The sequence below is a fragment of the Rhinopithecus roxellana genome, chromosome 11, assembly GCF_007565055.1.
Source record: "Rhinopithecus roxellana isolate Shanxi Qingling chromosome 11, ASM756505v1, whole genome shotgun sequence".
Lineage (NCBI taxonomy): Eukaryota > Metazoa > Chordata > Mammalia > Primates > Cercopithecidae > Rhinopithecus > Rhinopithecus roxellana.
The window spans coordinates 25,867,645-25,937,874 of NC_044559.1; the positions used below are offsets into that span (position 1 = coordinate 25,867,645).

General features: G+C 49.7%; 2 protein-coding genes across 2 annotated transcripts; one reads left to right on the forward strand and one right to left on the reverse strand.

Moving 5' to 3' along the window:
* Positions 1–32,525: 32,525 nt before the first annotated feature.
* CALML3 (calmodulin like 3) lies at positions 32,526–34,777 on the reverse strand. Its single transcript, XM_010366493.2, has one exon. It carries the CDS (start codon positions 33,702–33,704, stop codon positions 33,255–33,257), a length of 450 nt encoding a protein of 149 aa, XP_010364795.1. The 5' UTR covers positions 33,705–34,777; the 3' UTR covers positions 32,526–33,254.
* A 24,123-nt stretch (positions 34,778–58,900) lies between these two features.
* Positions 58,901–59,811, forward strand: CALML5 (calmodulin like 5). The gene has a single exon (XM_010366492.2). The coding sequence runs from the start codon at positions 59,044–59,046 to the stop codon at positions 59,482–59,484; it is 441 nt and encodes a 146-aa protein (XP_010364794.1). The 5' UTR covers positions 58,901–59,043; the 3' UTR covers positions 59,485–59,811.
* Positions 59,812–70,230: the final 10,419 nt, after the last annotated feature.

A 70,230-nucleotide genomic window follows, 5' to 3' on the forward strand; every position in this document is an offset into this window, starting at 1 on the left:
CAGGAAACTGTCTTTTCCAGACTTCCCCGTGAAGTGAGGTTTTGACAACCTCATTCTCCAAGAGCAAACTCAGCCCCTGGAGCTCGTTCCTTCCCTGGCCTGTGGACGCCCCTGCGGCAGTGGCTCCTTTCGGCGACTGCTCTTCAGAGACGCACTAGAGAGCAGTCATTGATGACAGTGTTTTCTTTTAAAAGTCCCAGAAAACAAAAAATAAATCCTGGGACTCAACGCTTCCTGGGCCTGTGCCATTGAGGCCCATGCTTAGCAGGCTCTGCGACGTGTGGAGATCAGGGCCACCGACCACACAGCAGTGGCTGAGGCTGGCTCACTCCTCGGCCACTCTCTGAAATGGCAGAGGCCACTCTCATGGCTGACTGGTCTCTGCCATTCTGCAGAGGCGTGGGTAAGAACAGGAGTTCCAGGCCGGGCGCGGTGACTCAAGCCTGTAATCCCAGCACTTTGGGAGGCCGAGACGGGCGGATCATGAGGTCAGGAGATCGAGACCATCCTAGCTAACACAGTGAAACCCTGTCTCTACTAAAAAAATACAAAAAACTAGCCGGGCTTGGTGACGGGCGCCTGTAGTCCCAGCTACTCAGGAGGCTGAGGCAGGAGAATGGCGTGAACCCAGGAGGCGGAGCTTGCAGTGAGCTGAGATCCGGCCACTGCACTCCAGCCCGGGCGACAGAGTGAGAGTGTCTCAAAAAAAAAAAAAAAAAAAAAAAAAAAGAACAGAACAGGAGTTCCTGCTTGTCTCCTAGGTTCCCTACTGCATGTTGGCAATCAGTGGAAATCCTGTCTCAGGCCCTCTCAGGGGCCCCAGGCTGGTCATTACATTTAAATCCTCCCGGTGTCCTACAGACACCCACGACCCAGACCAAAGAGGGATCTTGCTGGTGGCCAGGAAACACGCTGAAGAAAAGAGAGAGAGAGAGAGAGAGAGAGAGAGCGAGAGAGAGAGAGAGAGAGAGACAGAGACAGAGTTGGGGGTCCTCGGGTCATCTTAAAAGGCTCTGAGACTTTTTGCCTGGGCAGGGCCTGGTGGGTGGTGGAGATGCAGGATGAAGGACTTAGGGAGCAATCTTTTTCTTTCAGTGTGAAAGTGAATTGTGTTTTTATGAGGGGACTAGAGAAATACTCAGAATCTGAGAGCAGGCGGTTGGAGTGGGATCTCAGCAAACTTCTGTATCTGCACAGTCTTGCAACCACTGTCCTGGACACAGGTGTCAGCTGGGTAGAGATGGACGGTTGCCAGGGCAAAGCCTGTCCTTAGGGGGTCCTAGGAATGCGGATTGGGGTGCAGAGGAGTTCAGGAAAGAGGGGTGAGGCATGGAGAACCTGCTGGCTTAGAGGATGCAAAGGGGCAGCTTTTACGGATGCTTTATGCAGGTGCCTTTCATGAAAATACTTGCCCATCCTGAGCAGAAACCCATAGCCTGGAGTTTGGCACCCCCACCCCGCAGCAGTGGCTCCTTTTAGTGGCAGAGGCTGACTCTTTTTGAGCTTCTCCAGTGCCTGCAAATGCAAATTCTTTGCACCCACTTCAGACACTTCACAGCTGGCACCCCTTCCTTCAAGGTTAGGGGCCCAGGCCCACAGCCCCTGCCTCCAAGTCTCCACGTTTGAAGAATCCCAACCTCTTCCCTTTGCTTCCTCAGCCTCAGGGGTGACACCCTCAGAGCTCTTGTTTACCTCTTTAGCCACCAAGTTAGTAATTTTACACCCATACAAGTGTGTACAGGAATCTTCTGGATCCAAGTGGCGGGTGTGGGCGTTGTCTTCTGTCTGAACCCTGGCCCTTGCCGGTGCAGATTCCTCCTCTCCTGTCCGGGAGAGAAGAGATAGTTTCGATGTCATGTGGAGACAGGAGACTGTGGTCAACGAGGAGAGGCTGTGGTGGGGGGTGGCGTTCTGGGTCACTTGGCTGGCTTAGGAATGTGAGCTGGGCCAGGTGTATCTTAGAGAGCCTGGGTGGTGCTGGGGACCTTCAGGCTCTGGAGTCCTGGGTAACCCTGACAGGTGCATGTACCCACATCTCCTTGGCCCCTGTCTCTGTTGCTAATGTCCCTGCACAGACCCACCTGGCGGGCATTTACAGATTCCCAGCAATGACGCACAGGGGTTCAGGTCTAAATCACTGAGCACCTTGCACAGCGGCCTTCCGGTCCCTTCTGCTGTGAGGCAGGACCGCCTGTCAGCCCCTGTCTTCTGGGGGCTCCACTAGGCCTAAGAGATGAGGCCGGGGGGACGGGGGTCTGGCCTGGAAGAGAAGTGTGGTGAGTCACCCCAGGCATGACAGATTCACTCAGCCCTGGTCCTTCTGCCCCTAGGCTGAGCCCTCTCTCAGGGACCCTCCTGCCCTCCTGCAGGTAAGCTCTCACCTGGCCTGCCCCAACCGGTTCTCCAGGCAAGCCCCAACCAGTTCCACCTGGCTGCAACTGCGTGGGCTCAGGTGGGCCCCTCAGGATATCTAGAAGCTTCCAGAAAAGCAAGGGCCTCTGGAGAACAAGCCAAGTGTGGAGGCTCCCTGTGATGGGCTCCCCGTGTGTCTCCCTAATGCCTGTGTTGAAGCCCTGACCCCCAGGATCTCAGAATGTGACTGTATTTGGAGAGAGGGTCTTTGCCGAGGTAATTAAGTTAAAATGAGGTCATGTGAGTGGGCCCTGAGCCAGTCTGATGGGTATCCTTACAGGAAGACATTAGGATTCCCAGAGAGTGACTCCAGGGGCAGGTGGCTTGGAGGACTGGCCGTGCAAGGAGGCAGCAGGAGGGCGGCCCTCTGCAAGCTGAGGGCAGAGGCCTTGGAGGAAGCAGCCCTGCCTGCCCTGGTAACTGTGAGCGCATCCATCTCTGTCGGTCAAGCTGGCAGCCTGGGGCATTTTGCTAAGGCCGCCCCAGCCACCTAGTACAATCGCCAATATGTCCCAAGGTTCTGGTGTGCTCTCTGGACTAGTTACCTGGGATGGCTGCAACAAATCGCCACAAACACAGTGGTTTAAACCACATAAATGTCGCTCCCACAGCCTGCAGGTTGGAAGTCCAAACCAAGGTGCCAGTAGGGCTGGTTCCTTCCGGACCCTTCAGGGGAGAATCTTTCTGCCTCTTTGGCTTCTTGAGGCCCCTCCTGGCATTGCTTCTTTCTCCACTGACTCCTACCATCAGCGCTGAGTCCTGCCTGCCTCTTGTAAGGCGCTTCTGGGATGACTCCAGGTTCACCCAATAACCCAGGGTCATCTCTCCAAATCCAGGTTCATAACCCAATCACCCCCACAAAGGGAGGTCACATGTTCCCAGGCTCCAGGGATCAGGAGGAGGACATCTTTGGGGGTGATATTATGCAGTTGCCCACACCCTCTCTCCACCTGGGCTCCCACACCCACCCTATTCTGCAGATCTTCAGAGGCCACCTGGAATGTCAGTAGCGTCCAGGAGCCAGGAGGTACCTGCATCTCCTGTCCCCTCCGTGAATTACCTTGCTGGACTCCACAGTGTGGTACAGACAAGAAGCTGCAGGGGACACTGGTCAAGCAGGATAGGGCCGAGAGTCACCTGAGCACAGGTGGTTCAAATGGCAGAGAAGCTCCACACTGGAGCGGGGAAGAGCTTGGGCTTTCGGGCCAGAAAGCACAGATTTTTGCCGTGGCTCTTGTGCCACTTGCTAGCTGTGGGAGCTTGGAGGCGTTACCCAAGCTCTGAGCCTTACTTTCCTCATCTGAAAAATGGGAATAATGGTAGGGCTAAATTAAACTAAATTTGGTCTGAGGATGCCTCTGCACTTTGAGTCCAACTGTAACCTTAGTAGCAAATGAACTGCAGGCCTGGCTCAGGAGTGTACTTTTGTAAGAAACAGCTGAGTCTTAGCCAATCACAGCAGCTGAGCCTCCATAAATCGCAGGCGGCTGCTGATCAGTCCATGTTCAAACAAGGCAAACCAAGCTGTGACCAACAAGCTGTCTCTGCAGCTCACTTCCATTTTCTGCCTATAAATACTCCCTGCCCACACTGTGGAGCGGAGCTTGGCCCTTGGAACCTCCTCTGGTCTGAGGGCTGCCCACTTCATGAATCCTTTGCTTAATTAAACTCAAGTCATTTCAAATGAAACTCAATTGATTGCTCAATTAATTTAAACTTAACTCATCTAAAGTTTTCTTTTAACAGTTCCTACCTTGTTGAGTTGTCGTGGGAATGAAGTGGAAATTTCTTTTTCATGTGGAAAGGGGTTCGCGTTGCCTGGCACGTGCTGAGTATTCAGTGCACACTGGTTATGATGGTCACAGTTTGTGTCTCCATCTTTGGTCTCTTCAGCGCTACAGTGTTTAGGGGCCAGCTAGGCGGTGCTGCAGCTGCAGCTGTGTGTGTGTATGTGTGTGTGTGTGTGTATGTGTACAGAGGGGGCTGTGAGATTGCTGGACCCAGGAGAGGGTCCCTGCTGCCAAAGCTGCTTTTCTGCAAGGGAAAGCCACAAGTCACTGGCTCCAATGTGGACTTTTAAAAGGCCTTCCTTCCTTTCTCTCTTATTTCTGGGGAAGCACGGATAGGAAATGGCACTAAACTGACTTCATCCCTATACCCTGATGCCCCCATCACCCTCAGAGTTTACGCCCTTGATGAGTCACTTAAAGAGTGAACTGGGAGCTGTGTATGAGGTGACGTCACCCTGAGATAGAGCTCCGTGATCACTGGGAGGTGGCTGTGTGTGTTATCTCCCTGTGGCATGCCAGGAGGCATGTGTGTGCACGAGTGTGTGTGTGCATGTGCATATGTATGTGCATGCATGTGCGTGTCTTCGTGTGTGTGTAAGTGTGTGTATGTGTGTGGATAAGGGAGAGGGAGGGCAGCTGGGCTGTCTCCCCTTCCCCACAAGTGGATCCTGCAGCTCAGAGCCAGAGGTGTGAGCTGAGTTTGGCGTTTTTATGTTGCTTGAGTTGGAATTTGAACTCACTTCTTTTCCTCCATGCTGGGGAAAGGATGCCTGTCCCCAGGACTGACTCACAACATCAGGCCTGGCTATTGAACTTCCTGCTCTGCAGATCCCAGGTTCTGGGAGGATGAGGAAGGGATGAGCAAAGGGTGGGGGCTCTCTGGGGGAGTGGGCTTAGTGGTTGGAAAGAGTAAAGGCGTTGGGCATGGACTCCCTGTTTGTGTAACTGCTGGCAAAGTCCTTGATCTCAGTCAGTCTGCATTTCCTGATCCAGGCAGTGGGGGCACGGTCCTTTCCCTCGGAGGGGTGGTGAAGATTCAGTGAGGTCCTTTAAGTAGAGCTCCCTCAGGAGCATCAGCCATAACACCTGTCCTGGAAGGTGCTGGGTGCCCTCTCCCTTTGCTCTGTGTCCCCCTCTCTCTGCCCCCTCTTCAGCCTGGGTCCAGACGAGGCCTGGGGAAAGTCTCCCAGAAAGTGCCCTGGCCAGGGCGGTGCCAGTTGGGTTCCTGTTTGCCTAAACCCAAGCAGCAAGCCCTTCAAAGGAACCTAACAAACCGGACAGAGAGCTTTGTTTTTTCCCTCATAGCAAAGGAGACAGAAAAGTTTGCTGAGTAAGTCAGACACCATCAAACTCACAAAAAGGCTCTTTGTTCCGGCCTGAGAGGGGGTGAAAAAAATAACAGAAGTGGTCGAAGGGCGCGTGTTTGCTTCCGTGTTCTTGGAGTGTTTGGGCAGGGCTCACCCAGCACACTCTTCCTGCTCTCCCCCATCTCTGATTCCTCTGCCCCTGGTGATCCCACCTTTTATATCAAAAAATCGCACAACGGCCCAGCCAGAAGGAACTGGTAAGGGCTTTTAGTCCAGCCAGAGTTTCACTTTTAAAATGATGCTATGTAGTACTTCAGTTAGATGCTCCCGCAGGGCTTTCCTGTGCTTTTTCTTGTTGGGAGTGATGTGACTGAGGCTCTTGCCAAAGGTCAGTTAGCTGCTCTCTGAGCTGGGCTTGGGAGCAAGCCCCTTGTACCCAGACTGTTGTCATTTACTGTCATCCCTGACAAGTCTGCTTGATTCTAACCCTTTTGTCCCTAGTACAGAGAAATCTATGCTAAGATTTGTTTGTCCTTATTAAATTATAAATTCTTCCAGGCAGGTCACCATGTGGCTGGTGTCCCCTGCAGTTGTGCAGTGTGCAACCTGTCAGACTGAACATGGCAGCCCTGCTTCTGGGATTAATACAGTATTATTGATTCATTCTTCCAGCAGATGGAACAATGCCTGTGGGGCGGGGGTGGGGGCAATTGTGCCTTTGCTTCTAAGGCTGGTGCTTGTAATGCCCATAATCCAGTGTAACTGAGCCCAGCTGTGCTGCGAGAAACCAGCACGTGGGCCACAAAGAAAGGGTCTCCTCCTCCCAGACACACTGGCTGCTGGAGGAGGCCTGTGTGTTCTTAGGTGGCTGGGCTAGGTGCCTGCAGGCTCATGGGCAGGGGAACCAGTCCTTAGGAGGGCATTTCTGGGAGCTCTCATGGGGTGGAACTAACCAGTCAGGCCCAGTTCTCTCCTTTGGCAGCCAGAGAGGGGAGAATGTCAGATGTTTGTGCTTTGACTCAGCAAGTGACGTTGTGAACATTTATGGGCTTTTCTTCCTCTGGGCTCATTTCTTTATCTGTTAAAAGCAGGCAGGGCAGTGCCCGGCCCATACCTGCCGAGAAGGACAGATAGAACATAAAAGGGTGGGTGACTGTGAAATATCACTGGGCATTGTTCCTGTCAGAACTCCTGGTGCAGTGTGATGCTGAGGACTTTGTGTGGGCAGGGCTGGTGCTGAAGTGCAGGAGAAGACTCAGCTGTGGCTGACCAGGCGCCGACCCACACTGCTGCTCTGTCACTCACACCGGTAACAGTGGAAAGTGTTGCCTTGTTGTCTGTTTTGTGTATCCATGTTTTGATTCCCATTTTCAGTCCACATCTCTAGAGGGCAGAAAATCCGTCTGATGCTTCTTTCTGCCTTTAACCCCATCCTTGGGAGGGTGGTAGATAGAAGACAGACATTCTTTATACAGGTGAGGCCTGCAGGAAGAACCAGGGCCAGTCCTCATGGTCATCACACACCTGGAGAGGGAGGCTTCTGTGACTTCGGTATGGTGACAACACTGTGATGCTTAGTTTTCCTAATGGTTGGACAGGCTTTGGCATGTGCTCCGGGACGCCCAGAGCTGCAGGTGGGCCTCGACTCCTCTAGCCTTGCCAAGTCCCTTGGGTAGATCAGCCCACCAGTACCTTCAGCCAGCCAGTGCCCTCCTGCCCAGGTGGGGCCATGCCTCTGTTGGCTGCACTGTCTTTCAGGAGAGGGTCCTTGGCTCTGGCATGCTGGGCTCCCAGAACAGAACTGCAATGGTTTTCCTCAGCCTGTGTTCCTGACTTCTGTCCAGCTCGTGGTCTGCCTTGTGGCTCCCTTCCCTGGGGACGGTCCCCTCTGTCCCCCACCAGGAGGGTCATGCCTGCCACACACTGCTCCTAACAACCCGCCCCGTGACGGCTCTGGCTGGTGACCCACAGCTGCTGGTCAGGCTGGGCTGACCCCGGACGGCTGTGAATCAGCAGAGCACGGGCCCCACCGCATTGGGCCTGCTCTCAGATACGCTGTTGGTGGAGTGACTCATAAGTAGCGCTTCCTCTCAACAAAAACAAACACCCACAGAGAGGCTCAAGGGTCGTCCTTGGCTAAACAATCCTTGAGATTGAGTTGGAAGGAAAAACCCATTACACAAAGGGCTTTGCAGGGGAAGAGGGGAGAAGGCGAGAAGCCAGAATAAACACAAGAAGACCCAAGCCACCCAGGGACTGGGAGACGGACTCCGGCTCAGGTGGGTGGGGCCATGTCCACCTTTTTGGGACTGAGACTCTGAGCACATTTACTCACTGCTTTCCCTCCTACAGCTGTTAAAGCTGGTGCTTTGAACCCAGCCCTGGGCAGGGTCCTTGCTGGCTCCAGGAACCTCCGTTCGTGCTGGGCTGACCCTTTGCACAGCGGGCTCGGGCAGCGCTTGGGTGTGGGGCTCCAGCCCACAGACAACGTGATCATGAAATGAGGAAAGTGTGGGCTTTGGGGTCTGTGAGATCTGACTGTGAAGGCTGCTTTGCTGCCCCCAGCTTTATGGGTTCAGGCAAGTGACTTAAACTTGCAGAGTCTCAGTTTCTTTATCTGCAAAATGGGTGGTGATGCCTACCTGGGAGATTGCTGTGAGGATTAAAGATGACCTACGTACAGTGCTGAAACACAGGAGGCACTTACTACCTAGCAGCTAATCTTACTTAATTAAATCTCTTCTCCTCTCAAATAAACCTCTGGGTCTAGTAAAGAAAGTTGAGTAAGATTCAGACCTTCTCCATTGAACACACACAGCTCCTTGGGGAGCACCTGGTGGCATTTCATCCCCAGGCCCTAGGCCAGATGCTCATCAGCACCCAGTGAGGCCACAACCCCTGATTCCAGGTCACTGGCTCATTTCTGGTCATAGTGGCCTCTTCTGTCTTCTCATTCCAAAGTTAGCCAGGACCTCCCATGAAGCAACGGAAAAATGTCCAGTGGTCCAGATGCCAGCTGACCAGGGAGCAGGCATAGGTGGCCTTGGGCTCGGTGTGGGGGCCATCAGCTGGCCAGGGGGACCTCACTGTCCTCCTGGTTGCAGAGGAAGGCACTGGGCTTTTGGGAAGAGTCTTAGAGAAAAACTTTGCAATGGGGCATGGCCACAGGACTGAAGGTCAAGCAAAGACTACCGATGAGAATTTCTGTGGGGGGCACGTTTCATTTCAATGGAAGGAGGAACTTTTATCAGTAATAATGAAAAGTTCACTGTTTAAGAATAGATTCAAGGGCACCTTCACCTTCTTTGTCCCTCCTTGACTTGGCCACTGTGGTGGTGGTGTGTGTGTGTGTGTGTGTGTGTGTGTGTGTGTGTCTTGTTCAGCTTAATAAATAGCACATCAAAATCATGCAGTGCAATCAAATTCATATGACAAAAAAATGTTTGTTCTCAAGTTCTGTGAAAGTAGATATACCTGAACCAACCAACCACTGACCTCCAACTACCAAGTTCTGCCAAAAGTTGTGACACTCAGAAGACAAACCAGTTAAGCAGTGTTTGTCAAAAAATATTCCCTGGACAAGACTTATTCCTGTCTGGGTGTGTCCACTTTACAAAAGCATGTCTACACTACATTGCTACATCGATCCTCAGAACGTCTGAGTGAAGTAGGCAGGAGGGTATTGCCTTCCTTTTGCAGAGGAGGAAACAATTTGCTCAAGGTTACGTGGCCAGCAAGCAGCAGGCTTGTGAGAACCAGGTCTTCTGGCTCCTTCACAAAACCTGATCTAGAAAAGGAGATGTCTGCCTCGTGAGTCCCATGGGCCTAAACTGAGACCAGATGACTGAGGATCAGATCACAGAGACCTTCTGGAGTTCATAATTGTACCATGAAAGCATCGTCCTGCATGACAGTGAGAGCAGAAGTTGGCACAATTTTTAGATGTGTAATTTGGCAATATGAATCAGAAACCATAAAGGTGACTATGTACTTTGAGCAATTATTTTCATTTCTAGGAGAGTGTCTTCAAGAAATAATTAGAAATGGGCACCAGGTTAAAAAGTTACACATAGGGTTACTGTATGACCCAGCAATTCTGCTCTTAGTGTATGCCCAAGAAAATGAAAACATGTGACAACACAGAAAAATTGTATGTGTTTATAGCAGTACTATTTACACTAACTGAAAAGTGAAAAGAGTCAAATATTCACCAACTATTGAAAAAATCAATAAAATGCGATCTATCCATGCAGTAGAATATTATTCTGCTGTAAAAAGGTATGCAGTAGTGATATTTGCTGCAACATGGATGACCCTTAAAAGTACTATGCTAAGTGAAAGAAGCCAGGCACAAATGACCACATCCTATGACTTTGTTTATATAAATCAAGAACAGGCAAATTTATGGAGCTAAAAATAGAGTAGGGTTGCTTAGGTTTGGAGTAGGAAAGTTGGGAAGATGCAGATTCACTGCTAATGGGTATGATGTTTATTTTAGCAGAACAAAAATATTCTAAAATTAGATTGTGGTGAGGGTTGTACAACACTGAATTATTTTTAAAATGTTGAACTGTATACTTTAAATGCATGAATTATATGGTATGTGATTTATATCTCAACAATTTTTTATTTCTAAAAGAAAAGGGCTCCAGGATGTTCTTCTCATCAGTTCATAATAATAAAAAAAATTGGAAACAATCCAAACCCATAAGGAAAAGAAATAATCAAATAATTATAGTACACCCACAGTTAATGTATAAAGATGTCAAAAAATATAATTACATAAAAATATTTTACACAATGAGAAAATGCTCATATTATTAAAAATTATAAAATACAAATGCATGTTTAGTGTGAGTCCCATTTTATTTTAATTTTTTAAAATTAAATATTTTATCTTTTAAGAAATAATTTTAAGAAAGAATGCACAGATCCTGTGTATGTTTCACCAATTTCCCCAGAGGGGAGCAGTTTGCAAAACTGCAGTACAAGATAGCAACCAGGACATTGACCTTAATACGGTCAAGCAACAGAACATTTTCACCACCGCAAGGATCACTTGTGTTGCCCTTTTGTAGCCATGCCCACTTTCTTCCTGTGCCATACTCACCTTAACCCCAGGAAACAACTAATCTGTTCTCCATCTCTATGATTTTGTTATTTCAAGATTGTTGTAGATCGTTATAAATGGAATAATATGGGTGAAACCTTCTGGGACTGGCTTTTTTCACTGTACATAATTCACTAAGACCCATCCAGGTTGTTGCACTTATCCTTAGTTTGTATTTGTTTAAAAACCTGTACACAACATGTGTAGTAGCTTTATTTGCAATAGCCCAAACCTGGAAGCAATCCAGAATTCTCCAGGGAAACCATCTGGGCCTGGAGATTTCCTTTTTTCGGAGGTTAAAAGTTACAAATTAAATTTCTTTAATAGTTAAAGGGCTATTCAAATTATCTACTTTATATTTGGTGAGTTGTTATAGTTTATGTTTTTCAAGGAATTGGTCTGTTTCATCTAAGTTGTCAAAATTTATGTGGATAGAGTTTTTTTGTGGCATTCCATGAATATCCTTTTGATGTCTGTAGGGTGTATGGTAATATCCTTGTTTTATTTCTGATATTTGTAATTTCCTCTTTTTTCCTTTGTCAGTCTTGCTAGAAGTTTACCAATTTTGTTGATCTTATCAAAAAACTAGTTCTTGATTGATATTCTCTATTGTTTTTCTGTTTTCAATTTCATTGAGTTTGGTTTTTATTTCCTTATTTCTGCTTTCTTTGGATTTACTATTTTTTTTATGTTCTTGAGGTGGAAGCTTGATTTGAATTTTTCCTTTTTCTAATATATTCATTTAGTGCTATGAATTTTCCCCTCAGCACTGCTTTAGCTGAGTGCCACAAATTTTGATATGTTGAATTTTCATTTTCATTCAGTTCAATGTATTAAAAAATTATCTGGAGACTTCCTCTTTGACCTCTTGGTTATTTAGAAATGTGCTATTTAGTTTTCCAGTGTTATGAGATTTTCCTATCACCTTTCTGTTATTGATTTCTAGTTTGATTCCATGTGATTGGAGAACACACCCTATAAGATGTCAATTCTTTGGAATATGTTGAGGTTTGTTTTGTGGCCCTGAATATAGTCTATCTTAGTGTATATATCTTGAAGTGTGGGAAAATGTTCATGATATATTACATAAAAATATAAATTATAAAATGTATGTATATAGTGTGATTCCAATTTTATGTTAACTGCCCTTTATTTTCCTCCTTATCCTCTTCTGAATTATCTAAAGTTAAGAATTCTACCTTTTATGAGCAGAAAGTTTTTTTTTTTTTAAATAAAAAGAACAATGGGTAGTGTGTTATAAGATATGGGTTTAAAAACTGGGCTCCCGGAGAAAACATGAAGATGGCCGAATAGGAACAGCTCCAGTCTCCAACTCCCAGCGCGAGCGACACAGAAGACCGGTGATTTCTGCATTTTCAACTGAGGTACTGGGGTCATCTCACTAGGGAGTGCCGGACAATCGGTGCTGGTCAGCTGCTGCAGCCTGACCAGCGAGAGCTGAAGCAGGGCGAGACATCGCCTCACCTGGGAAGTGCAAGGGGGAAGGGAATCCGTTTTCCTAGCCAGGGGAACTGAGACACACAACACCTGGAAAATCAGGTAATTCCCACCCCAATACTGCGCTTTAAGCAAACGGGCACACCATGAGATTATACCCACACCAGGCCGGCAGGGTCCCACGGCCACAGAGCCTCCCTCATTGCTAGCACAGCAGTCTGCGATCTAACCGCAAGGCAGCAGCGAGGCTGGGGGAGGGGCGCCCGCCATTGCTGAGGCTTAAGTAGGTAAACAAAGCCACTGGGAAGCTCGAACTGGGTGGAGCTCACAGCAGCTCAAGGAAACCTGCCTGTCTCTATAGACTCCACCTCTGGGGGCAGGGCACAGCTAAAAAAACAACAGGGGAAGCAGCAGAGGCCTGAGCAGACGCGAACGACTCTGTCTGACAGCTTTGAAGAGAGCAGTGGATCTCCCAACACGGAGGTTGAGATCTGAGAACAGACAGACTGCCTGCTCAAGTGGGTCACTGACCCCTGAGTAGCCTAACTGGGAGACATCCCCCACTAGGGGCAGTCTGACACCCCACACCTCACAGCGTGGACTACACCCCTGAGAGGAAGCTTCCAAAGTAAGAATCAGACAGGTACACTCGCTGTTCAGCAATATTCTATCTTCTGCAACCTCTGCTGCTGATACCCAGGCAAACAGGGTCTGGAGTGGACCTCAAGCAATCTCCAACAGACCTACAGCTGAGGGTCCTGACTGTCAGAAGGAAAACTATGAAACAGGAAGGACACCTATACCAAAACCCCATCAGTATGTCACCATCATCAAAGACCAGAGACAGATAAAACCACAAAGATGGGGAAGAAGCAGGGCAGAAAAGCTGGAAATTCAAAAAATAAAAGCGCATCTCCCCCTGCAAAGGAGCGCAGCCCATCACCAGCAACGGATCAAAGCTGGTCAGAGAATGACTTTGGCGACATGAGAGAAGAAGGCTTCAGTCCATCAAACTTCTCAGAGCTAAAGGAGGAATTACGTACCCAGCGCAAAGAAACTAAATATCTTGAAAAAAGAGTGGAAGAATTGACAGCTAGACTAATTAATGCAGAGAAGGTCATAAACGAAATGACAGAGATGAAAACCATGACACGAGAAATACGTGACAAATGCACAAGCTTCAGTAACCGACTTGATCAACTGGAAGAAAGAGTATCAGCGATTGAGGATCAAATGAATGAAATGAAGCAAGAAGAGAAACCAAAAGAAAAAAGAAGAAAAAGAAATGAACAAAGCCTGCAAGAAGTATGGGATTATGTAAAAAGACCAAATCTACGTCTGATTGGGGTGCCTGAAAGTGAGGGGGAAAATGGAACCAAGTTGGAAAACACTCTTCAGGATATCATCCAGGAGAACTTCCCCAACCTAGTAGGGCAGGCCAACATTCAAATTCAGGAAATACAGAGAACGCCACAAAGATACTCCTCGAGAAGAGCAACTCCAAGACACATAATTGCCAGATTCACCAAAGTTGAAATGAAGGAAAAAATCTTAAGGGCAGCCAGAGAGAAAGGTGGGGTTACCCACAAAGGGAAGCCCATCAGACTAACAGCAGATCTCTCGGCAGAAACTCTACAAGCCAGAAGAGAGTGGGGGCCAATATTCAACGTTCTTAAAGAAAATAATTTTCAACCCAGAATTTCATATCCAGCCAAACTAAGTTTCATAAGTGAAGGAGAAATAAAATCCTTTACAGATAAGCAAATGCTTAGAGATTTTGTCACCACCAGGCCTGCCTTACAAGAGACCCTGAAGGAAGCCCTAAACATGGAAAGGAACAACCGGTACCAGCCATTGCAAAAACATGCCAAAATGTAAAGACCATCGAGGCTAGGAAGAAACTGCATCAACTAATGAGCAAAATAACCAGTTAATATCATAATGGCAGGATCAAGTTCACACATAACAATATTAACCTTATATGTAAATGGGCTAAGTGCTCCAATTAAAAGACACAGACTGGCAAACTGGATAAAGAGTCAAGACCCATCAGTCTGCTATATTCAGGAGACCCATCTCACATGCAGAGACATACATAGGCTCAAAATAAAGGGATGGAGGAAGATCTACCAAGCAAATGGAGAACAAAAAAAAGCAGGGGTTGCAATCCTAGTCTCTGATAAAACAGACTTTAAACCATCAAAGATCAAAAGAGACAAAGAAGGTCATTACATAATGGTAAAGGGATCAATTCAACAGGAAGAGCTAACTCTCCTAAATATATATGCACCCAATACAGGAGCACCCAGATTCATAAAGCAAGTCCTTAGAGACTTACAAAGAGACTTAGACTCCCATACAATAATAATGGGAGACTTCAACACTCCACTGTCAACATTAGACAGATCAACGAGACAGAAAGTTAACAAGGATATCCAGGAATTGAAGTCATCTCTGCACCAAGCAGACCTAATAGACATCTATAGAACTCTCCACCCCAAATCAACAGAATATACATTCTTCTCAGCACCACATCGCACTTATTCCAAAATTGACCACATAATTGGAAGTAAAGCACTCCTCAGCAAATGTAAAAGAACAGAAATTATAACAAACTGTCTCTCAGACCACAGTGCAATCAAACTAGAACTCAGGACTAAGAAACTCAATCAAAACCACTCAACTACATGGAAACTGAACAACCTGCTCCTGAATGACTACTGGGTACATAACGAAATGAAAGCAGAAATAAAGATGTTCTTTGAAACCAATGAAAACAAAGATACAACATACCAGAATCTCTGGGACACATTTAAAGCAGTGTGTAGAGGGAAATTTATAGCACTAAATGCCCACAAGAGAAAGCAGGAAAGATCTAAAATTGACACTCTAACATCACAATTAAAAGAACTAGAGAGGCAAGAGCAAACATTCAAAAGCTAGCAGAAGGCAAGAAATAACTAAGATCAGAGCAGAACTGAAGGAGATAGAGACACAAAAAACCCTCCAAAAAATCAATGAATCCAGGAGTTGGTTTTTTGAAAAGATCAACAAAATTGACAGACCGCTAGCAAGACTAATAAAGAAGAAATGAGAGAGAAATCAAATAGATGCAATAAAAAATGATAAAGGGGATATCACCACTGACTCCACAGAAATACAAACTACCATCAGAGAATACTATAAACACCTCTACGCAAATCAACTAGAAAATCTAGAAGACATGGATAATTTCCTGGACACTTACACTCTCCCAAGACTAAACCAGGAAGAAGTTGAATCCCTGAATAGACCAATAGCAGGCTATGAAACTGAGGCAACAATTAATAGCCTACCCACCAAAAAAAGTCCAGGACCAGATGGATTCACAGCTGAATTCTACCAAAGGTACAAGGAGGAACTGGTACCATTCCTTCTGAAACTATTCCAATCCATAGAAAAAGAGGGAATCCTCCCTAACTCATTTTATGAGGCCAACATCATCCTGATACCAAAGCCTGACAGAGACACAACAAAAAAAGAGAATTTTAGACCAATATCCCTGATGAACATCGATGCAAAAATCCTCAATAAAATACTGGCAAACCGGATTCAGCAGCATATCAAAAAGCTTATCCACCATGATCAAGTGGGCTTCAACCCTGGGATGCAAGGCTGGTTCAACATTCGCAAATCAATAAATGTAATCCAGCATATAAACAGAACCAAAGACAAGAACCACATGATTATCTCAATAGATGCAGAAAAGGCATTTGACAAAATTCAACAGCCCTTCATGCTAAAAACGCTCAATAAATTCGGTATTGATGGAACGTACCTCAAAATAATAAGAGCTATTTATGACAAACCCACAGCTAATATCATACTGAATGGGCAAAAACTGGAAAAATTCCCTTTGAAAACTGGCACAAGACAGGGATGCCCTCTCTCACCACTCCTATTCAACATAGTGTTGGAAGTTCTGGCTAGGGCAATCAGGCAAGAGAAAGAAATCAAGGGTATTCAGTTAGGAAAAGAAGAAGTCAAACTGTCCCTGTTTGCAGATGACATGATTGTATATTTAGAAAACCCCATTGTCTCAGCCCAAAATCTCCTTAAGCTGATAAGCAACTTCAGCAAAGTCTCAGGATACAAAATTAATGTGCAAAAATCACAAGCATTCTTATACACCAGTAACAGACAAACAGAGAGCCAAATCAGGAATGAACTTTCATTCACAATTGCTTCAAAGAGAATAAAATACCTAGGAATCCAACTTACAAGGGATGTAAAGGACCTCTTCAAGGAGAACTACAAACCACTGCTCAGTGAAATCAAAGAGGACACAAACAAATGGAAGAACATACCATGCTCATGGATAGGAAGAATCAATATCATGAAAATGGCCATACTGCCCAAGGTTATTTATAGATTCAATGCCATCCCCATCAAGCTACCAATGAGTTTCTTCACAGAATTGGAAAAAACTGCTTTAAAGTTCATATGGAACCAAAAAAGAGCCCGCATTGCCAAGACAATCCTAAGTCAAAAGGACAAAGCTGGAGGCATCACGCTACCTGACTTCAAACTATACTACAAGGCTACAGTAACCAAAACAGCATGGTACTGGTACCAAAACAGAGATATAGACCAATGGAACAGAACAGAGTCCTCAGAAATAATACCACACATCTACAGCCATCTGATCTTTGACAAACCTGAGAGAAACAAGAAATGGGGAAAGGATTCCCTATTTAATAAATGGTGCTGGGAAAATTGGCTAGCCATAAGTAGAAAGCTGAAACTGGATCCTTTCCTTACTCCTTATACGAAGATTAATTCAAGATGGATTAGAGACTTAAATGTTAGACCTAATACCATAAAAACCCTAGTAGAAAATCTAGGTAGTACCATTCAGGACATAGGCATGGGCAAGGACTTCATGTCTAAAACACCAAAAGCAACGGCAGCAAAAGCCAAAATTGACAAATGGGATCTAATTAAACTAAACAGCTTCTGCACAGCAAAAGAAACTACCATCAGGGTGAACAGGCAACCTACAGAATGGGAGAAAATTTTTGCAATCTATTCATCTGACAAAGGGCTAATATCCAGAATCTGCAAAGAACTCAAACAAATATACAAGAAAAAAACAAACAACCCCATCAAAAAGTGGGCAAAGGATATGAACAGACATTTCTCAAAAGAAGACATTCATACAGCCAACAGACACATGAAAAAATGCTCATCATCACTCGCCATCAGAGAAATGCAAATCAAAACCACAATGAGATACCATCTCACACCAGTTAGAATGGCAATCATTCAAAAGTCAGGAAACAACAGGTGTTGGAGAGGATGTGGAGAAATAGGAACACTTTTACACTGTTGGTGGGATTGTAAACTAGTTCAACCATTATGGAAAACAGTATGGCAATTCCTCAAGGATCTAGAACTAGATGTACCATATGACCCAGCCATCCCACTACTGGGTATATACCCAAAGGATTGTAAATTATTCTACTACAAAGACACATGTACACGTATGTTTATTGCGGCACTATTCACAATAGCAAAGACTTGGAATCAACCCAAATGTCCATCTGTGACAGACTGGATTAAGAAAATGTGGCACATATACACCATGGAATACTATGCAGCCATAAAAAAGGATGAGTTTGCGTCCTTTGTAGGGACATGGATGCAGCTGGAAACCATCATTCTTAGCAAACTATCACAAGAAGAGAAAACCAAACACCACATGTTCTCACTCATAGGTGGGAACTGAACAATGAGATCACTTGGACTCGGGAAGGGGAACATCACACACTGGGGTCTATCATGGGGAGGGGGGAGGGGGGAGAGATTGCACTGGGGAGTTATACATGATATAAATGATGAATTGATGGGTGCTGACGAGTTGATGGGTGCAGCACACCAACATGGCACAAATATACATATGTAACAAACCTGCACGTTATGCACATGTACCCTAGAACTTAAAGTATAATAAAAATAAATAAATAAATAAATAAATAAATAAATAAATAAATAAGTAAATAAAAAACTGGGCTCCCATTTTCTAACAATGTGACCCAGGCACTGCATCTCATTTTATGTCATTGAGCCTCATTTCTAAAATCTACAAAATGGAAATAATAAAATGCTCACTTTATAGAGTTATTGTATTAAACAATCCAAAGCCAACATGTATTAAATGCCCAAGCAGTGTGCACATGGTATGGTGGTGTTTCTATTATAATGAGGAAGCTAGACTCTTTTAACTCTTGGGTCCCTTGTGACTATTTGCTTTTAAGCCTCTGTGATTCTGTCACTGAGGAGCAGACAGAAGTCTGAAACATACTGTGTCTGTGGACAGAACTCTCCATAAATTGCTGTTCTCCAGATATTTCTGGAAGCCTGGGAGTATAACTGGGATGTAACAAATTTGGACTTTTTAGCAATGTTCCAATTTCAAATCTTCTGTCCTCTTGCTCCCCTAATATAAGAGTAATTTTTGCACCATGCAATTTCATTTCTGGTTAGAAAAATGTGGATATTGGGTTAAAATATTCACCTGAAAGGGGAAGAAAAATTCTTGGTTATCTGCCATACACTTGACTAGAAACCTTTCCCCTCAGGCCTCTGATTGTTCTCCAAAGCAGGTGATTGTAATCAAACTCCCAAGAACCAGGTTATCACTAAGTTTTACAGCCATTATTTCTCAATGGCAGGAAAAGAGTGGGGCCTGTAAGATGAGTCAGGGAGGGACAGGGTTTCCTTGATATTACTTAATTTTAAAGTCCTTTTCCCTGCCCATGCATGACTCCCAATCCACCGCTGGACTGGCCTCCAGAAGAACCGCTGTAGGAGCTCTCACCCTGCCAGGGTCACCTCCGGTCTCCTTTCTGGCTCTTCTACCCTTCTTTGGCCAGCAGACAGTCTTCTGGTTTTAGAAATGCCCTTTCTTCCTACTTGTTTGGTATTCCCTTCCAAATCCACCCTCTCCATGTGGATGGAGGCTTCTTGACCAAGAGAGACAGGATCCAAGCTCTTCTAAGGGTAATCCAGAGGATACTAGGGTCTATTCAGCCAATGAACTCTTAGCCCTGCTCCCAGACTCAGTGTACTACCATCCCTCTCAAAGCTCCCTGTTCATCCAATGTGTAGTATCTACTGATACTTCATTATCCTGTGCCAACCAGTCATGCCCGACTCTGCGATCTTAGGGTGGTGGATGCCTATTTACACATTGCACTTATTTTATTTTACACCCTTTACCACCTGGGTCTGTGAGTTTCTTGGGTTCAAGGACTTTTCTCATTTGTTTTTGTTTATTTTGATCATGGTAAATATATAGCATAAAATTTACCATTTTAGGTATATAATTTGGTGGCATTAAGTATACCATAGTCTCAATGCCTTAGTCTCAATACTAAGTCACATGGAATCAAACTAGAACTGTCACCACCATCCATTTCCAGAATTTCATCATCCCAAGGAGTAACTCTCCACCTATCAGACAACAACCCCAGCTGGGCACAGTGGCTCACGCCTGAGGTCCTAGCATTTCAGGAGGCTGAGGTGGGCAGATCACTTGAGTCCAGGAGCTCCAGACCAGCCTGAGCAACATGGCGAAACCCTGGCTCTACAAAAAATACAAAAATTAGCCAGGAGTGGTGGTACACATCTGTAGTCCTAGCTACTGGTGACGGGGGAGGCCTGGGAGCTGAGGCAGGAGAATCGCTTGAGTCTGGGGAGGCGGAGTCTACAGTGAGCCGAGATTGCACCACTGCACTCCAGCCTGGGTGACAGAGTGAGATACTTTCCGAAAAACACAAAACAAAACAAAATACCCCAACAAACCCATTTATTTTTGCATCTTCTGTCTTCTATGTGAGGATCTTTGCCTAGCACACATCCAGGCAGACATATTGTGACATATTGTCCACAGACATGGGACATATTGTGAAGGTGCCCTTGAGTTGTGCAAGGCAGTAGTCAAGCTCCCATCCCACTTCTTAACACATGGCAGGAACTTAAATGTTCTTAAAATTGAACCAACTGGAAAGCAGGATATTATGGGCATACTTTTTTTTTTTTTTTTTTTTTTGAGACAGAGTCTGGCTCTGTCGCCCAGGCTGGAGTGCGGTGGCCGGATCTCAGCTCACTGCAAGCTCCGCCTCCCGGGTTTACGCCATTCTCCTGCCTCAGCCTCCCAAGTAGCTGGGACTACAGGCGCCCGCCTCGTCGCCCGGCTAGTTTTTTGTATTCTTTAGTAGAGACGGGGTTTCACCGTATTAGCCAGGGTAGTCTCGATCTCCTGACCTTGTGATCCGCCCGTCTCAGCCTCCCAAAGTGCTGGGATTACAGGCTTGAGCCACCGCGCCCGGCCTATGGGCATACTTTTAAATCCTTGGCTCTTGGGGTAAACTATCTTCAAGAAAGACCTTGACTTTCAACCTGGGGAGAAGGTTTCTCTTTCATGGCCTTCCAAATTCTGCCACCTGTGGTATTAATTCTGTTCAAATTGATTTCATGTATCTAATATTTTCAGGGTGCCTAATGAGACAGTGGGCTGTGCTACGTGACTGAACCAGCAGCTAAAGCAACAGGGCCTTCCCCTTGGGGTGTCCGTACCCTACGGTCGGGCAGTAGGAATTTCCTTCCATGCATCTATGCAGCTCTTGTCTTTGAAGTCATGACTTTAATGGTGGTGATAAGACCATAGAAACTTTTGCTACTTGAATCCTCTCAAGGGCAGGTTAGAAAAAGTCAGTTTTGCTAGAGCAATGGGGAGACACAGAACTCCTCCATATGAAATACATCATCCCTGTTTTAGGCCAAGAGAGAAGGTCTGTGGATATGAAGTGAACGGTGTCCTCCTCCCTTCAGGCGCAGTCCAGTCCTCCTCTCCTGCAAGGAGTCTGCGATTCCTCTGCGATTCCTGGGCTTGCCCTGGGCTCTCCCTTCTCGGACCAGGCAACTCTGTGGTCAGCATTGTGCTTCTGGTTGCTTACACGCCCCTGCTTGTTTACAGTGATTGTTTTGTGTCTGCAGACCCTGGAGAATGAGCTATTTGAGGATCAAGACTTAACTTTGCTCTGCATAGCTCATCAAGGACCTTCCAGCAGAACTTATTCCCTGAGTGATAAAGCATACAGGGCATAGGTTTCTGTAGAAAGTCAGACAAAAACAGATGGAATTTAAACACAGTTAGAGGGATCCCCAAATAACTGACTCGTGCCTGTCTCCTTGGCTTCTGCATTATGTCTGAGATACAGAATGTACCTGAAACGTTCCTCTGGAGGGCAGGACCTGTGAAAACAGGAGCCGGAGGAGCTGGGATCAGCTCTGCTTGCTGCAGGTTCTACAGCCTGAAGGAAAAAGGCTCTTGAAGCTTTCTCACCGCAGGAAGGAAAAACCACTTGCATGAAGGCTGTGTCCCAAGATCAAAGCCATTCTTAAACAATGGATGAGCAACAGGGAAAAATATGTTAGCACAGAGTGGAGGTTGGGTTGTATTTGGAAAGAAATGGGCGCTACCGAGGAAAGATGGGGAGAGAGGATCAGGAGTAGAAGAAACAGGCCGGTCACAGTGGCTCAAGCCTGTAATCTCAACACTTTGGGAGGCCAAGTGGGTGGATCACCTGAGGTCAGGAGTTTGAGACTAGCCTGGCCAACATGGTGAAACCCTGTTTCTACTAAAATACAAAAATTAGCTGGGCGTGGTGGCTCATGCCTATAATTCCAGCTACGCAGGAGGCTGAGGCAGGAGAATTACTCAAACCTGGGAAGCGGAGGTTGCAGTGAGCTGAGATTGCACCATAGCACTCCAGCCTGGGCAACAAGAGTGAAACTCCGTCTCAAACAAACAAAAAAAGGAGTAGAAGAAACAGAAGACACGAAGGCAGTAGTTACGGGAGAGAGCCAAGACAGAGAGCAGCGAAAAAGAGAGAGGGCGGAGATCTAGAGGTAGAGAGACCATGAAAGGAAGACAGAGAGGGAGGGTGAGTGAGAAGGAGGAGTACAAAGAAAAAGAAAATGGGAGAGGAGAGGAGTGGCAGAGCAATATAGGCTTTAAAGAGTGAAGAAAAGACCAGGCTTGGTGGCTCAAGCCTGTAATCCCAGCACTTTGGGAGGCTGACGGGAGAGGATCGCTTAAGCCCAGGAGTTTGAGACCAGCCTGGGCAACATAGTTAGACCCCATCTGTGCAAAAAAAAAAAACCAAAAAAACAAACTGTAAAACTAGTTGGGCGTGGCGGCGGCGGCACACACCTGTGGTCCTAGCTACTTGTGGGGCTGAGGCAGGAGGATCACTAGAGCCTGAGAGATTGAGGCTGCAGTGAGCCAAGACTGTGCCACTGCACTCCAGCTCGGATGACAGAGCAAGATCTTATGTCAAAAAAATTAAATTACATTAAGTCAAAAATTAAAAAAAGTGAAGACTGGAAAAACAACAATGAGAAGATTTACAAGAGAATTAAAGACAATGAGAGTTGGAGATACAAAACGGACAGCATGAAAAGTCTGGCAGAGAAAATTCCCATGTAGGGAAATTGGGTTGGGCCACAGAGAGGAAGGCAGGAGGTCGGATGGAAACACAGAAGAAAGGATTTAGCGTCACAACATCTTTTATTGGCCATGGTAAGGAAGCCTGACTTCAGTCTGTGTTTATAGCTCTTGAACACAGACCTAAGGCAACCTCTAGGCTGCAGCATCTGGGCAGCTGAGACGACCTTTGTCCTGCACGGGGGAAATGTGGTCAGGAATATTAATTCTCTTGTAAATCTTCTCATTGTTGTCTTTCTAGTCTTCACTTTAAAAAATGTTTAATTTAATATAATTTAATTGTTTTGACAAAGGGCCGGGTGCAGTGGCTCACACCAGTAATCCCAGCCTTTTGGGAGGCTGAGGCGGGCAGATCACGAGGTGAGGAGTTCAAGACGAGCCTGGCCAACACGGTGAAACCCTGTCTCTACTAAAAATACAAAAAATAGCTGGGTATGGTGACAGGCACCTGTAATCCCAGCTACTTGGGAGGCTGAGGTAGGAGAATCGCTTGAACCCGGGAGGTGGAGGTTGCAGTGAGCCGAGACCATGCCACTGCACTCCAGCCTGGGCGACAGAGCAAGACTGTGTCTTGAAGGAAAAAATAAAAGAATATTCAAAGGGCTGAAAACAGGGTAGACATTCACCTTTCCTCCACCTGGCTATGCAGCCATCATGATGAAACTCGGCTTCTGTTTCAGACCTTCTTTTGTGGGACCCCTCCCGAGGCTCTGGGAGGAGCCCCACAGTGTATTCACATAGTCATGTTTTTGTAATATTTTCAAAACTAATGTTTCAACTGCTGTCAGTGGGACTGTGGTCCTGAGGCAGTCTGTAGTCTCTCCTTGTACATTTATGTGATCTCCAGAAGCTCCAGTGTAGACATAGCCTCAGGAATGCTCCTGCTACCCACGGGCACAGCGGCACGAGGGCCCTCTGGACCCGTGACCTTATTGCCATCCATGGGATGCATCCCACGGTGCTGGGCCCTAGAAGGATGGTGGAAGTGGAAGAGAACTGAGATTCGAAATGTAGGCAGCCAGAGGCTGGACAGTGGAATTCTCACAACCATCAGACGTAAGACTGCAAGTGGAGGATGTGGTTCCTACCAAGGCCTGATAATCACAGCTAAAGTTCTCACCTGTCAGAAAGAGCCACAATAATGGCGCTGATACAATTACGAATGCACCGTGCGCTTTTTTTGTCCTCTTTTGGATCCCACAGTCAGCATTGGAGTGATTTTAGTTCCAAGATGTGTGCCACACCTGTTTACATGTAATATTAAACAACCTTACCTGAAGGCAGGAGGCTGTCTGTGCCTGGTAAACAGCACAGGGCCTGGTCCACAGCAGATGCTCAACAAATAATTGTAAGACTGGTGAAGGGATGAATGAATGAAATATGCGTTGAAATAAATCTCTGATTTTTCATTCTCTAAATGCCATCAATATATCTTTGTGTTCACTACAGCAAAAGGGGCCATAGCAATAAAGATAGAATCACTACTTTTGAGGGGGGCTGTTCTCTTTTCACACCTACTACCTTCCCTTCCAGAGAGCCAATTCAGGTTTAGAAATGAGAATGTGAGGCCAGCCGCGGTGGCTCACTTCTGTAATTACAGCACTTTGGGAGGCTGTGGTGGGTGGATCACCTGAGGTCGGGAGTTCGAGACCAGCCTGGCCAACATGGCGAAACCCCATCTCTACTAAAAATATAAAAATTAGCTGGGCATGGTGGCTGGCACCGGTAATCCCAGCTACTCTGAGGCTGAGGCAAGAGAATCACTTGAACCTGGGAGGCAGAGGCTGCAGTGAGCTGAGATTATGTCACTGCACTCCAGCTTTGGTGACAGAACAAGACTCTGTCTCAAAAAAAAAAAAAAAAAAAACAAACAAACAAAAAAGAAAGAAAGAAAGAAAGAGAATGTGAAAGGGAATAGTTTCCAGTATCACACTCTATTTGCCTTGCTGAAGCCTCTGTGTTCTAGTTTAAATAAATCTCTTTTTAGCCTTCTTTGGAGTTTGCTGAGGTCCCTGCAGGTTTTTTTTTTAACAGAAGGCTTGGTTATTGCAAAACCTCTTTGCATGCTTTTGTTCCCTTTCAGCAGGGACTTTATTTGGCAATAAAACGAAAGTTTCCTCACAGGTTTTGGGTTACAGATAGGGTCTTACTCCATCCCCGAGTCTCCTTTGGGAGCACAGTTTTTTGAGTTGTGATGGCGCAGAACCAGGGGCTTGCCTAAGGCCACCAAGACTCTGGATTCAGGAACGGAAAATTTCCTTTTAAAATTAGGTAGGGGAGTTTGGACCAGGATTTTTATTTGGATAGCCTAATTCTTGGAAACGCAGCTAGTATCCCTTGGGATAGTCCATAAAAACGTACATGCATAGCTTCAGGCATTTGCTTATTCCTCGTAAGCCTTGATGGGGAGAGGTCTCCACACAAAGCGCTGTGATCAGGACTTCAGGAAACACAAAGAGGCTTTTTTATTCTGCACAGGCCAGGTTCCCACGCAGGTTAACCGTTCTGCAGTTTGGTTTCCCCTGTAGACCTCTCCAAATCTGTGCTACGGTGAAATTCTTCCTCACATCGAATCAAAATCCTCTCTGTTGATGTTTAAGACCACTTTTTTGTTTAAGGCCATTTAATTTCTACTGGAAAAGAGGAACAACTCTTTACCTTCTGCCTAACCTCCCTTTCTGAATTGAAAGACTGTAATCCAATCACTGTGAAGTATTTTCTTTCCCGAGCGAAAGAATCACAATTCTCTGAGCTTCTGTGCTTTGGCGCGGTGATAACTGCGGCCGGGAAGAATGTTGGGGAGCCTTTAGAGCCTCTGGCAGGCTGACCACACACTCAGGTTGTTAGAAGTTCTTTCCCAATGACATCTGTCCTCTAGGCCCGGAGAGTTCAGGGAAAAGTTCTGGGGCTTCAAGCCTGTTGTGCAGAGAGAGAAACTGAGGACCAGGTACGAGCCGAGCCCAGTCTGGCCGACGGGTCCTGCAGGTGGCGCAAAGTGAGGCGTCGCTGGGTATCTGGATTCTCTGAGTCCACAGGCAACTCCCATCACTCATTAGTCACCCTCCATTCAGTGTGTAACCTGATAAAATCAGCGGTGCTTTCTGGACAAAGAAGCTAATAGAAGAAAGCCAAAGTTGTGTCATCAGGCGGGGCGGAAACGAACACCAGCCCATCAGCAAAGAGCCTGCTTTGATCTTCAGCGTGGAGGATGGAGGGTCTGATGAAGCAGAGACAGTCTGCGTCTGGGTGTGGCGGGCCCTGCTCTGGGAGCTCGGGGATATGGTGAGCGGAGCAGGCACATAGTTTGGGGGGCTTAGTGCAAAATGAAAATGCGGGGCCCCTTGTTCAAAACTCATTAAGAGTTCAAGACAGCAACAGCAGAGCCTTAAGCCACGTGAGGGGCTTTCCTGAGACAGGGCCTGTGCACCTGTGTGGGAGCGAGGTGGGGGCATGCGGTGACCCTCCCATCTGTGCACCATCTCCCTCCATACTCCGCACCTTCTCTGGGGAACCTCATCCATTCTTTTATTTGGAAATCCTATTACCTGAAAATCAACGAAAACCTAGAATTTATCATCTGATCCCCCCTCTCACGTCCTCCAACCATCAAAATATAATTGCAACCCATTTTCCTTTTTCTGACATCATTTGCTCCCGGTTGCTACAACCTTGCTTCAAGCCCAGGTCTCTCACTTGCGCTGTTCCCAGGCGTCCTAATGAGTTTCCCTGTCTCACCCCGACCCTAATCTTCAACCCCTAACAGCTGCCAGCATGCTCCCCATCTGCCTCCTGCACACATGTGACCCACGACTGCCCACTGCCCCTGGAGTGGAGCCCAGGCTCCGCAGGATGGCAGTGGGTGGGCGTCATCGCCCGGCACACCTGCCTCCCCACCGTCCTCGCCAGCATCTCCTCCCAGAGCACACCAGACTGCTCCATGCATCCAATCCACAGGCGCGCTCAAACGGCCACTAAGCCAGGTTCTGCTTTAGATCTTCACTGAGAAGACGCTAACAAGAGGAGCTGATGCTTCAGTGGGGAGCAAGGTGGAAAAGAAACCCTCGTGGGACTGGATCGAGGTGAGTGCCTGGATTCCAGATGTGCAGGTGCAGGGTCTCCAGTCCAGCCTGAGGCCGGAGGTCAGGGCTTGGAAAGTCAGGAGGGGCTTCCTAGAGGATTTGACATCAGGACCAAGGGCATCAGGATGGGTAGGAAGTGATCACTGAAGAGGAGAAGAAGGCCTGCTTCGGGCCCTGTGCCTTTTCCCACACTGCTTCAGCCTCGGACGCCTTGGCCTGGCTGCCCTGCAGACCGGGTGGGCAAGTCCCTTCTCTGTGGAGTCTTTCCCGGTACTCACTCTGCCCCCTCCACGTGCTGAGCCATGGCGGACACCTCCTCTTGGGAAGCGTCCCCCAGGGAGTCACTATGAAGTCGAAATTGGACTCGGACAAAGGACAGCTCTGGACCAAGTCCCCAGTAGCCCTTGTGGACCTTGGAGCAGGGAGAGAGGCCATGAATACACCTGAATATCCCTTACAGTGGATGCTTGGGGGCTGCCATAACAAAGCACCACAGACCAGATGCTTCAACCACAGAAAGGTCTTGTCCGCAGTCCTGGAGGCTGGAAGTCCAAGGTCGAGGTGCTGGCAGGGTTGGTTCCTTCCAGAGGACTGTGGGGAGGGGATGTTCTAGGCCTCTCTCCTGGGACTGTGGACGCTGTCTTCTCCCTGTGTCTTCCCACTGTCTTCCCACTGGGCACGTGTGTCCACGTGTCCACTCTGACAAGGTTATATTGGCTGAAGTCCCACTCCATGACCTCGTTTTAGCTTGATTATCCCTGTAAAGACTCTATCTCCAAATTAGGTCATGTTCTGAGGTCCTGGTGGGGAGGACTTCAACATATTGAGTTTTTGGAAGTGGGGGGACACAATTCAACCATAATAGGGTCATGTGGCTTTTTCTGACTGCCCATCATCTGCACCCCAAGATGTGAGCTTGGATGAGAAGCTAAGAAGCTCAACATCTCACAGCTGCTCTGCAATAATGAATGGCGAAGGTTTGTGCAGCACTTTGGCTGCAGACAGATGCACCTGTGCAGGGCAGGGAGCAGACTGGGATCTCAAAGATGTGCCCACTGCAGGATTCCCTCTTATTTGCTGGGACTGCAGAGGCCCCAGCACCTGCATGGGGTCCAGTGGTGGGCCAGAGGGGCAGTGAGACATCATGTTTCACATGGCAAGTGGGCAGTCCACCAGCACTCCCTCTACAGATGCCCACACCCAGACACGATGGGTCCTGTGGCTCCTGGATATTCCTGGCATCGATCAATGCCTTTTCTTTTCTCTAGGTCCTCTCTGCCCAGACAAATCTTGCCTGACAGCTGTTTCCCACTTCCAAGCCTTTCCTACCGAGGTCTCTCCAGCACCCACTGCCTCTGTGAGCTCAGCGCCTCTCGGTCTCAGGCTCCTTGCTCTGAGAACTCCTCTCTGGCACAGTGGGAAGGGTGCAAGCTTTGGGGCTGGTCAGACCCAGGGTCAAACTGTGATACACTAGATACACTGCCTTGGAGAAGTTATTCAAGGTCTCAAAGTCTTAATCTTTTCTTCTCTGAAACAGGCTAAAACAAGCTACTGCACTGACTTATTCAGAGGATTAAAGGAGCAATGTAATGCAAGACAGGTGCCTCCCAACAGTGTGCCCCAGTGAGGGCTGAGCTTCTATCGTGGGGGGCCTTCAGACCAGAGTCTTCAGGTATGCAGTGAGCTATATATGAGACTGGTTTGTTTAGTGATGACAGGAGATGAACTTCACCATGGGCCAGCAGGGTCACATGTGGTCAGTCTTCAGGAAGTCACTCCCTGGATGTTCAGCTCCCCAAGGTGTGCAGGGCCACTCAGTTGGCTCTCCAAGGCCTAGGCCCACCTGATGTTCACCCTTCAGATGTTCATCTCCTTATGTGCTAAAAGCCTGGCTCCTCTCCCCTCCCAGGTAGTTCTGCACACACTGCAAAGACATGAAAGACCTAAAGAAGGTGTTTAGGGGACTGCATGTGGTTCCTTCTGTTATTATTCCAATAGGTACTTTCTCCTCTGATTATGGAAACCCTGCCATTGTTTCCAGGCCTGTTTCAAGCTTCTCACTTCCCTGCACTTTGAGGAAGGTGCTTGTCCCACCTAGTACTCAGCACCCAACCTTGTTCCTGTTAGAAAGGGCTCAGAGGAGGCCTTTCCCGGGCACTTCCCTTTCTTGCCCAGTCCAAACTCCGATCTGAGAACCTGTTGCTATGGAAACGACTACCGGAAAAGCAAGATGGTGAGGAGGTTGACACATGGTTTGGGGCCAGACCTTTCTCAGAGGTGGTTTTGGTTTTTATCTTACTTTATGTACCTTTGTTTTTTGGTGGAGAAACACAACTCATATTCCCCATTGCTACCATTCTCCATGGAGCAGTCTCACCCCATACACGAATTTTGATACTACATTTCTCAAGCGGAAGCCATGGGTCATTTTTAGCTGGCTGGTTCTGGGAGCCTTTGAACAGGCCCTTGGAATCTTTGAGGATAAACAGGAGCCGGCAGGGCTGGGCTGCATTTGATTTAAAATTGGAAACACGGGAGTCAGAGGCGAGCTTTATATAGTCTGGGAGTGCAGAAGCCCCAAGTTCTGATTTATGAGGGAGCTCAGTGAAAGCACATGGAAGCCAAGGTAATATTTATAAATTCCTTTCCCCTAGGATGGCTGGAATGTTGTTTTGAGCTGCAGTCAGATTGCACCTTTTTGGGGGATGAAGGCAGGTTGTTTAAATCCGGTTATTCAATGACTGAAAGGAAAGGGAGATGCCAGTTGGGCAACTGCCTCTAAGTCTCTGCTGCAGAAGAACACAGGGCGGAAGAAATCTCCACCCGCAGGGCTGGGTTCCTCTGGGGAGCCCTGTATGCCCTTTTGGGTGGCTCCTTCCTCCTGCTCCAGCCGCCAGGCCTCCCTTTGCCCATGTCCAACAGGCAAGCACCCACCCCTGGCAGCATTTTACCAACACAAAAGTTCACCTTGACATCTGGGTTTGGGGCAGGCTCTTTGGAAGTGCTGACCAGGGTGGGAGAAAAGAAGAGAAAATAATATAAAGGGAGATGGGGAGGAAGCTAAAGACAGGCCCAGGTGTGCCCCAGGTAGGCCTGGATCCTGAGGCTGTTGTGTGAGAGGGCGCAGCCACTGCCATGGGTAAACTGAGTAGAGTAGCTGATGCCATGCCGTGGAGGTCAGCAATGCTAGCGCGGTGAGAGACGCATCCACACTGTGGGTTTGGGGTCCACTGGTGAGGGCAGGGAATTCCCTGGGCATCACACCCCTTGAGGCAGACGGGGCAGTGTCAGAGAGCATTGTCAGGGCTGCGTCTCCCTCTGGCCTGGCCTTCCTTACCCCAACACAGAAGGTTGGGAGGAGGTGGAGCCATGTGGCAGCAGGCCGCACTCACTGTGGTGAGGGCAGTGACCCAGTTTCAAGGAGAAGGGATGACAGAAGATGTTACTGAACAATCATATTCAAGCCCGGGCACAGTGGCTCATGCCTGTAATCCCAGCACTTTGGGAAGCCGAGGCAGGAGAATCACTTCAGGCCAGGAGTTTGGGCAAGACTGGGCAACACAGAGACCTCCCCCCTGCAATTTTTTTTTTAATTAGTGGGTCATGGTGGCACGCGTCAGTCCCAGCTACTCTAGGGGTTGAGGTAGGATGATCAGTTGAGCTCGGGAGGTCGAGATGGGACCATCATTTGAGCTTGGGAGGTTGAGGCTGCAGTGAGCTGTGATTGCACCACTGCACTCCAGCCTGGGTGACAGAGTAAGATCCTACCTCAAAAAGAAAAAAAAAAAAGTGTTTGAACACCAAGGGGGAGGGGTTTTGCCACAGGACCCACTTTGACCTTGCTGCCTTGGGCTCCTGTCTGTATACAAAGAAGACACCTCCATTTCCTACTCTGCTTCTGAGGACTCCCCCTCAGAGAGGACCTGGGGCTGCCAGCTCTAAGCTGAGAGTAGGTAGGACCTTTCTACCACCCAAGCCAGCGCCTGCCTGAGCACAAAGAGCTCTTGATGACAGGCTCCCAGCACCTGCAAAATCCAGGCCCAGGTGGCTCCAGAATGACTGGTGTGTGGGGTTGCAAAAAGACCTGCCCTGGCGGAATCGCTGGGAGGCTGGGAGGAAAACAAATAAAGACACTGGCGTGCCCTCCTAGCCCAGGCATTGGCAGTGCCTAGGTCCCAACCCATGTAAGAGCTTCCTCAAGCCTGCACCTGGAAGAGGGGGCTTCGATGTCAAACCTCAGCCATGTGTATGACAGTGACTACGAAGATGCCCTGTGCGGGGAGACCTCGGCTTCTTCTCTCCTTCCTGCAGAATGTACGAGACATTCTACAAAAGGTGCTCAGGCCCGATGTCCTGTTCCTTTTGGCCGGTGGTCAGTAGCCATGTGGGGGCTTCTTCCTGCCCCTCCTGCTCACAGCCCCACCCCCTGGGGAGCTGCTGCCCAATGACCACTAGACACCCTGTCCAAGGGTTTATGAGGCTTGTTCCCAAATCTTCCTCAGGATGTGTCCAATCAACCCCAACTCCTGAGAGTGGCAGAGAGGGGTGGGGATTTGCTCAGCAAGCTGAGGCTTAGCTTGCCCTCTGCTTCTATTCCCCCAACAGGAGTACCTGCAGTTACACTTGCCCTGGGCCAGTGCTCACCTGAGACCCCACCATCCAGCATCCTCTCAGGAATCCAGCCCCAGGGCACCTGCTTCTGTCCCTTTCTGCTCTTGTTTTGTTCTCCAGCTATGGAGAGGGGTGGCTACCCCGGAAAGCCTTGCAGTATTAGAGCAGGAAGGGAACTTTAAGGTGATAGTAATAGTAGCTGTCATTTATGAAGCACCTACTACATGCCAGGTGTGTTAAGAATGTTGCTCTGGCTCCTCACAAGTGCTGGAGGGAGGCACTAGTGTAATCACCATGGTGGGGGCACAGGTTGGTGGTGGGCCTGTAGCTGAGTGGTTGGGGCACAGGCCTGACTAAAATCCCAGCTCTGACTCTTACCCACTGGCGGGACCCAGGGCTGCTTTCTGAATCCCTCTGTGTCTCCACTTCCTTGTTTGTAAGATAAGGAAGGTAATAATAGTGGCTGCCCCACAGGGGCAAGTGCCAAGTGTCTATGCAGGCCAAGTGCTTGATGGTGCCCTGAGCCCAAGCAGGTGGCAGGAGGGTATTGTCGTCCTGGAGGTCCCAGTGGCACAGTGATGATGGCAAGGCCGGGGCTGGGGCCCAGTTCTTTGTTTTACAAAGGAGGAAACACCGGGTGGTGGTGGGTCGGGTTGGGGTGTCAGGGAGAGAGGATGCATCCACCATGGCCTTTTCTGATGAGCTCCGTCTAGGGCCCACCCTGCAAAACACACCTCCCTTTAGAACTGCAGGGATCTCTGGCAGGGCCCCTTCAACCTTCTCTGGGTGTTGCCGGCCGCTTGCAGGGCTAGGGCAGGACTAATACCTCTGAATGGCTCTTACACTGTGTGTGCCCATTGTGCCCCCCAGCCCCTCACCATCTTCCAGTGCCTGGCACTTCACAACCAGGGAGCACTTGCCAAGGGGAATAAAAGCAATCAGCAGGTCCCTTCTCAACATAATGGACTCAGGTCTTTCAAGTCCTGATGGACTTTTAACCACTCTTTGCTGCCAGCGTATCCATTTGATTGAGAATATTCAAGATTTCCCTCATCCAGACTTCTCTCTCTCTAAGGCACCGCACCCCCCCCCCCCATAGGAATTCATTGCATTTTCAAAAAGCACAAAAATGGAGATTCCCGCCTCGTTTCAACCCTGAATTTAACAAGGATCATTTCCATGGGAACCAGAAAAAAGAAAATGAAATAAGAACGAATATCTCATTTATTTCCCTGCGGCTCCCCTCCCCTGCTCTTCCAAGCCTCCCTCCTTCCAGATGAATAGGAACAGGTTACAGCTGACCCGGTTTCACTCCCAGCTTCAGAGGATGAATCACGGCGGGTTGGCCGACAAGGAAAGGGGCAAGCTGGGGCAGCGTGGAAGGCAGTGCTGTTTTCAGGAGGCCTAACCTCTGTGGCCACAGTCCCCATCAGCACCCCTTACTGCAGGCCAAGAGGCCTCCCACCCTCCAGAATCCGACTGCGGAGGGAGCCTCCAGTCCAGGAGCCTGCGGATATCCTGGCGTGGGCTGAGGGCTGCAGCCGCCCTGGCCTGGGCATTGGGTGCCTGTTAGGGCTCTTGCCTGGGTGCTCTAAGGGGTCACCCTGTGTCCATCCTGACTGGCCGCAGAGTCAGCGCAACCTGCCCTGGTGCTTGGTCCTAAGGTCAGCTCTGCTTCTCCCGAGTGGGGAGGGTTTCACGGTTTGCTTGGAGCGGGAGAGTTCCATGTCATTCAGAGGAGCAGGTGGGAAGGTCGGCAGGAGAGCAGAGAAGAGATGCGGGAAGTGGGATGCAGAGAGGTGGGCGGAATCAACCACGCCCAGGAAGACGCCACCGTGCCCCGGGGAGGCAGCGGGGATGGAGGAGGAGGCTAGAGGCCCGGGGTTCCTGCCCTGCGGGCCGAGTGGGCGCCCAGGAGCATGGTGGGCGCCGGCCTCACTTGGACACCAGCACACGGACAAACTCCTCGTAGTTCACCTGTCCGTCTCCATCCGTGTCTGCGGCCCGGATCATCTCGTCCACCTCCTCGTCACTCAGCTTCTCCCCCAGCCGGGTCATGACGTGGCGCAGCTCGGCGGCGCTGACGAAGCCGTTGCCGTCCTTGTCGAACACGCGGAAGGCCTCGCGGATCTCCTCCTCGTTGTCCGTGTCCTTCATCTTCTTGGCCATCATGCCCAGGAACTCGGGGAAGTCCACGGTGCCGTTGCCGTCCCGGTCGATCTCACTCAACATGTCCCGCAGCTCGGCCTCCGTGGGGTTCTGGCCCAGGGAGCGCATGACCGTGCCCAGCTCGCCGGTGGTGATGCAGCCGTCCCCGTCCTTGTCAAACAGGGAGAAGGCCTCCTTGAATTCTGTGATCTGCTCCTCTGTCAGCTGGTCGGCCATGCCAGGGCTGGGGGCGTGGGTGGCAGAAGAGGCCACGGCGGGGTCTCCCTCCCAGTGCCGGAGCCCGGCTGCTGTCCCAGCTCTGGGGTGGCAGGTGGAGATCCGGCGGCCGGCGGGCTGTCTCGCCCTGGCTTGAGTCGCTGGAGCTTAAGAAGCAGCAGAGTCCTCCCCCATCATTGGCAGACGCCCCTGCCCTGCGGTTGCCCGGGCCTGTCCTGTTTAGACAGGAGTCCAGGGCCTGCGAATTGAGCTGACGCCAGCACCTCTGTGCCTGCCTGCACCCGGACCCAGCAGAGCCACAGGGGCCCCGGAGTCACACCTGCAGTCAGGGCGTGGTGGGCAAGCTTTGGAGCAATCCACGCTGGACTCCTTCCTCCTGAATTCCCCTTTCTCTCCTCCCTCCAGATCTCCCACCTGCCCCCTGTCTCCCACTCAATTAACTCCAGTGCCCTTTCTTCCCTTGAGTGGAGGGCTTTTTGCAGGATGAAAGGCAGATGGAAGAAACTTCCTTGCCTTTGGTTTCTAAAGCCTTATATAGCATCTGAGGGTTTTTGGAGGAGGAAGGTTTTTCCTTCAGGTAGAAGCAGGGAGTTTTCTTATCTTCAGAATGGACATGAATAAGGAGGGGTTTCCTCCAACCCATTTACTCATCCACCCTTTCACAGATATTTATTGAGTGCCTACTATGTGCAGTGTCACTCTGGAAGCTGGGAACACAGTGGGAGGGGCAAGCTACCCCCAGTTCTCGTGAGGTTAACTAGCAAGACAGCTAGTTTGCAGGTAAACTAATCGAGGAATGCAAACAAGGCAATTAGGGATTATTGATACATGCTGACGGACATACAAGGTGGTGATGGACAGGACCCCGAGGTCACCTTTCGGCCTGGTCAAGGACAGACCCTCTTCTGAGAAGCAGCCGTCTAGGCTGGAGTGGGCATGGCGGGGCCAAGGGCTGGCAGATGATCAGTGGGGCTGCAGGCCCGTGAGGGAGGGGACAAGGAGGAGAGACAAAGGAGCCCTTGAAGGGCTCAGTCAGGAAGTCCCACTTCATCGTCTAGTCCGCAGTGCCCCAGGAGCTCCAGGGATCATGGAGCTGGGGCTGAGGAGAGGGCCTCTCCAGGAGGAGACCGGCTCAGGGGGCTGGTGGGGTGTTCACAGCACACACTCGGGTCCCACTCCCAGGGGGCCTGGGGACATGACCCCCAAAGAGGCAGGAGCAGGCGCTTCACCTGTGGGAATCCAGGAAATCCACACTGGGGGAGAAACGTGGGGCCCACTCTATGTTTTGCTGGGTGTGTGGGGGTGGGGCCGAGACCTGAATGGGAAAGAAAGTGTCCTTTCAAGGACCTGGACTTGCCGGGGAGAGACTATGGCAGGAGAAGGGCTTGGATATTCATTTATTTTCTCTCTGGATTTCCTTCCCTTATCTACTCAGGTAGAGGCAAGTCTGTCCTTCTGGTGTGGAGGGGTCTGTGGTAGGGGGAAAATTGAAGCCACCTGCAAGACACCTTCCTTCCTGCCTGAAGGACCCACAAAGCCTGGGTCCTGAGGGTTTGGGCAGGAGGAAGCAAGAAGGTTGAAGAATCCCTCCATCCCCATGGAATCTTTTCCTTTAGAAGAGAAGTTTGTGGACCCCCAGAGCAGCAGGGCTCGGGGATGTGGCGGCCACAGGCAGTCCTGGCAAAGAGCCCTGGGGCCCAGGGGTGGGTGGAGGGAGCGAGTGATGGGCATCTTGGAAGCCACGTGTGTGGGCAACACTTTGGTAACCAGAACCCACCCTCCCCTTCTTTCCCTGCCCCAGAATGTTTGGCCTTGCCTGAGACCTCACACCCCAACAGCTCTAGGGGAGTGGGGAGATGGGCTGGCCGGGACTTTCTGGGGTAGGAGAGGGGCTCGTAATAAAGTTTAAATTTAGAGAGAATAATGAGGCAGCATCTCCATTTGCAGGCTGGGAGCGTACCCTGGGCCCAGGTTACAGCTCTTGTCCAACCGGGGGCTGTGCAAGAAAGAGCGAGTGCTTTGTTCCTGGGAGTCCTAGCCCTCCTCGAATATTCTGGAGAGCTCTTTTGTGGTGGGGAGACCCAGCAAAGGCTAGGCTGCACACACAGGTTGCTCAAGGTCACTCTGTGAAAAATTCAGTGGGAGATCAAGGTCCGTTTTTCATTTTGGGTTTTTTTGGAGCTAATTCTGGGACATGGGGACCTTCTGTCGCCTTCTGAGAGAGGCTTTTGATTGTACACTGGTGCCTGATGCCTGAGTATTAGAATTCACTTCCCAAAAGCACTTTAAAAATATTTAAGTATCTCCACTCTAGATCACCCGAATATCCAATAATAGCAGGTTAGTAACAAATACCTGAACTTTCCTCCACACCGTGAAATAACACACAGCCTTTAAAAGACTTTCCTCCCCACCGTGAAATAACACACAGCCTTTAAAAGACTTTCCTCCCCACCGTGAAATAATACACAGCCTTTAAAAGACTTTCCTCTGCACTGTGAAATAATACACAGCCTTTAAAATGAGGATGAGGATATAGTGATGGAAAGGTCTCCGTGGAAAACTTTTTACAAGCAGATAGAAAACTGTATGTGTGATACGATTTCATGTATTAAACATTTGTATATGTTTATTTATATACATTAACAGAAGAAAAGCCCAGATAATCACGTACCAAACTCTTAATAGTGGATACTTTGGATAATAGGATTATAAGTGCTTTTACTTTTCTTATAAATATAGTATCTTTGCCCATTTAAAAATCTTTTACATTTGCCATATATCATTTCCATTATTAGGGGAAATGACTGAAGATTCAAAAACCATCCCTAATAAAAAGTATTCCATACCTTACTGAACTCCCAATATTCTTTCTCTTTCTCTGAGGTTAGGTAATGCGGAGGGCCTGGTAATATGGTCAGCTTTATATCTCTCAGAGATATGAGACTGTGGTGATAGCTATTATTATGTATAGAAAAGTAGAATAATTAATAACCAATAAGCACTCCCCCTATTTGACTGCCAGAGTGACAGTCTAGTGGAAAGAGGCTTCTAGAAGGTATTTTTCTTCTACTTTACCTGCCTAGGGACTGGAGGGACATCTTCATGAAGGAATACAGCGGCAGTCACAGGAGGCAGGAGCACCGAGGGACCCTGGCATGTGGCCGACACAGTCTCCTGGAGAGCCCGAGACGGTGCCCTGAGACAGTGCCCTGATGGACAAGGACAGGAATATGTTCATACCTCCTGCCCACTTGACCAAGGACCAGGATGAGAGGCCAACGGGTACCTGCTGGTTTCTGGGTCATGGCTCTGTGGCTCAAACATTAGCTTTTACCTAAATGTCTTTCTCAAATAGGCACATTGAAAGAGGACTTAGTGCCAGGCGCAGTGGCTCACACCCGTAATCCCACCATTTTGGGAGGCCGAGGCGGGCGGATCACTTGAGGTCGGGAGTTCGAGACCAGCCTGGCCAATGTGGTGAAACCTCTACTAAAAGTACAATTAGCCGAGCATGGTGGCTGGTGCCTGTAATCCCAGCTACTCAGGAGGCTGAGGCAGGAGAATTGCTTGAACCAGGGAGGTGGAGGTTGCAGTGAGCCAAGATCGTGCAACTTGCACTCCAGCCTGGGAGACAGAGCAAGACCCCATCTCAGAAAACAAACAAACAAACAAACAAACAAAAAAACAGGAAAAAAAAGAGGACTCAGGATTTTAGACAGCATTGCTTAGTGCACAGTGACTCACAGGACTGCCTCATGATGGGCCAGACTGTTGCAACTCGTTCGTTGGGAAACTGACAGAGGGAATGTTTTATGTTTTCTGTTTAACTCTCTCCCTGCAGCCTCTCACCCCAATATAGCAACTCCTTTCCCTACAGAATAGATATTATTTTGGTCTCAGGATCCGTTAAAACATTTAAAAATTATTGGGGACTCCAAAGAACTCGTGTTGATGTGGGGTATATATATATATATATATATATATATATATATCAATATTTACCGTGTTCGCAACTAAAACCGATAAATATTTAAATATTTAAGTATGTTTTTATATATTTATAACTTAATAGAAATAAACCCATTACTTGTTCACATAAAAACATATTTTTCAGCAATTCTATTACTGGGAACGTACCCAAAGGAATATAAATTGCTTTGTTATAAAGACACATGCACACGTATGTTCATTGCAGCACTATTCATAATAACAGAATTAACCTAAATGCCCATCAATGATAGACTGGATAAAGAAAGTGTGGTACAAATACACCATGGAATACTATGCAGCCATAAGAAAGAACGAGATCATGTCCTTTGCAGGGACGTGGATGGAGCTGGGGGCCATTATTCTTTCAGACTAATGCAGGAACAGAAAACCAGATACTGCCTGTTCTCACTTACAAGTGGGAGTTAAATGATGAAAACACAGGGACACACAGAGGGGAACAACACACTCTGGGTCTTACTGGAGGGTGGAGGGTGGGAGGAGCGAGAGGATCAGGAAAAATGGCTGATGGTACTAGCCAGTAATACTTGGGTGATGAAATAATCCGTACAACAAACCCCCATGATGCAAGTGTACCTATGCAGCAAACCTGCACTTGTGCCCCTCAACTGAAAATACAAGTTCAAGAAAAACAACATTTTAAAATGAAAAATAACTGTTTTCCAAGACAAGGAATAGGGAGAAGAGTGGCACTTTACAAAATAGTTTTGCAAATATCTTTCATGCTTGGCTTTCCAGAAGCAAATCTGCATCTACGCTCAATCTGTGGCAAAATGTTTCGGAGCGTATGATTATCCAGCCTCACACAGGTATGCAGCTGGGGAAGGAGGGAGCATTTGAATAGTCTTTTCAAAAAATTGTGGATATTCTTCTTTGATATTACATCAAAATTTGACAAGTGGTAGTTTCTGAAAGGTGAGTTGCAGTGTGGAATCTGAGGCCATATCAGAGACTTTTTCATACCGTTAAATGAAAATCCACTGGTCTCTTTTGCCCTTTGAACACATCTGTTACCCATGCATGGTTTTGTAACGCCATGCATTGGTCACTTGGAAAATACTGGTTCACTGGTTGAACAATTACATATGTAATGTTTAAAAATCACATTCATTAGGCCAGGTGTGTTGGCTCACACCTGTGATCTCAGCACTTTAGGAGGCCGAGGTGGGAGGATTGCTTGAATCCAGGAGTTCAAGACCAGCCTGGGCGACATAGTGAGACCTCGTCTCTACAAAAAATTGAAAAATTAGCTGGGTGTGGTGGTGTGTGCCTGTAGTCCCAGCTACTTGGGAGGCTGAGGTAGGAGGAGGATTGCTTGATTGTGGGAGAGAGATCGAGCCTGTAGTGAGCTGTGATCATGTCACTGAACTCCAGCCTGGGTGACAGAGTGAGACCCTGTCTCGAAAAAAAAAAAAAATCACATTCATTAATGTCACCACCAATCTCATTAGAAAAGCTGCTAGGTACTGGAGAGGCTCAAGTTCACAGTGACAAATATAAACTTTCAAAAATTCCAATTTTCATTCAGAAGCTCAAAATGTTTTAATGGCCAACAAATACTGTCAGTTGTTTTCCTTGAAGTGACAGGCTCACTTCATCCATTCTCAAAAAAATGTCTGCCAAATACTAGGTCTCAGTGATCATGGATCGCCCATCAGCTGTTCTTTCCAACATGAAAAAAAGAACAGCTGTTCTTTCTTTCCATGAAAAAAGCTTACCTTGCTACTCATTTAATCAATCACACAATGCTTTCCTCATGACAATCATCACATTTCAATATCAGCAGACTTTTAAAAATGTACAAGCGGCCGGGCGCGGTGGCTCAAGCCTGTAATCCCAGCACTTTGGGAGGCCGAGACGGGCGCATCATGAGGTCAGGAGATCGAGACCATCCTGGCTAATACGGTGAAACCCTGTCTCTACTAAAAAAATACAAAAAACTAGCCGGGCGTGGTGGCGGGTGCCTGTAGTCCCAGCTACTCGGGCGGCTGAGGCAGGAGAATGGCGTGAACCCGGGAGGCGGAGCTTGCAGTGAGCTGAGATCCGGCCACTGCACTCCAGCCTGGGCGGCAGAGCAAGACTCCGTCTCAAAAAAAATAAAATAAAATAAAATAAAAATGTACAAGTAAGCTTTGAAATTTAATAAAAATAATTCTGCTGCTCCAAGGATATTTTTAAGTGCAACCAGCTCTTTTGTTTGTTTGTTTGTTTAGTGAGACAAGGTGGCAGGGGAGAGTGTCATGATACCTGGCACAGGGTTCCTAATTCATGCTAAGGCACTGGTTTTACCCCTGTTGCTTTTGACCTCACCGCAAATATCAACACGATGAAAAGGGCAAAAAACGTTGGTATTACTGTGAAAATAGTTTTGACCTTCCAGGCCCTCAGGAAGGGTCTTGGAACACCCTGTTCCCGAGTAGATCCATGGACAGGCTTTGAGAGCCGGGTGCCTGGAGTGCTGGGACTCAGGAGTGTGAACTGGATGTAGAATTCCCCGGGGCTGCAGGCGTCAGGTAAGGACGCTGGAATTCTGGTGGGACGGTGCTGGCCCTGCAGAGAATAGTATTAACAAAGAACTCAACAGATACAGATCAAAGGGACCTGCCCCCCACCCCCACCTGCCACACACACACCAACTGCAGCTGCTTTCTTTGAAAACTAGAAACCCTAAAGCCAGAAGGCCCAAGGTGATTTGCTTTTCCCCCTGAAGTGGTATTGTAACAGCCTTTGTTAAGAAGAATTTGTTAAGTAGCCTTTTAAATGTGCCTCTCCTGCTGGGTGCTATAAAGATATGAAGATTCGCCAATCTGTAGCCATTCCAGTGACCCTGCTGGAATGGGTGTGGCTGAGTGGTCTCTTTTCCTTGATAAGGCCATCCACCAGCCCTAACATTTGCTCATCAACTTCCTTCCTCCCCAGTGTAATTATTAGCACTTTTATGTAACTGAACCCAGCTTCCACTGCTCACCACTTGAAAGCTGGACTCAAGAGACAAGGGTTGGCGGGAGGAAAAGCAGGTTTATCTGGAGAGCCAGCAAATAAAGGAGATGGTAGTGAGCTAGTGTTCTAAACCTTTATACCATCTCAAAAATTTCAGGCTGGTCAGGGTTTTTTTTTTTTTTTTTTTTTTTTCATGGGAGGGGGATATGGTGAAGAAGGGAGGATTAGCATCAAGAGGTGATCGAGGACTGCAGACATCTGGGTCCCCGTGAGGGTCCGAGAAGTCTGGAAACTTCTTTGTCCTTGGTGAGGTCACAAGGCACCTGTAAATCTTTAACAAAACATAGTTAATTGTTTATATGCTTTACCTTTAATCTCAGAGTGCGTTTCAAAAACTACATGATTTCTGTGTTTATGTATTATCTCAGAGCTCTAAAATTATCCTAGCATCCACACAGGAATGGGTAAAGGCCCCTTAAACAAAAATGGAGTTAGTTACGTTAGTTCTTTTACTGTTTCACGGTTCCATTTTTAATGTCAGACATGGATTTGCTTACTATCCATTGAGCAATTACTATCCTTTGTGTTATGTCTCCATGTCACAGATGATGAATACGAATTAAAGTTGGACAACTAGCAAGTTTAGAACTTGGACTGGGACCTAGATCTTCCAATTCCTACAGCTAGCCTCCCTTTCCATTTTCTCTGTGGTCATCACTGATGCAGTTTTTGACCGTCTTGTCCAGAAGCTGGCAAACAGACAGCAGAAGCCAGGACTGGCCCAGCCTTAGATGGCTTTCAGTGCAGGAAAGTATCAAGACAGGCTTCTTCCTAGCGTACAAATCTCTCCACCTTTTCTGCTAAGCAACTCATGCATGCAGCTGCCAATCTAACACCTCTATTTGCATGTTTAATCACCATCTCAGGCTAATGTGACCAAGCAGACTTCTTGGCCTTCATCCCTGCCTCCTCTAGTCTTCTCATCTCTCTCTCTCTTTGTGAGACAGAGTTTGGCTCTGTCACCCAGGCTGGAGTGCAGGGGTGCCATTTTGGCTCACAGCAACCTCTGCCTCCTGGGCTCAAGCCATCCTCCCAACTCAGTCTCCCGAGTAGCTGGGTCTTCCCATCTCTTTAAAAAACAATTCGTTCAATTGTTCAGAACAAAACCCTAGAGTCATATTTAATTCCTCCCTTCCTCTTGGCACTTCTAAGCCAATCATTCAGCTCTACTTTGAAATGTTTCTTTACTCAACCACTGCACCAAGCCACCATCACCTTGAGGCAGGAATATTCAATGACCTCATAAGTGGTCTCCCTATTTATGTTATATTCAATGAATGTCTTTTCTTACTCAAAATCCTAGAAAGGCCTCTCTTCACCATCCATGACTGTTTCCCGCCTTCCTCGCTGTGATCCCATCGTTGACCACTCAAGACTATGTTCCAGGCTACTTTCTGCTCCTTGAGCAACACCCTTAGTGTGATTCCCACTTTTGTGACTTCGCATGAGTCCCCTGTCTGCCTGGACACTCTGCCCCCAACCTTGAAGTGCTGACCCTTCCCTGCCACTCAGTTGAAAGTCAAATTCCATTTCCTTGTGAGGGCTTCCCTGAATACCCACTTTTAATTAACTATCTCTGCCTCCTCCCATCACTTCTGTTTTACCCCAACTTTTAGTCCCTTCCCATCTTAGTTTCACAAGAGCCAGGGCTGTTTCTGACTTCTTTCCCTGTCAGGCCTCCTCAGATAGGACAGGTCCTCTGCCTCACTGACTTCAATCAGTATTTGCTAAATAAACAGAGCACAAGAGGATCATGTTGTCACCAAAGAGCAGCTCCGCCTCCAATGGCACAAGGATTGTTGGAACCTCATCCTTCCTTCAAGTTCTGGTTCAAAAAATTCCATGCTATCCCTCAAATGGCCTTGCCCAAGTGCCTGTTTTATTTGCTGTGTTGTCTGTTATTTCTTCCCCACTGTCCTCAATTGCCATGTGACTTGGTGGTGACTGGAGACCTCCATGCTGGCCCCTGGGAGCAGCTGCTAAGACTTGGCGCCTCAGGACACCTTGGTACCTGTGGACATCGACCGCCAGGCTTCTCCTCTGTTCGTGTCTCTGCAAGAATGAGAAACTGCCCCATACCATTTGTGTTGTGTAGGCCTCAGGAGGCATGGACTCACACACCCAGCTTCCTGCAAGCCCTCTGGTGCATCGCAGTGTTCACCCCCACCTGTCTATTATGGCCACCACCCAGGGCCTCTGGTGTAGGCTCCTTAGAGAGAGGCCAGGAAGCTGCTGAAGTGATACATACCAGCAAGTCTCAGGGGAAGACTTCTCTCCTTAGTAAAGAACCTGTGGAGGTCAGGAAGACACTCCAGACTCAAAGCTGAATTTGAAAGTTAAGCTGACAGCCCAACTAGGGCAGATTGGAGGAGCCAGGTGGAAAGAGGATGTGGAGGATTCAGGAAAGAGGTGGAAGGAGAAGCCTGGAAGGGCGGCCCTGCTCCTGGAGCATGGCCAGCGGCACTTCATCAGGACCTCGACCTTCACCCACTGGCAGGAGGGTGTTCCTCACATGACTTGTAGGATTACCGGGGAAACACACAAATGGAAGAATTAAAAAGTATCTGCTAGGAGCCCCCGCGCTCCCCACAACTCATCACAGAGCGAACTCCTTAGCTACTTCTTTTCTTGGGCTGTCTTTTCATTTGGCCTGTTTGCCTGACTGGACTGTGGGGTCTTTGTTCCCAGCATCAAAATTTCCTACCAGCGGCTTCCCATCATGAGCTCCCTTCCAGTCTTCTGGAAATTGTCAGATGTGCCCGGATTTGTAGGACCTGCACTAGATATACTGTCAATCTGGGATTTCTGCAGTTCACACTCCAGTGTGCCACAGCAACCACATGGAGATGGAGGACGTGAAGATGAGCTACCGGAGACGCTGATGAAACGTGTATGAGGACGGCAATGCTATCTGTGTCCTGCCCGTGGAATTGACCAGATACTGCGGCTTCCTTTTGCTTCCCAGGGCCCGGATTGACCTGAAAATTGATATGCTTTGCTCTATACTCCATCTCCCATTGACCATGGGGTGACAGCACCCTTTTTCAGTCAGCCTCGCTGCTTCCCCGCAGATGGTGGGATTTCCTGCAGGACCATGGGCCCGGGTCTTCCTTTCCTACCGTCTCTTGAAAGCTTCCTCCAGATGTGCTGCCTGGCTCAGCTCTTTGGGTGACTTTTGTTCTGTCTCAGGTGACTCATTAAGATTCACACAGGGCTGTGTCCCGGGCTGGGCTGGAGTTGACATTCAGGGAGGAGACCACTGTTCTGGAACAGAGCAGTGATTGGTTTAATTGAAATCTGATAGACCATCATGTAAAAAGCTGGTATGTAAGCATGTTCCCTGAAGCCTGCAGGGCCCTGCGCGGCCTCTTGCCTGGTCATCACATACAGGCGGTCCTCTTGCATGGTTGGGGGCCTCACCTGCATCACGGGTCCCCAAGCCAAACAATGGGATTGTACGGAGACCGTCCTGGGCAGGTCCCCACGTCAGGTCTTGCAGTTTGCAGCAGGTAGCCCTGGGCTATCCTGCCATGCAAGAGCTGCCTTCTCAGCACAATGGAGTTCTACGGCTGCCTCGGCTGCAGAGGTCAGCTCCGGAGCCTTGCTGAGCACCTCCATGGATGCATTTCGCAAAGGGCTGAGTAAGAGGCATTAACGTGGCCTGACAGCAAGTGGGATTAAACCAGGATTAAATGATCAGCCCTAAACCAATGCAGACCAGTAAGAGGTCTCATGATAAAAGCAGCCAAATACTAAAAAAAAAAAAAAATCTATTCTTGGACTTATTACTTTCCTGGGAAGAGGGTTATTTCTTGTGAAATATGCAGGGATTGGAACTTTCCCGAACAGCCCACAGTGAGCTCACTCACTGCCCTGCCTGTGCTGGGGGGTGGTGGGTAGTGAGAGGTGCAAGTGAAGGGCCTGGTCAGAGGCAGAGGGAGGAGAGGGGACGGGGGGATGGGGAGGGAGAATGGGGGATTCACTCTGGGAGAGTTTCATTTGTATGATCCACTGACCTTTCACCCTGATGCTTGATGTTTTGAAAAAAATGACAGAAAATATGGGCCGGGCGCTGTGACTCACGCCTGTAATCACAGCACTTTGGGAGGCTAAGGCAGGCGGATCACGAGGTCAGGAGTTCAAGACCAGCTGGCCAACATAGTGAAAGCCCGTTTCTACTAAAAATACAAAAATTAGCCAGGTGTGGTGGCCCATCCCTCTAATCCCAGCTACTTGGGAGGCTGAGGCAGGAGAATTGCTTGAATCTAGGAGGCAGAGATTGCAGGGAGCCGAGATGGTGCCTCTACACTCCAGGCGCTGGGTGACAGAGCGGGGCTCTGTCTCAAAAAAAAAAAAAAAAAGAAGTAGGAGGATGTCATTGAGGGGCTTAGCCACATGCTACTGATCTTTTTATACCAAGATGCATTTGATGATTAGCTAAGTAGGACAATTTGTTACTTTAAGCCTCTACAACCAAAGGGGCAAGATAATTATCTCCCAGAGAACAAGCTGATCTTCCTTGAAGGATAAGGAGTTTCCCAAGCAGCAGGAAGAGCTTCTGTTCCCAATTCCAGCCTTTGAAGTTTATGCTTCAGAAGCAAACCTTAGCATTTAATACAGGAAGGCGTGCACGTGCGTGTGCATGAGTTTGTACCCACACATGTGACTCAAGCATCCCTGTGACAATGGGTTGCCTGCGGGTTAGTGTGGGATGTGTGGAGAAGGTAGGAGGGTTTAGGGCGTGGGCTCAGTACCCTGATGAGAGATTTAAAGCAGGCAAAGGAAATGGGCAAAATGCAGCTCCCATTTCACCATTTCTTCAGACCCTGCGTTAGTTATTTACTGCTGTGGTTTTAAACTCTGCTCTTCGAAACCGCTGAGTTCTGCAGAGGTCCTTTGAGAGGTGCGTGGGGGCGAGGGAAGGTGAGGGGCAGGAGCCCAGGCCACCTGGCCGCCTTCCTTTCCCCTCCTCTGCTTTCAGCTGTTTCATATGCATTATGCAAATCACAGCTTTCATGGCTCAGGTCCTCAAGTGTACAATGGGCATCAGGGCAGCGTCCAGGTCAGAGGGTGACCAGAGTGACATGAATTAAGACATGAGAGGACTCCAAAGAGTGGTCAGGCCTCTGACGTCCCAAGAGCTCCATAAATAGTCACTATTTATTTTGTGTTACTGGGGGATACACTTTTCATTTGTAAGATGACTTCCATGGGGCCCCACCCCTCATGACCCCGTCTCACCCACTGCAAATACCATCCCATGGAGGGGCAGGACTTGAGCCTATGAATTTGAGGGGGATGCGGTTCAGTCCAAACCTCTTTGTGTTTCTGTGTATCCATTTCTGCATGTATAAAACGAAGAGAACAGACAGCTTCTGACCTCATCTCTAAAGGCGCACGAAGGAGGCAGAAAGGCCCTGGCCTGAGACTGAGCGAGTCTGCCAGCGCCAGGCTGGATTTGCTGCTTCCGCGCGGGGAGGCCCTCGGAAGGGTGGCAGGTGCCCACGGTGAGGAAGGGGTGGGAGTGAGGGGTGGGTGTCCCAAGAGAACTCAGTGAAGAAGGCCATTAGAGAGGAAATGAGGGAAATAGGGTGTGCGAAGCTCTGAGCTTTTTCTCCCAAGTTTGGCTGAGGACATACCATGGGTGAGTATCTGCCGCGAGGGAATCTTGGTGGGTGAGGAAGGAAGAAGACATGATAGAGAACTGGAGGCAAGAAGGGAGGAAACCAAAAGGAACAGGGAGGAGAAAGGGCTTCTCTGGAGCTGCTTGCTTTTCCCAGATTCTCCTGCCATTCCTGGCTCCAGGGAGTCCTGAAGGAATGACGGTTAGGGCGGAGAATCCTGCAGAGGAAAGAAGAGAACGGACGGATGAGAGCCCACACACGGCTTCTTGGAGGGGAGCGGGGAGCAGGGGCTCTGAGGTTGCAGGTCGCAGGCTCCAGGGAAGGAAGCTCTCCATGGGAACCTTCTTATGAATTCCACCGAGGTGCGTCCGGCACAGACCTGAAGGCGGCCACATTTGTGGAAATGAGGTTTGACGTGCATTTCGGATCCACAGAGAAGGTGGACTCTGTTTTGGAGAATGGACCGGGAGGGGGGAAAAAAAAGGACTTTAAATGCTGGCAGAACTTTGTATTCCACTCATTCATGCATTCATTCATTCATTCAGCCATCCATCCTTTCCTTATTTATCAGATTGGCACGCACTAAGAGTCCACTTTGTGTCAGCGCCCCGCCTGGCCCGAGGACCTCAGGGTGGTTTCAGCAAAGTTCCACCGCCAAGGAGCTCACTGGGCTGTGTTTCCTGCCAGGCCGCAGACATTCTTGTTGCAGCCCGAGGAGGTTCTGTGTGAGATCTCACCCTGAGGGAAGAAACAGGCGGAGGCCCGGGATTTGTCCAATGACACCCCTGATGGTGAGAGACGGGGAGGGTGCGGGGGGTGCCTGACGCCCACTCCCAGCTGGATGCCTCCCTCCCACCCGCGTGTCCTTTCCCAGACCCCAAAGCTTCCTGCCTGGTCTCAGTTCTTAGGCGAAGAGGGATTAGAAGCTGTAACAGGTGTTTCTGCTAATGGGACGTGGCAGAGCAGCCTTTGCGGGTTCTCTGTCACCCCGTGAGATGTCCCAGCAGGAAGCCTGGCGTGTCTCCACTGAGAGCTCCATGGAGCGGCTCTGGCTCCCTGAGAAGTGGAGGCCTGAGCAGTAGCGGCCTTCCCTTTGCAGAGAGAAGGCGCGGGGTGGGGGAGAAGACCCTGGTGCCAGCTTCATAGGAGGTGGAAAGGAAGCCGTATGACAGGAGAAGGAACCAGGTTTGGGGTTCAAGGTGCCAGCCACTGGGAAAAAGAGCTGCCCCGAGTTGCAAAACTCTGGATCCTATATGGATAAACTATGCCCTGAGGAAGGAATCTCAGATGTATCTTAGGAGAAAATGTCCTAGCTTGGGAAACAAACACAACAGGATCGTGAATCCAAATATTTCAAGTGGGTTTAGAGGACTGGAGTTCTAAGCGCTGCTTTGACTGTAAGTGATCACACCCCACAATGTGCTGAAGAAAGGAAAACGGGCCAGTATCCACGGGGACCATGGGCAAGGAAAACGCGAGTGTGCGATGTGTCAAAGCGAGACATATGTGTATAGTAATAGAATCAAGTAATAGATAGTAATAGAATCCAGCTGATGTATTTGGCAGGGGCTGCGGGAGGATGAGGCAACTCCCATCAGAATAGAAATATATTAACACAGTAACAAAAGGGGGGCGCGAGGAAGCGCGGTTTTGTTTTTAAGATGCCAGAAGGTAGTCAGACATGCTAAGAACAAAACAAACACAAACAAAAACCGGCAAAGAAAGCTCTTCGAGAAGAGTAAGGCTAGTGATCTTCGGGAATCAAATCGTTATTTCCACACGCGTCATGGAGAACACAGACATTAAAGCACAAAGGAGAAACTTAAAAGAAAGTAGGAGGGAGAAGTCAAAGCTCAAGTAAAGAGATTTTTAACCTAGAGAAGCCGAGTTACCAAGGAAGAGAGAAGACCAAGCCAGCTTGTCGCAGAATGTTCTGGAAGATAAGATAATGATAGACTTACATAGAGACTGACCAAGATGATAGTGAGTTCTTGGTGAAATTGCTTCCAAGGATTTTATACGAGTGTATTTCACAGAAATGTAAAGTAACCAGATGACCGCATTAAAATTTTAAAACTGCCGGGCGTGGTGGCTCACGCATGTAATTCCAACACTTTGGGAGGCTGAGGCGGGCAGATCACTTGAGGCCAGGAGTTCGAGACCAGCCTGACCAACATGATAAAACCCTGTCTCTATTAAAAATACAAAAATTAGCAGGATGTGGTGGCACGTGCCTGTAATCCCAGCTACTCGGGAGGCTGAGGCAGGAGCATCACTTGAACCTGAGAGGTTGCAGTGAACTGAGATCGTGCCACTGCACTCCAGTCTGACTCCATCTCAGATAAAATAAAATAAAATAAAAATTTAAAACTGACTCATACAGTTAAGTGTGTTTCCAAAGGACATAATTGGTGGGAGGCAGAGCCAGGCCTGAATTGCCACCTCTTTCTGGCACAGCCAGTGCTCTTTCTCCCCCTCCCTGCCACCAGCGCAGGCCCCTGCCCATGCTGGGCCCGGTGAAACTGTGAATGTTCTTCTCCACTTGGGGGTGGGGGACAACGCTGGGGCCTTGGGCTGGGCTTCTGTGCTAGAAAGCCTTGCCGTCGAGCCTGAGCTGCTGGAGCTGAGTTTTGTCTTCAATGGCTTATGAAGGAAAGATGAAGCTATCAGATAATGAGCAGACGCTATGGTGCCCTGGATAAGAGCCTGGGTTCTGGCGTCAGGCAAACCTAGATTTGCATGTCTACCTCTTTGATGAACTGGTTTTGTGACCTCACTAAGCCTCAATTGCTTCATCTGCTTACTCTTATTTTAATAAGAATAAAAGGAGAGGAAGAATGAGGTCATGCATCAAAGCCCTTAGCACAGCGCCTGGCACATAGAAAGGGCAGGTGCACATTGCCTGTCCTCCTCAGGTAACCGGGGCAGCGGTGGCTTCGATGTGGTTCTGCCCAGTTTGGGCACCGAGGTGTGGCCAGGCTGCAATGGATGTTTAAGTAAAGGACAAAGCTGGTGGCAGCTGACTTTACTAAGCCCTGGCGCAAGGGATTCTCCGAAACTCCACCGCAGAGGGTGGCATGAACCCCAGGGCTGGGGTTCACACAGCACAGAGTTGTTCTGTGTCTGGGGAACTTGAGGACATCACACCAACGTCCCGCCCTCATGTACTCGTTATGAACTAGTGACTTCTCATGAACCGGCGAAAGCCAATGTGAAGCTCCAGAACAGGGAAGAAGCAACTTCCTGAGAGAAGGAAGCAGGAAGGAGGAACAGCCCTGGTGCTAGCAAAGCCGTGGTTGACTGAACCAGATTGTGGGAAGGAGAGGGAAGGCAAGCTACAGCGGTACAGAAAGGGCTGTGGGCATCTTATCCCAAGGCGGGAGGAGGAAGGAGGAGACACAGCCAGCCAGGTCCAGGACGTCCCAGCCTCCGGGCCAGCAGAAACGCCAACGCTTCTTAAATGTCACCCAGTTGAGGAGAAGAGGGTGTGGGAGTACAGCCTGTCCTAGAAAAGAACAGAGAGAGTGAAACTGCTGTTGGGGATGAGTGGCGGAGGACATCTGGGTTGATAGGAAAGTGGGATGTAGCAGCTGGGGAAGATTTCGTGCTGGAAAAGAACAGCAAATGTGTGTGTATCTTTTACAATGAAACCTCCACCCAAGAGCCGGGGGATCCAAGAAGAGACCTGAAAACATATTTGTGGAAACGGCGTAGAGTCCTCGGAAGTGGGGTTTTAAAGATGTCCAAGTCCAGTGGGATGGACCCTGGGTAATGGTCAGGGGTCGGGGGGAAGAGGGGCCCAAGGAGCCGTCAACCCGTGGTTGGGATCAGGAGCCAGATGAGCCTGAGGAAGCACCTGGACCCAGGGCAGCCGGTGTGGGACGAACACCACATGAGTCTCGGGCATATATTTTGATTCCAGCCTCCCTTACGAGGGGCAGCTCCTTCTTTTCATTCCTTGGCTTCCCTGTCTCTGAAATGGGGGTTAACCATGAGGCTGCCCTGGGCCTGGCTGCAGGCACAGGAGGAAAGGCTTGTTTGTGAATGGCTGGTGGGCGTGTCCACGCCAGCTGAGAGCATGTTTACCTGGAAGCATATTTCTTCTCCTCAAGCCACTCACTGCACACTCAGAAAATCCCAGGACCAAAGAAAGGATCAAAGGTTTCCACAGGCCACTGGCACTGAGCTCTGGGCAAATGCAGAAACTGAGCCGAGAGGAGGAGCAGGACTGGGTCTCCTGCCTGGAAGCCCTGGTTTGCCCCGCTGCCCTTTCCCTGATTCTGAGCCCAGAGCCAGCATCTGCCAACCAGTCCACGTACATTGGACCCCGCAAGGCTGGGCCTCGGGTGAAGGGCGGCTCCACCAGGGGCCCTGTGAAGTTACTCAGTCAGCGTGCCTCACTCCTCAAAGTGTTGTCTGTGACCAGCCCCGACCAGTTCAAGGATGGCAGGGAGAGCACCCCTGCACTGCGGCTGGACCTCAGCCCAGTAGGTGGGGGAGGCAACAGGTATACAGGCATCCCCCCGGGAGGTCGGGGCAAAGTGCCGTGGGGGCAGGAGGGCAGTCGTGGCCTGCGGGAGGGCAGAGCTGCTTTACGGGGCTGCTTGCATCTGGATGGCTTGAGAAGGGTGTGGTAAGGGGGTCCTGGGAGGACAGGGTGCAGTGTGGGGAGGCCTGGAGAGGGAGGCTGGGTGGGAGGGCAGAAGGGTGGTTTGGGGAGGGGATCTTCCTGCCCTCAGTCCCCCTGGCCATTGCAGGCTTCACCTCCACCAGTGGCATCCTATGGGACCCAAATTCATTTCCACTATAGACACGGGGTCAGACTTGCTGGTAGCCCAGGTTCCTGTCTCTGGGCTCCCCTCCACGAAGCCTGTATGGGCAGGGCACTCCTGTCTCTTTCTCCCTCTTCCTTCTCTGGGGCAGCCCTGCTCTCCTCCCAGGACGCAGCCCCACCCAGGGCACCCTGCAGCTGAGCTTGGTGCCGGGACCGGCTCCGGCCTGGAGGGGATGCACATCAATCCCTGCAGACGGGCTGGCTCCCACAGGACAGGTTTCCCTTGGAAAGAGCTCCTAAGAGCGGGGAGCGGCCAACCGTACCCTGGAACTACACCGAGGGCCCTCCTGTCGAGGGGACTGAGCCTGTGAGGTCAGTAGGAGTGGAGTGTAGGCACTGGGCTGCTGTCAGGCCAGAGGGAGGAGGCGGCTCTCCCAGGCTCACTGCTCTGCTGAGTCAAAGCCAGTGCCCTTCCTGTCTCTGCCAGGCCCATGTGTCCAACGGCAAGCGCAGAGGAGAGCAAGTGCCAGGGGGAGAGGACACCGTCTGGCCAGCCCTGTCCTCCACAGACAGCCCTATGGTTCTGCATGGCGCCCGCCTCCTTTCCTCTCTGACCACAAACTCACATCTCTCTTGCTTTCCTGGCCCCTGTTGGACCTCAGGGCCATTGTCTCCTTGCTTGGCACCATCCGGGTATGAAGAGCCATGGCATGGAGGTGTTGCTTCCCAAAAGCCTCTGAGCGGCCACCCACTTACTGGATGGGCCACTGGCCAGGCACCCGCAGCTGCTGGTGGGAGGTGGGGTCTCAAGAGGGTAGAACTCACAACGGGAGGGAAGACTGGTCCCTTGCCTTTGTAGGATGCCTTGCAGGCTACAGGCACCTTCCCATTCGCTTCTTGCAGCAGCCCCATAGCAGGAAGAGGCAGGGATTCCTAACCTCCTCTACAGTGGGTGCAACCAGAGCTCCTAAGTCGAGGGCCTCCTTGTCTCCAGCTTTCCCTGGGATGGGCCCTACTCGGGACCCTGAGGTGGGAGGACTGCTTGAGCCCAGGAGGCACAGGTTGCAGTGAGCCAAGATTGTGCCACTACACTCCAGCTGGGGCGACAGAGCAAGACACTGTATCAAAAAAAAAAAAAAAAAGGAAAAAAAAAAAAAGGAAATACTTAACGAAACAAAGATCCTTTAAAAATGTTTTATCCAGTTTCTTGTACACACATACACACACACACACACACACACACACAACGGCCATATCATTCAGCCTTTTTCATCTTTTCACCCCCTTTCTGCATATTGGTGTCTCTGCAACCCATATTAATATCCTAGATTTTTGTTTATACATGTATAATCCTGTTACTAGTTGTAATACATGACACATTGCCAGATTGCTTAGAATAAAGCTGTCACATCTGACCTTTACACCAGCAATGTGGAATGATAACAATTTCTTCGCATCTTCTCTAGAAGTAGGTATTTTAATTAATTCAATTTTTGCCAGCTAGATTGGGCATGAAATGATGCCTCATTATTATTTTAATTTGCACTTCCTCCTCTACTGCCGAATTTTAGCACCTTTTACTGTTTCTTGGCCATTTGAATTTGCTGTCCTGTGAACTGGCTATTTATATCCTTGGCTTATTTTTCTATTGAATTGTTATTGTTGTAGTTTTAACAATTTTAGAGCTCTTTATATACAAAATCATTTGTATATTTGTATATTTATCATTTCCCCCAAGATCTATCATTTTGCTTTATCTAGATATAGTCTTTTTTTGCTGCTCATACAAAAGTTTTACCTTTTTTATAGGTAGTCAAATATATCTACCTTTTCTTTGAGAACTTCTGGGTTTCCAGGATTATTCAAATATACTTCTCTCTCGCCTCTCACTTTGCACATCCATCTACTTGCATTTAGTTGTTTAGGTCTAAACTTCCCCAATGGGTTTTTGTATATATGTGTGTTATAGCAATGAACAGGATCATGATAATCCCTGATCTTGTCCAGCGTTCAGGCTCATGGCAATCTTCACGCTTCAGAATATGGTCCTGAATCCTGAAATACACTGGCAGTCCTGAGCACCACCCTCAGAACCATTGCTTTATTACTGATTTTAGACGAAAGCTGCTGATATCTTTTCCTGACAACTGAGTTATGCCTTAAGTTCTGCCAATACTAGCTGTGAAATGAAGAGGAGCTCAGGACACGCTGAGAAGACCCACGGGAGAGGGAGAGGGACCACTTACCCCACGACAGCAGGTGGGAAGGATCACCTGGGAAATGCCGCGAACCAGGAGCGTGTCACGCATGGCAGACGCCATGCAAACCTCTGTGCAGCGAATGGAGGGCCCCATGTATCATTTTAAACCAATGGGATTATACTTCATCTAATTTGTTTAAAATGATGGGGAATAAAACATGTAATCCACCTTATATTTCCATCCAATACAGTCTGAGTTGAAATGTTTCTGTTCTAGGATAAGTACCTCTCTCAAGACACTTATCCAGGAGGTGCTGGATAATCAGGACAATGGGATGAGGACAGATGAACAGGCTCCGGGTCTGGGACACAGAGCCAGGTGTGTCCTGCCAGGTTCTCAGGTGTGTCATTGATGGCTAAGAGTCTGGGGGAGGACTACCCTTGCCAACTAGCCCAGCAAGTCTAGACAGATTGCGGGCATTGGATAAATAGCAATCCACGCCAGCCCCAGAGCCTCTCCTCACCTGAGAACGCATAAGCATCCTCTCCAGGAGAGGGAGTGGGGGGGCCTCTGCCCTTTGCCCAGGGAACCCCCTGGCGTGACTTCAGGTTGTTGTAGCCCAAGAATCACACCGTTGATTGGACAGGAATCTAGATTGGAACAGAGCTCTCCACCTTCCGAGTCCTCACCCTGTGATGATTTCCTGTGGAATTATGAGCCTCTGTCAAGCGTGTTCCACACACATGGACCATGTGGGGGGCCCCAGGAGTGCAGTGGACAACAAGGTCGACACTGTCCATGGCATCAGTGAAATCAGGTGTTTCTCCACTCAGCCGAGGCCCTGAGAACTTAGAATTGCCACCCGGGCCTGCAGTGAGGATACCTCTGCTTTGGCCAGGAAGCAGCCTGGCATGGCACCCAACAGAGAGCTGGCACAGGCCAGGGGTGCAGGAGCTCTGAGGCGGCGTCTGCCTACTGAGTGCCTGCTCTCCAGAGGTGCTGGGAGGAGGCTTTCCTGCAGGGCTTTGACCCTCTCAAGGCTCCTATGTGCTAGTACCATCTTCTTCACCAGAGAGGCATGCAGTATTTGGGGGTGAAGCAGCTCACCCAGGCCACACAGGTAGCAAAGTGCAGAAGCCAGGAGCTAACCCCCAGTGATGTGACCACACGCTGTTGGGAAGATGTGCAGTGTGTAGGGGAGGTGCGTGGTATGCAGGGGAGGTGCATGGTGTGTAGGGGAGGTGTGTGGTGTGTAGGTGAGGCACATGGTGTGCAGGGGAGGTGCGCGATGTGTTGGGGAGGTGCGTGGTGTGCAGGGGAGGTGTGTGGTGTCTAGGAGTACCCAGGAAAGGGGGCTCGGAGCCGACTGCCTGTGAAGCCAGCACAATCGCTCACCATTTCTATTTCTCATTGCTGAGGATAATCACAAGGGAGATGAGCTTTGTGAAGCTGGGTCCCCGGTGTTCTCTTCCACAGATCACACCCTTCACACAGGCCCTTCTCATTTCCCTGGGGCTGCCCTGTCCCCAGAGAAGGTCAGGGCCGTGCCAACGTGCCAACACCGTGGAGACAGTACAGGTGCCAGGTGAGATCAGTTTCTGCAAACACAGGAGTGTGAGGAGTTTCTGTGCTGGCTGAAGTTCCAAGGCCTGTTTGACTGGTTTCTCCACTCTGAGGAGCCAAAGTGTAGTGGAAGTGCCAGAGTGTCTTTTTGTTCCTGGGGTCAGTCTGGTGTGAAAGTTAGAGTTGGCTTCGTCTGAACAGAAGGACAGCCACTCTACACCCTGCATATCTCCTCCCAACACACACACACACGCATGCACACTTGCACACACATGCAAACTTGCGCTCACATGTACACACAAACCCACACCTACACACACATGCACACACAAATACACATATACATACACACACAAAAACACATGTGCACACAGCGAAGGCACAAGGCAGTCCCATGACTGATGATAACTGTCTCCTTCCTGCCTCTGGGGACTTGTCCAGCCACCTTGGAGAGGTTTTCATCCTTCCTATTGCAAGTTGCAGATGTCTTCAGTCCTCAACGAAGGAGACTTCCTTTCTCCTCCAAGGTGGCAGGGAGAGTTGGCGTCTCCATGAGTGGCTCAGCTGAGAGGCGTGGGAGAGGGGAGGAGAGCCCACCTTCAGCACTCAGTCACAAAGGCACAGACCCCCTCACTTCCCTCTTCTGTGCCGATCACGACCTTCTCTTTCTCACCTGGTTCCTGGCTCCTTCTCTGCAAACCTCAGCCTGTTCCTCTGCTGCAGTTCTTCCCAGCCTTCTGCACCTCCCTTAGGCCCCTCACACACAGCTCCAGGGGCAGCCACTACATTAGGGCTGGCTGGGGCATCTTCCTTCCTCTCACTGCTCTGCTGGGATTGCTTCTCACATGGCCCCTGGGTCGGGGGAGCTCAGCTGTGGGACATGGAGCCAGTGGCTGGGCACCCCAGCTTCAGGCGCCTCATGGGGTGGAGGACGGATGATGCCCTTGGCCCCTGCATCACACAGGGATACACACGGAAGGCATCCCCTGGGAATGCACCTTAGCTAGAAAGAAGGCATTTCTCCCTCCTCAAAGCCAGGCTCTGCACCCAGTTGCTGTGCTAAACCATCCAAGGCAGAGGGGCTTGACCAAGCTTGCCTAGGTTTGACAACAAATGCCATCTCGTCCCTCTTTGGGAGCCCCCATTTGGGCTGTGCCAGGCCATCTGTGGTGCAGGTCACTCATGCATGGCTGTCCTTGGTGTCCCTGGTGCTGACCCCAGAGGAGGGGAGTGGAAACTCTACCCACGGAGTCTGAGCCAAGGCAGCTGATGGCTCGCATACTATGGCAGGAGGCTGAGGGGAGGATGAAAAAAAAAGATCTCAGTGCTTGTACATGCCCTGAAAAGAGAATGTGTTAGGGAGGAAGCGACCCCGGATGGGGAAACACCCAGTGGGAAGCCAGGGGACTTTCCCTATGGGACACTGCCTCTCCCCATCCAGAAAATGCACATCGCGAGAAGAGTGACCATCGCCCTGTCTCGTGATGAGACAGCGTGAGGCTTTTTCTAAACAGGTGCTTCTGCTCTGCATGGAACTGCCTCTGTTTGGAGCTGCCACTGGAAAGTCAGCTAATGCTCTGAGCCTTGGCATGTTGGACTTAACTAAACCTCGAGGCGGATGCATTTAATTTTTCAGTTCAATCAAAAGAGGTATAATCACAAAATCATGAGATTCCCCTTCAAGTAGATGTTTTTCCCCAGTGTTGGTTGACATCAAATATGAACCAGTTTGTTATTGACCATGAGGTTTATCATAGAATAATAACACCTGCCGCTGGCTCTGTACTTAATACTCTGATCCTATGTGCTCCAATCAGATACAGTGGGTGCATCATCCTAGTTTATAGATGCAGATATTGAGACACACGTTTCCACATCACTGACAAAACTGGAACCGGGAGCTCAAGGCTCCTAATATTGTTTGCAAAGTAGTATTTAATACCCGTGGAAAATGACACGAAATAATTATTAAGCATTTGGATTTTAATCACAGGTCCCAACAACAAGATGAGAAGGAAAGGAAATTTCAAATATAGATTTAAATCTTCAGGTATTCTTTAAGGAAATAAAACAAGGAGCTGGTCTGAATCCAGCTATTAAGGAGTCCCGCCCTCCCTGGGCCCCTCACGAGGCAGGATGCTTCTCTGTTCTCCTGGCTGGACCCACGTTCTCCATCCCAAACCGGTTATCAATTTCATTGAGAAATTTGTTGCTCAATATTTATTGAGGCCTCTGTATTATTCCACCACTGAAGTGAGCTAGAAAATCTTCAAGATAGCTTTATAAAATGAGTTAGACAACTGGGACACTCCTCTCTGCATCTCTTTCTCTATGCTGGGTGCCCCTGAACTCCGGTGGGGTGACCCCCTTGCTTGCTTCTCTCTGCTGACCATGACCTTCCCTTTTTCACCTGGTCCCCGGAGCTCCCTCTCTGCAAACCTCAGCCTCTCTCTCTGCTGCGGTTCTTCCGAGCCCTTCACACCTCCCTCTGGCCCCTTGCGCACAGCTCAGGGAGCAGCTGCCACACCAGGGCTGGCTGGGGCGTCTTCCCTCCTCCCACTGCTCTGCCTGGTTTGTCCCTTGCATGGCCCTGGGGGACCGAGCTGTGGGTCATGGAGTGAGTGGTTGGGCACCCCAGGCTCCGGCTTCCCTCGGGGAATGTGTGCAGCACCAAGGGGCTGGGAGGTGTTCCTCTGGCTGCACTTTAGGGAAGGAGCGGGTACTTGGTCTATTTGATGGGTTGAACAGGAGGGAAGTGGAATGTATGAACTTTCTCAGGGGAATAAAGGAGTTTGTGCCTTATGTACGGGCAGGGGTTGGGGAGAAGAATGGGAATCTGTGGAGATCAGAGGGGACTTGCTTGAGAAAGCCATCTTGGGGACTCCAAGGCAAATGTCCCCTCACAACTGTAGGTCACGTCAGTGGAAGGACTTTGGGATGGTCCCCCAAAGGCTTAGCTGTTGCTCTAAAAGTTTCTCAAGGCAAGTGGCCCTGGGGGTTTCCTTCCAGAGAACAGAGCAGACCGAGGGCCCCAGTGGGTTCCCAGATGGGTTTTTGTGCTTAGGGTTGATGCTTAGTAAAACCACAAGGAAGGCCAGGTTTGATGGCAGCCACCTGTTCTGCATCCTCCTGCCCCTCTGCCTGCACCTTTGGGGTATGCTGGGCACTGAGGCTCCCCGTGTCTCGCTGCAGCGAAACTCCACCTGTAGCTGTTTGACACCCTGTGGATGGAACGCCTGCCACTCAGCTCCCAGGGTGTCTGAACAGGGAACCGTGGACTTGGTGATGGAACTAAATTGTAGGAATCCCTGAGCTAGAAGGGAGGATTCTGGGGAGACAAAAAGTCTTTCCCTCTCCTCTGAAACCGCACATCACATGTTCACTTGACAAACAACATCTCAGCAACAGCTATGGCTCTGAAGGCAGCCCTGGCCCCTTGCTTCCTTGAAGTTAAAGGCAGTGAGCCCCATCCTCTGTCTCTAGACCCTGGACTGGGAATCTCATGATGCCCGCAGTTGTGCCCTGGCAGAATCAACGCTACCACCCACTTCCCTTCCACAAGCCCCAGCCTCAGGGTAAGAGCTAGGCAGTAGCCCTGGAGAGAGGGGTACGGAAACAGCAAACACTGGGGCCCGCTGTGCCCCTGAGGGAGCCTCTTCAAGCCACCTCCCTTTCCAGTCTCTGTCTTTGTGAAGTTGGAGAAGCTGTCTTGAACCCCTTGGCTTGGTCAGGATCTCGGAGAATCAGCTGCAGGGGAAACTATGCCCTGGGCAGAATGTTCCTGGAGGGAGGTGGTTGCTATCAAGGCCAGGAGGGGTTGGCAGGCTAGCCATCCCATACCCCATACCCCGACCCCATGGCAGTTCCCACCTGGAGCCCGACAGCCCTCCCACTCCCATTCCTGCATTTCCTGTCTGCAGCGGATCTGTCCCTCCCTGGGAGGAGGCTCTCACCCCAGGGCATTTGGAGGGTGGGGAGCCTTCCTCCTCCCTTTGTTCCGATTGCAGAAAAGGAGGGGGTTCCCATGCCGAGTCAGAGCTGCCTGGGACAGACGCTGCCCGGATCCCTGTGGCTGCCTGCACTCTGGACCAGGAGCTCTGAGAGCAGCAGGTTGAGGGCCGCTGGGCAGCAACTTGGAGGCTCCGCGAGGTGCAGGGGACGCAGGCATGGCCGGTGAGCTGACTCCTGAGCAGGAGGCCCAGTACAAACAGGCCTTCTCCACGGTTGACACGGATGGAAACGGCACCATCAATGCCCAGGAGCTGGGCGCGGCGCTGAAGGCCATGGGCAGGAATTTCTCGGAGGCCAAGCTGAAGAAACTCATCTCCCAGTTTGATAGCGACGGCGACGGCGAAATCAGCTTCGAGGAGTTCATGGCGGCGGTGAAGAAGGCCAGGGCCGGCCTGGAGGACCTGCAGGTCGCCTTCCGCGCCTTCGACCAGGACGGCGATGGCCACATCACCGTGGACGAGCTCAAGCAGGCCATGGCGGGGCTGGGGCAGCCGCTGCCGCAGGAGGAGCTGGATGCCATGATCCGCGAGGCCGACGTGGACCAGGACGGGCGGGTGAACTACGAGGAGTTCGCGAGGATGCTCGCCCAGGAGTGAGGCTCCCCGCCTGTGTCCCCCCAGCTGCGCTCTGAGCCTTCAGGGCCGCCGCCCGCTGCTGCTTTTGTGCTGGGACTCTCCGGGGAAACCTGGTCGGTGGATGGGAAACTGCCTCCCCCGGGAGGAAGGCTTTGCGCTCCAGGGCCTGGATGCGGCGCCCTCGGCCGCCTGCGAGCCCCTCTCTGCCTCCAGACGTTGGGCAGAAGGTGGCCTCCTTGGGCCTGGTCCCCCTTTGCCCTGCAGTGGAATGGGGTTCCCCAGCTCGGGCCTGCCCTGAGGCTCCCTCAGCCCCGCATTGATCTAAATAAAGGACTGCCGAGTCCCATGTGTGCCTGGTGTTTGTGGGCCGGCGGCCTCCAGGGGCCCCCACCTGCTTCCGGGGTTCCTTCCAGCCCACCCCTCTCCCAGCCCACCCCTCTCACCTGCAGTGTGAAAATTGTCTGGAGCAGGCCCCAGGGGCACCTCCTGCCTCCCCTGAGGCAAAGTAGAGGGCAGGTGGGCAGAGGATGTGTGAGGATGGTGCTGGGCGGTGTCTCTGGCTCCAGGCTCTGCCTGAGCTGCTGGTGAGGACCTGGGCACGTGTCCTGCACAAACAGGAGCCCGTGCCTCTCTTCAGCTGCAAATAAAATATGCGTATGTCTGTGTGTGCATCTGTGTGTGCGTGTTTGTGTGTCTGTATGTGTGTCTCTGTATGTGTGCATCTGTGTCTTTATATGTTTGTGTGTCTGTGTGTGCTTGTGTGCATCTGCATGTGTGTCTGTGTGTCTGAGTGTGTCTCTGTGACTGCGTGTGTCTGTGGGTGACTTTGTGTATCTGTGTGTATGTGTCTCTGTGTCTGTGTGTCTGCGTGTATCTGTGTGTGTCTGTGTGTGTGTGTGTCTGTGCATGTGTGTCTGTGTGTGTACCTGTGTGTCTGTGTATGTCTGTGTGTTCGTGTGTGCCTGTATATGTATCTGTGTGTATGTGTGTCTACGTGTCTGTATGTCTATGTCTGTGTGTGTGTTTATGTATGTCTTTGTGTGTCTGTGTATCCGTGTGTCTCTGTGTCTATGTGTGTGTGTCTGTCTGTATCTGCGTGTCTGTTTCTATCTGGGTCTGCATGTCTGTGTGTCCACCTGTGTCTATGTGTGTGTCTGTGAGTCTGTGTCTGTGTGTGCATCTGTGTGTCTGTGTGTGCATCTGCGTGTCTGTGTGTCCACGTGTGTCCTTGTGTGTGTCACTGTGTGTGTCTATATGTGTGTCTGTGAGTCTGTGTCTGTGTGTGGATCTGCGTGTCTATGTGTCCATGAGTCTGTGTCTGTGCATCTGTGTGTCTGTGTCTGTGTGTCTTTGTGTCTGTGTCCATGAGTCTGTGTGTCTGTGTGTGCATCTGTGTGTGTGTCTGTGCATCTGTGTGGGTTAGGGTTGGGAGAGGTGGGGAAAGGGCAGAGCGAGGGGGAGAAGGAGGGGGCTGAGCAGGCAGGGCCCTCCACCCCGACAGCTCACAGCCCTGTGTGGACTTGGGTTGTGTTGGTGCCATGAGGTTTAGAAATGAGACCCAGGCTTACTCATCACAGCGCTGCATTCCCAGGGCTCCCTTTGTCCTGGGTCTCAGACGATTGGACTCATGTACCTTGCTTTGCAGATGTGGAAACAGAAGCCCCAGGTGGGTACCGGAGCAGCCAAGGCCAACTTACGGTGGCATCGAGTGAAATCGGGTTTCGGGGAGGTGGAGGCCCTGGCCTTGGAGTCAGGATTCGTCACCTTCCCGCCTGCCATGCTCCTGGGCACACCTGTGGGGGGCACACACCTATGGAGGAGCGTGTGGGCCTGTCCATGTTATCCCGGCTTCAGTGCAAAGCCTGGGGAGCCAGGGGTGGCCCGGGGCACTGAGGCGGGGCCTGGGCGTTTTCAGGAGTCAACATGATCTCTTGTGGTCACTCATTGCGACCTGTTCCTTCTAGTCCAGTGCTCAGAGCCTGGCCAGCGCCCTCCAGGCCCTTCCACCCTCAGGGCTGAGGCCAGACCTTCCCTCCTCTGCCTGGGCTGTGGGCAGGGCGGACCTGGGGCTGGAGAGGGGAGAAGTGGACACCCCAGTCTCCTCCCTCAGGGCTCTGAACAGGAAGGGCTGCAGAGGAGGTCGAAGAGAGACGATGAGGAGGTGAGAGGGGAACAGAGCAGAGGCAGCCTCAGACCTGCCCGGTCACCTGACTGAGTAGGAGGCCCTCGGTAAAGTCCAGCCCATCCTGGCTCCGCACGGGGGTCCCCCAGGAAAGCCCCATCCTCTTTGGGACGCGGGTCACAGAGGTCTCATTTCTGAAGTGGTGATTCCTCAGTGCGGAGCTGGTCAGGAAGAGGTTTTCCAGGGTCTGTGTAGAAAAATAAAATAAAATAACAAAAGAAAAATATAGGCTTTGCATTCACTTTTTAAATTCTGAGGATGTGCTCTTTCTGCATTTTCACCACAGAGGTCCTTTCTCTTAGGAAGCTGCTGGAATCACAGGCGATTTTCTTTTCTTTCTTTCTTTTTTTTTTTTTTGGTGTTTCTTTTCCTTCGTGTTCTTACCCTGCAAAATAGAGAGTTTCACCATTACACAAATTTCTTTGGAAATGCTCCTGGTCCGGGAGGGTCCCAAAGTCTGAGAACAACAGCTTGAATCTATAGAGGGCAAAACTGATTTTCTTCTCTTTTAAAAAAAAATACCTGATTTTGAAGACATATGCAGCTCATACATGGGGAAAATAAACTTCTAATTCAGGACTGACACTTGCTCTGGAGCAGGTGGGAGGGGTTTGGGGAAGGCACGAGCGGGGCCTCAGCTGGTTCTGAAGGTTTCATTTCTTTAGCTGATGATGTGGATGGTTAAGTGGGTGTTCTCTATTAGTCTCTGTATTTTTATGTGTCTGAAATGTTTCATACTAAAAATAATATGGGCGCATCATGGAAGGTTAGAAAGCACAGAGGAGCACATGGGCCCTCCCGCACGAGGCCACGCCTCCAGAGACCCATAGCCTGAAGCTTTGCTGGATTTTCCCCTGTGGGAAGGCACTGCCCCACTGGCCCCCACTCGACAGTCTGTTGACTGACTGGGGAGGCTCTCCACGGAACCAACAAGACACCTGACTGTCCCCATTTCTATAGCTGGGGTTGCGACAGAATCTGGAAGGGCTGAAGAAAAACCAAAACCAAAAAGAAAAAAACAAGGCATTTTTTTTCTTTTTTTGTTTTTTTTTCAAGATGGGATCTGACTGTCACCCAGGCTGGCGTGCCATGGTGTGATCTCGGCTCATTGCAACCTCCGCCTCCCAGGTTCAAGCGATTCTCCTGCCTCAGCCTCTTGAGTAGTTGGGATTACAGGCGTGCACCACCACACCTGGCAATTGTTTTTGCATTTTTAGTAGAGACAGGGTTTTGCATGTTGGATAGGCTGGTCTCGAACTCCTGACTTCAGGTAATCCACTCGCCTCGGCCTCCCAAAGTGCTGGAATTACAGGCATGAGCCACCACACCTGGCCAAAGAAGACATTTTCTACAGTAGCGTTACCAACTCCAGGGTCAGTATATACATCCAGATTTGTCATGATGGTTAGATCTGGGCTCTCATTGCAACAGAGGACCAAGGTCCAACCTTTGAGAAGAAAATGCACTGGAATGGAAGTTCCCGGGATCCAGGAAGGAAAGCCTAGCCCTGGGAAACACGGTCCTATTGCCATCTCTGTAGGCTATGGAGGCATCTGCTGGCTCTTCCATCCCCCTCTCTATCCACTCACTTAGAAAAGGAATCAGCTCTACGAGTAAGGGAGCAGGTGAGAGAAAGCAGCTCAGGTTGATTTGCTGCTGGGGGAACAGCCAGGAGACCAGGCCTGGAGACCTGCGGTGTGGACCACATTTCAGTTCCTTTTTCTGGAAGGAATAGGGGAGCTCGTCTGTGGGCTAAGAGCTCAGACAATGGGGTGGGCTCCATCCTGACTGACTGGGATGTAAGGGTCTTGGAATGCTGGGCTTGCAATGTTAGAACCGGGACAGTGGAGGGAACCAGGGCTGAGCTGATCGACCCAGATGGGGATGAGGGAATGGTACCTGGGGGCTAAAAACCTGGCCAGAAACCCATACACTTTGAGGGAAATGGGAGTCAGGGCCCCAAAAGCCTTTGTCTGATTGACTTCTTTTTTTTTTTTTTTTTTTTTTTTGAGATGGAGTCTGGCTCTGTCACCCAAGGCTGGAGTGCAACTGTGCGATCTTGGCTCACTTCAACCTTGGCCTCCTGGGTTCAAGCGATTCTCCTGCCTCAGCCTCCCACGTAGCTGGGACTACAGGTGTGCACCATGCTGGCTTATTTTTGCATTTTAGTAAAGACTGGGTTTCTCCATGTTGGCTAGGCTGGTCTTGAACTCCTGACCTCAGGTGATCCGCCTCCTAAAAGTACTGGGATTACAGGCAGGGCGAGCCACCTGATTGACTTTTATTGCGGGATATTTTCATAAGGCAAGAAGGAGGGTTGTGGAGGAAAGGGCAACCTTCCCTGCAGAAAAGTCCCAGGAATTGCACAGGATACCAGACTGAACTTCTGCAGTCTGGTATTGGAGGAGGGCCTGGAGAACTGAAGAAGGAGGGCTCAGAGGACTAAAGAAGGATCAGCCTGGTATTGAAGGAAGGCCCAGGGGACTAAAGAAGGATCAGCCTGGTATCCTGTGTAATCCCTGGGGCCTTTTCTGCAGGGAAGGTCTTCCTCTAACCCTGGGCCATTTGCACATTCCTCACTGACAATATTTACCTGTCTCTAGGTAAACAGCAGTTTCTCAAGTTTTCTCCCTCAGACTTAGCCTGGAGCCCCTCAGGGCCTTCAGGGAAGTTCCTAATTCCTATACCTCCAGGGTGTAGCCTGCTGCACACAGAACGTGTTGAATAAACAGGGCCACACCTCCCTCAGTGAATGTTTGTTGGAGGAGGGACCCCCTTGGTCTCCCTGGACTCGCCTGGAGTCTGAGCAAAGGCAAGAAGCCTGAAGATGAGAGGAGGGGGCAGGTGGGAGGTCCTGGAGCCAGGAGAAAGTTCGAGAGGGAGCATTTCTAAGGAGAGTAGGGAATGCTTACCTGCTATTCCTGGGAATCCCGCCTGATAGCAGGAATTAGTTGTGCCTCTTGGAAGCACCCATGGGTGCACGTCTCCCACCACATTCCTGCTTAGCTTCCAGGGATGTGCTGACATTCCACACCCCCGCCCTGGGCTCTGGCTGCCCAGGCCCCTCTCTCACACCTCAGGCGTCTGCTCTCCCTGCCTTCCTGGCTTCCTGGAATCCATTTCTCTAGCTCTCCATGGAACTAATCCTGCCAATCAGCCAACCCCCACCTCTCCCTCTTCTTGGGCGGGATCCCTGGCTCAGCCACGGGTCTGATCCTTCCTGGCTGTGCATGGAGGCAACACCAATGTCAGCGCACAGTTCGGGCAGGCACAGGGGGACAGGGTCAGGCCTGGGAAGTGTCTCTCTGCCAGTCCCTCCCCAGGCTATGTCAGGAGGGTATGGAGTGGACGGGAGTCAGGCATGTGCACTGAGGAAGAGACACTCAGGCCCACTCCACACACACACACTGAGAGCCGCTGGCTTGCACCGAAGCTGCCTTGTCAGGGGGTCCTTGACTTCTTGGTCGAGCCCACCAGAACAGCTGCTGATGAATGGTGAGCTCTGGTCTTGCTTAGAGGGATGCCACAGTGGGGGTGGTTCAGGCAGCAGGGAGTCTAGGTGGTGGGAGCAAAGGGGAAAGGTGAACCCTGGAGTCTCCTGCAATGGCCAGGCCAGCCCAGACCCTCCTCCTGGGCCACCATCAGGCTTTCTACCTAGCACTGGTATTGAAGGAGGGCCCGGGGTAGCTGCTGCACAGACTGGGGCACATTCCCACAGGGAGTGAAGGGTTGGGGCCTCACTGGTCTGGTCAGGCCCCAGGTCCCTGTGAGTGTGTGGAGTCAGGACTTCCGGGCTGCAGGCCTGAAGCTTGGGGCGTGCTCTGCTGGGTGGTTTTAGGTCAGCTGCCGCCCCTGTGTGGGCTCAGCTGTGCCTTGTGTAAGGTGGGGAGGCAGAGGAACAAGAGAAATGTAGTTCTTGGGAAGGAAAAGGTCATGCTGGTTATCAGGAAGGGACTTCAGAATTGTCAGTCCAATGCTCACCTACACAAGCATAGACAGAAGGATAAAATGGAAATAATTCTCTAAGCAAAGCCATGTGTAAATATTTTGGAACATACCCTGACTTTTTTTTCCCTTTTCTATCCACTCACATACTTCTATTTGTCTGTACTTTTCCTTCCCAGATATGGCATCATGCAGATGACTCTGTAACCGCTCTCTATTTAATGCTATATTGTGGGCACCTTTCCTTGTGAAAATAATGGAGACCCACGCCAGCTTTTAGTGGCTGATCATATTCCATTCAATGGTTGTGTCACCCCTGGAGCCTTCAGAATGAGATGGAGAAGGAATTAAATCCCAGATCCGCCACTTGCTGTCCATGTGGCCTTGAGCAAATACCTTGACTTCTTTGAGTCTTGGTTTTCTTACCTGGAAAATGAGACGAGTAATAATACCTGGGCTACTGGGTGCTGTGAGGTTAGCACCGGGCACACTGCCTGCAGAAGGTACTAGAAAGCACTCAGAGCCCACGGCAGAGCCCAGGCTTCTGGAGCGTGCCGCTGTGAGCGTGTCTCAAGGTGGCCTTTGCCTGTGGAGTCCGCACGTGGCCCAGTGCAGCCCCTGCCATGTAGCAGGTGCTTAGTGCTCACAGCAGATGTGACTCATGAGTCCCTAGCCACACACACTGCCCTGGGTACTAGGATCTAAGTGAAGAGTGGTGAAGGAGAGACAGGATCCTGGGCCTGAGTTCCACAATTCTGTCCCTCTCAGAACATCCATCATGTCGTGGGAATACAGTCTGGAATCCCAGAGCCAAGGCCTGCTCCAGGCTTGTGGCCCACTTGGCATCAGGGAGTCTGGGTGCCCACGCCAGGGCTGTGGCCTTGGCAGTCGGAGCCCGGCAGGGGGGCAGGGGTGAGCCCCCTGCAGAGTGGGTGTGGCAGGAAGCTCTGTGCTGATTTGGAGGTCTGGGGAATGGGCAATCAGAGAAAAGCATTAAGGAAGGAGAGAAATGAAGCCACCCAGACAGCCTAGGGAAGCAGAAGACTGTCTGGGGCAGACAGAATATCAGACACAGGGTGCTGTAAGCTGTAATTTCATTGTTGTTGAGCCTATTCTTAAGAAGGGCTTTGATGGGGCCACAAAGCAATAAGAAAGCAGAAGAAACTTCTCTAAATCTACTGACCCAAGAGATGAAGAAGGTAACCAGAGGGACTGGAGAGGAAGTGGCTCACTTCAGGTCTTAGAGTGAGGTGCTGAGAAGGACCTGGAGTGGAATTCAAGGACTCAGAAGGGGGTCAGGGGGCTGCCTTCAAGGGGTGTTTCCTGGGCAGACCCTGCCCAGGGACTGGGTTTGAGGTGGGGGTTTGGTGGTGGGGTTGGTCGGGACCCACATGGTGGAATGTCTTCCGGAAGCTGGTGACTGTGAGTTACAAGAGATGCACAGACATGGCCTCATTGCTGACTCTGAATGGCCTTGAAGACCCTCGAGGGCAGAGAGCAGGCTGTGCTCCATGTCTGGATCCACAAGGGTGCCCCGTCTCAGCTCAAAACACCGAGGAGAGTAGACAGACCCCAGGAAGCGCCCGAGCAGCTGGCGCAGCTTCCGGTCACTTAGGAAAACCCAGTTCTTTGAAAGCCACTTCTCTGAAAATTGACTTGCCAGAAGCTTAGTTCTGCAAATGGTAAATGTGCTGGTATTTCCCAATTTATTAAAAAGTTTTTTTTAAAAGGATACTTAATAAAGGTCACAGAAATTCATACTGGATGAGCTATTCTAACAGTTGTTGACTATTTCTTTGAGGTTTTATTTACCAAGTTTAAATTTTTAGTTTTGTTCAGTTTACTTTTAGTAAATTATTTTAGCGGCTGTCAGTTCACCTAACCATTGTACCATAACCTGACAATGTTTAAAGTTCTCTGTTTTTGTTTTGTTGTTCCATTTTTAGTATTTTGGGTTAATGGTTTTGGAAAAGAGAGCTTCTGGTTCATTTCAAGATTCAGCCATTGGACACGTCTTCAGTGTCCAGGATTTTATAGATGGACAGATTTCTTTCCCCTAATAGAATTTCAACTTAAATCTATTGCTTTAGGACTTCTTTCAATTCACTGATTTATTCACTGGCTCAATCAAATGGATATTTTGCAAGTGGTTGAAGTATTTGGTAAGTGCTTAGTGTCTGAAACATGAATCACACATGAAACTGACATTCAGCAGGGGAGAACTGAACTCATGAAGCTACTGGAGCTGACTTGGGTGGGACAGCACTGGGGAAACCAAAACTAATTTCAAGTAAAGCAAAACTTCCCCCAAATCTTTCAAGAGGTTCATTGGTAGATTGATTCATCAGTAGACTGAATTACTCTACTTCTGATTCAAACAGATGTTTCAAATTTCATATACGAAATAATACATTTTTTTCATTGGATTGCCCCCTGGATCTTTTAAATCCTAATTTATACCCATGCTGGTAGGCCTGGTGACCCAATCCTTCCGTTAAGATCCATATCAAATGCCTCCTGCTTTTGGAAGCTTTCCACAGTGGGGCCTGGTGCAGAGGGGGTCCTCTGCACCTCTTTTCCAAGCAAATGGCTGAAGGTGATCTCTCCCTATTCGTACAATTCTTTTCAGAGTGCACCTCTTACATCATTCCTAGTGGACAAGGCCTATTCTCCACCCTCAGAACCCTGAATAGTGAAATAAAGCCCATCAATGCTTAAAACTAGATGACAGGCTCCTCTAGTGTGTTGGATTCTGCATGAAACCCTCCACATGCACTGTGATGGCACAACCTGGCAGGCTCCTTTGCCCGGGAGGCCTCATCTCCAGCATGGGGGAGATGGTTTCAGTAGTGCTGATGGGGTTAAAGGAAATCTCCACAACAAGGGGGAGAATCAGAAACGCAACTGCAGAGAGAGGACTCCTCTCTTGTTCTTTCAGTTGTCTAAGAACCATGAAAATAGTTCTCGTATGATCACAAAATCCCAACTCATCCCCTCTTGGTCCAAAAATAGGGAGAGTCAAAAGCATGTCACCCTGCCAGATACTCAAAGATGTGGACTTCAGACCTCTAAGACCAGCTTTTAAGATTTTAAGCCATTGTTTCTCTCTCCACAGTGAGTCCCCCTTTTATAAAAACAACAACAACAAAACTCATAAAGAACACATTCCCAACAGGTACGGTGATCATGTGTTCCAGAAACAATCTAGGCAGAATATTCTATCTCAGTTTCTCTGAAAATGAGTCCAGCTTTTGGTCTTTGCGTGTGACCCATGGCCGCAGTGCCTAGGCTGCGTAGGGTCGCCCTCCGTTTCCCGCTGGAGAAGCAGGTGAGGCCTTCCCAGCCTGGGCCCAGTGAAGTCAGGCCCTGCCCAGTCCACAGATGCCTGTGCCTTGTTCCTCCCCGGCTTCCCTCTCACGTGGCTGCAGTTGGGGCAAAGGCCCAACGCCTCCTTCTGCAAGCTCTTTCTTGCCTTTGCACTGTTTACCGTCTCCAGGTGTGAGCTCATCTCTTTCCCCACCGCAGCGGCCCCACCCGATCTCCGCTCTGCCTTTCCCACCTCTCTGCTGGGTTGCATAAGCCAGCAATTCCCAAGCCTGGCTGTACCTAGAAGATACCCCAGGAGCTTTTGGAAAATGTGCCCTGTGAGTCATCGCTCTGCACTGAGCCCCGGTGGGTCAGCGGTGGGGGGGCCCAGGCGTGGGGGTGCGGCCAAGATTAAGAGGCACCACTCCAAACTGTCCTGGAAACTTTGACTGTACCTGGCACTCCCCACGCCCAACCTCCCTTCTGCCCCTGGGCAGGTTGGCACCCAGTGTGGTGGGGGAGAACCTTGGAGGCGAGCGCCAGCCTTATAGAGCCCCACTGGTGGGAGGCCTGCAGCTTGGACAAGGCAAGGTCTGAGTCACCTTGCTTGGGAACAGATGCTGCCCTGTTGGTGGACTGCCAGTCTCTGTCCCCACCCCACCACTCAGAGACATGGTGTGCCTGCACTTTCCTGATCCGGGAGCTCCCACCTTGCTGCCCACATGACCTTTGGCCTAGAAAAAAGTCAAATCTCAGTGCTTTGGACCAGGCATGGTTACTCACAACTGTAATCCCAGCAGTTTGGGAGGCAGAGGCAGGTGGATCACTTGAGGCCAGGAGTTCGAGACCAACCTGGCCAACATGGTGAAACCCTGTCTCTACTAAAAATACAAAAATTAAGGCGTGGTGGCAGGCAACTATAATCCAAACTACTCAGGAGGCTGAGGCAGTTGAATTGCTTAAACCGGGGAGGTGGAGCTTGCAGTGAGCCATCGCACCACTGCACTCCAGCCTGGGCGACAGAGTGAGACTCAGTCTCAAACAAAAACAAAACAAACAAAAACAAATTTCAGTGCTTCTGAGGAACAGTATTTTCCCGCACTGGGAGCCTTGTGGTCGTGGCTTCATGGAGGAGGTGTTAGTGACTTTCATTCATTCACTCATTTACTATTCTACAAGTGTTTCCTTGGGTGCTCCTCCTTACGGTGGGTCTGCGGGGACTTGGAAGGAGACACTGCACCGGCCTCTGGCCCCCAGGAGATGTCACATAAATGGCCGTGCAAAGAGGTGAGGTCCCTCGTCAGTGGATTCCCATTCGAGGAGGTGCTCAGAGA

Coding starts and splice junctions, on each gene's coding strand:
- CALML5 (XM_010366492.2), top strand. CDS start 59,044: ATGGCCGGTGAGCTGACTCCTGAGCAGGAGGCCCAGTACAAACAGGCC.
- CALML3 (XM_010366493.2), bottom strand. CDS start 33,704: ATGGCCGACCAGCTGACAGAGGAGCAGATCACAGAATTCAAGGAGGCC.